Source organism: Carassius auratus, chromosome 17 (genome assembly GCF_003368295.1).
Source record: "Carassius auratus strain Wakin chromosome 17, ASM336829v1, whole genome shotgun sequence".
Classification (NCBI taxonomy): domain Eukaryota; kingdom Metazoa; phylum Chordata; class Actinopteri; order Cypriniformes; family Cyprinidae; genus Carassius; species Carassius auratus.
In genome coordinates, this window is record NC_039259.1 from 10,931,337 (window position 1) to 10,992,284 (window position 60,948).

The 60,948-nt window shown below is 36.7% G+C and overlaps 3 protein-coding genes across 3 annotated transcripts in view; all 3 read right to left on the reverse strand.

Annotated features, from left to right (window-relative positions):
- The window catches only part of LOC113117248 (potassium channel subfamily K member 2-like), a 19,642-nt gene extending 5,739 nt beyond the window's left edge, over positions 1–13,903 (reverse strand). The window contains exons 1-4 of the mRNA XM_026285786.1: positions 13,564–13,903; positions 11,736–12,046; positions 7,436–7,553; positions 785–945 (exon numbers count right to left, since the gene is read on the reverse strand). Of these exons, the coding sequence (XP_026141571.1) occupies positions 785–945; positions 7,436–7,553; positions 11,736–12,046; position 13,564 (591 nt within the window). The 5' untranslated portion in view covers positions 13,565–13,903. The remainder of the gene's footprint in view (positions 1–784; positions 946–7,435; positions 7,554–11,735; positions 12,047–13,563) is intronic.
- A 12,306-nt stretch (positions 13,904–26,209) lies between these two features.
- LOC113117249 (centromere protein F-like) lies at positions 26,210–40,746 on the reverse strand. Its single transcript, XM_026285787.1, is given in 21 exon segments — positions 26,210–26,791; positions 28,458–28,618; positions 28,761–29,198; positions 29,347–29,521; positions 29,632–29,793; positions 29,976–30,110; positions 30,191–30,343; positions 30,429–32,435; positions 32,683–35,822; positions 35,951–36,086; positions 36,210–36,332; positions 36,487–36,615; positions 36,717–36,842; positions 39,110–39,312; positions 39,437–39,502; positions 39,505–39,700; positions 39,841–39,932; positions 40,021–40,133; positions 40,291–40,457; positions 40,459–40,488; positions 40,585–40,746. Coding segments are annotated over 21 exon segments (8,112 nt in total). The 3' UTR covers positions 26,210–26,593.
- A 1,760-nt stretch (positions 40,747–42,506) lies between these two features.
- On the reverse strand, positions 42,507–58,013 carry smyd2a (SET and MYND domain containing 2a). Its single transcript, XM_026285788.1, has 12 exons — positions 57,634–58,013; positions 55,982–56,045; positions 51,066–51,176; positions 49,297–49,357; positions 46,181–46,305; positions 45,272–45,339; positions 45,075–45,177; positions 44,621–44,731; positions 44,167–44,290; positions 43,550–43,724; positions 43,317–43,425; positions 42,507–43,210 (listed from the first exon to the last, which is right to left on the reverse strand). Exons 1-12 carry the CDS (start codon positions 57,804–57,806, stop codon positions 43,127–43,129), a joined length of 1,308 nt encoding a protein of 435 aa, XP_026141573.1. The 5' UTR covers positions 57,807–58,013; the 3' UTR covers positions 42,507–43,126.
- Positions 58,014–60,948: the final 2,935 nt, after the last annotated feature.

The window sequence follows — 60,948 nt, forward strand, 5'->3', positions numbered from 1 at the left end:
TGCTGCAACCAACTATTACAATCACTTATAATGCGGAAATGTGTCAACACAGGACACAAACTGCACTCGGTTTATTAGAGTTTAAGAAATATACACTTGCTCTGAAAAAAGATGGATTTTTCCTTTCAGCCTTCAAGAATCTGTTTACTATGTGTTATACAAAAGAATGAGTGCACCAGCAATAAATAATTCACTATGCTGCATTGACAGATTCTGTATTTTGCACCTCATTGCTCACGTCAACGTTTCAAATTGTTCCTGCACAAAAACACAACAGCTCAGCTGAGAATAAAAGTGTGTATGTGCAACGAGTGTAAACAAGATGGCCGCCAGAGGCACTTAAGTGATTACATTGAATCATCAAATGTGACAGCACCGCAGAACAAGGTTAACAGCAATCAGCAAGGCTTTCCGCAAAACAATCATTATTTTAGAGTGGCATGCGACTTATTGAGTGAAGACAACATAGTCTATTACTGATTATAGGGATTTGGGTTGCACAGACTAACTAAATTAATAAAATATTAATATTTTGTTTTTAGATTAGATTTAGTAATCTGCCACAGGGGTAAATTTACATAAAATTTGTATAAATATTTCAAAGAACTGGTCTCTTTTTTTTTTTTTTATATAAAATGTATGTATTTATGTATGAAAGTGCTGCACAAGGATTGTATTTGTATATTATAAAATTAATTATATAAATTTAATTAATTAATTTAAAAAAATCCTAATTTAGCTAGTCTTTCTAAATGATTTTAGCTGAACTGAATGAAACACTCACCACAAACATCTTTTCCACTTTGGCAATACCTTTACCAAATATGGTCCCCAGCTGATCGCCCACTCCAGCCAACAGGAAGCCAAAGAGTGGGATCCCAAGCAGGGCATAGATAATACAAAAGATCCTGCCTCCTTCTGTGTGTGGAGAGACGTTTCCGAAGCCTGAAACAGAAACAGAGTCATTCTGTCAGGAAGACTGAAGGATTCCAGGCATAATGTGTGGGTATAATCTGCCAAAACAAATTGGTGCTGTGCTTTAAGAAACATTATTTCATTGTTTCTAAAGCTTGTAAGATGTTTTGTTGAGTCAAACAAATAATTCAGCACATTTTATGCCAAGTATCTAAAAATGTTTAAATCATACTCCCCTATGCATTAAAAACTCTCTCTTTAATTTACCATGCATTAGGGCTGTATCATCTTGCCTCTATGAAGAATCTCCCAGTTAAGGCTATTCAACACCTAAATTTAGCTATAGCACAAGAGCAAAGCGGATACAATCATTACAGGAATGTAAATGCGATGAATGGAACGTAATTGGGATAAATTTCGGCATTTTAAAATGAATTCAGGCCTCACAAAGCAGCAGGAATTAGTTCATTATACAGACTGGGTAACAGTAAGGTGAGATAAATTATACCTGCCATCAGGTTCACCATTGTAATTGGCTTTTTTTGTTGATTTAAACTCAATAAAATTTGAAGTTTTATATTGATCAGTTCAATTCAATCTTTGGGTTCAGTGCAAATTAAGCTCAAACAACAGCACTTGTGGCAATTTTACTAATGAATTTACTAATTGCTGCCATGAATTCTAATGCTGCAAACCCTAAAACACAATGAAAAAGATGAGAACATATTTATAACTACAACTCTAAAAATACAAAATTTTAGCTGAAGATTTAAGTGTTTTTCACATTCACATTTATGCTTTTAAATCCTGCAGAAATGGACTCCATTTTCTTCTATTGTAACTGCTTCACTGGAACCTTGATTTTGGCTTCTTTTAAATTATTTTTTTGTTTTAATCAACAATGTTCCACAGCTTCTGTGGATTTACATTAATTTGTACTAAATATTCCTTTAAAACTGTGAGGCTACATGCTGCTGGTGCTAGTAAAAAAAAAAAAAAAATTAGGAAACTATGATTGGGACTCTTTAGAAATACTTTGATGAACTTTACGCTGTTATTGATCTAGACTGAACCCAAACTGAATTGACTTGAGAAAAATAATGACCCTATTGTCTTTTACAGCAGTTTTATAGCAGAATCTAATCTGTCTCCATTGTTGAGTGTCCATAATGCTTGTATAAAGCGCTATAGAAATAAAAGTGAATTGATGGTTTTGCAAGGAAGTTTTACAATGGGAAAGAGACAGAGACAGTGAAAGTACCAGTGGTTGTGCTTGTTCCACAGCAGGATCTTAAGCAATTACAAGAGCAAAAAGCTAAGTCACTGGACACCACCCTGAGTGAAGGCGAGCATTGGTGGGCATTTCCGCAACAGCTTCCGTCCAATTATGTCCCATTTTCCTTGAAACTGATTAACTGGGCTCAATCACTCCTCATGCAATCTGTCCTCTTTCAAATCTAATTAAATCAAAAAACCTTGAAAGAGCCATAAAAATTGGCTCTCTGTGAGACAACCTTAATTACACATGGCACAATGGAGACGAATAACTGTAATGTCTTTTGGAAAAATGATCCACATGTTCAAGGCTGGATGAAAATATCACACTTGTTCCTGCAGATTAACTATAAGGACGTAAGTTTCTCAAGAGTAAAAATGTATAATGTGTCGTCCCCTTGGAATTATAAGGTTCTATCTGCGTTCTCAGTAGTTTTGAGATATTGAGCTTCAAAGTTTTTGTGTTCCATAGACTTCTGTAGAAAGAACCTTTTTGTTTTTTCAATAAAAATTCCCAAAATGTACAAAACTTAAAATAAAACATAATGTAAATAAATTGTCACAGAATAAGAATATGTGAATAGCTCAATTTTGACAAAAATGTCAGATAGAACCTTATAATTCCAAGGGGACGGTGTGTTAATGTCTTCAGTATTTCTATTTTCTCCTGATACAAACAATGCTGTGAGAAAACTCATCATTATTCACATAAAATCTAATTTCCTGACTTTAAATAGAAACAAACAACATGAAATAATCGATAATACGTCAGAGACTCTAGATAAGAACCCAAAGTGGCGGCCTGTGGGACAAATCTGGCCTGCAAATAATTTTTGCATCACTCCAATTGATTTAAATGAAATAACTGCTCTGCTGATTAAAGTTTTCCAAAAATAAACCAGCAGTGATTGTGTCGTATCTTATATTTTTATGCCTATATGTCTTGCATAGCAAGATAAATCGATGATTAAAACCTAACCTTCAAAGAAAAATGGACTGTGCTCTTAATCTCCCTGCTTAAACTGATGTGATTTGCTTATTAAATCTTTTGTGCTTGTAAAAGCTAAACACTGAATCTGCATACAAGCAAATAGTGTGACTATGTGTGGTTCAGCATACCATGAGTCAGCATCCTCAATCCTCGACTCAACTTTATGCTGAATACACACCAGTTGGTCTGCTGTCACCAAGTCCTACATTTGTTGATCACATACAGACTGTTTAAAGGTGCTCAAGAAACATTTTGACAGCTTCATGTTAATTGAAAATGTGCTAAATACTGAAATGTGGAAAGAGTGGAAGTGTATTTCTTTTTCAAGTTTCTTTAGAAAGTTCAGAATAACAGTGTTTCTTTCAAATAAAACTAATCTGTAATATTCTAATGTAATTTTATTGCATTTAATACATCCTTATTGAAAAAAAAGTGTGTGTGTGTAGTGTGTGTGTCTTCATGTCTTGCAAACTCAAATATAATTATATAATTTATTGAACACCACATGATATTTTATTTTATTTTCGCAAAAATATTGCTAAGAGAGAGAGAGAGAGAGATGGAAAATCAAATACAAATCTGAACTACTGGTTTTAATAACCCTAAAAAAAAAAGAAGCTTTTGTTAAGCCCCTATATAGGGCTCAAATATTTTCTCCTTTTCAATAAATGTATTTCTCATGACAAAGAACAGCTATAACGTAGATTTGTACTATGATAGTTTACACTTCAGCAGATCCTCCAGTTCTTTCTAGGTTACCCAAATTTGTAAACAATTGCATTTAAAAATATAGGCTACTGCTTAAAAACATAATAATGATAATATTTATCAAAAATATATTTGTATATTTGAGCGTGTGAAGTCATATTTCTTCTCCAGCCAGTCCTCTTGAAGGAATGTTTGGACCATATATATATATATATATATATATTTTTTTTTTTTATTATTATTTGACTGTACTTTCAGCCTTTTTTGAATAATAATAATAATGATAATTATAATAATAAATAAAATAAAAGTACATTAAGGTACAAAATAAAGTTCTCAAAATGTAAAGTATTCAGAAAAAAAGTAGTTAAGAATCCCTCACCTAAACCAACCAGCAAATCCAGTATAAAAAACACCATGAGCACATTCACGAATCATGACACCTAAATGACTGAAATTATGAGTTAAAAAAGAAGGATAATATCTGCCCTCAGCAATAAATGGCCAGATATCTCAAATTTGGTGAGAAATGAACGTCATATGCTGACTTTGAGCACAAAACAAGTCATTTTGACACAAGGAGCAAAAGGTTGTCATGCCACCCTGATTAGTGAAGCAGCACTATTTACTGGCTGACTGACGCAAACCTGATGTAACAACAGTGTCTGAATGAGCTTAATGAGCACATAAGTGTGTCTTGTGAGGGCTGCGACACTGGAAAATGCTCGGCTCTCATGTGCTGATGCCTGAGTATTACTGAATGTGATTCCCTCACTAACAAATGACCGCATAAGGACACTTCAAATTGTGTGTGTGTGCTTGTGTTAATGTTTACTGTCGCTTGTGATCAACTAATTACATTCTTGTTATATACAAATATTTATTTCTTTAAACAAAAAATTATTTTGACTTTTGAACAGTTATACAAGACTTGGAAATATGACGTGATGGGAGGTAGCTCCAAGACCTTGGCCTCTTTCATCGGTGTATAAAAGGTCAAGCTACCAGACCCGCTCGGTTCAGTAATTGCCCTTCATACTTCACAACCTAAGAGGGACACTGAGGGGATTGACGAAGGGGGGCTTGCTCTTTAATCCACTACTTGGCTCCGTTCCAGCAGGTTTCAAAGGTGTTGTACACATGTCATTTTCAAGAACGGTCTAACAGATTAGTTAAGGTTCATTAATCAAGCTTATTAAATAATGTGAACACAATTACCTACATATCCTTAGTGATGAAGTCAAAATGAAAAATGCTGGTGCTGATTATTCACTGAGAAATTAATCTATAATATGTTTTGTGTGTAGATACATAAACCTACATAATAAGTCAGAAGTACACTATTATGACAAGCATTATTTCCCTGTTTATTATTACCTTTAATTTTAACTGCAATTATTACAATTGATAGATTGTAATTTGTTTTGTATTGATTGTAGATTGTTTTATATTAAAATGTAAACAACCCATTTTAGTTGTTAAAGCAGTTCACCAAAAAATAATTATTATTATTTCGTGTTCAGCTGAAGAAATAGTAATTTCAAATAAAATCTTTTTTCTTCTAGGATTTCTATTATAAGATATTCTAAGATATTCTATTTCTTTGATTTTTATTAATCAAATAAACATTGTGTCAGGAACTCTCAATCACAGCCACCCCAATCAACCGCACCTGACTCTCATCAAACACGATCCCAATCACCGCGGAGTACTGATCACCTGTACCTGCACCCAGCAATCACTCACCAGGATAAAGACACTTTCACCTCAGTACTCCGGTGTCCGGTCTACAGTAACATGAAGTGGTGCCCGACCTCTCTCTACTAACCTGTCTCTCCTATGTCCCCAGATACCCCCACGACGATCTCCAGTGACTTTCCTAAGCTGATTCTCCGTGTATTGATCTCCAGAACTCTGGAAGTGAACCTATCTACAACTCAACAACACCTTGTCATATTACCACTTGTAAATAAATGGAGAATTACATCAAGGAGGCCCTCAAGCAGGGATTCATCTGACCATCCAACTCACCGGCTGCCTCCAGCTTCTTCTTCGTGGGCAAGAAGCACGGGGGCTTGAGGCCTTGCATTGAATATAGAGTCCTGAATTCACAAACAGTCAAGCTGCCGCATCCACTTCCCCTGGTCCCTGCCACCCTCGAGGAACTCCGTGGAACCCACATCTTCTCCAAGCTGGACCTGCGGAGCACTTATAACTTGTTTGAATCTGCAAAGGGGACGAATAGAAGAGAGCCTTCATCACCCCTTCTGGTCACTATGAGTACTACATTATGCCGTATGGACTCGCCAATGCAGCCTCTATCTTCCATGCCTTCATGAATGGGTGTTACAGGAACTCCTCCACAAGTCAGTCATAGTTAACATCAATGACATCCTGATCTATTCCCGGGTCCATTTACCTCCCAGGTACCGCATTCTCACGCCTCGATCCACGTTCCACTCCTTTAACCCTTCTCCCCCTCCACTGCAGATGCCCCGGAACCTCAGGAACCCCCTCCTCCGGAAATCCTAGAACAACCATCCATCTACCAGGTGAAGAAAATCATGGACTCGCGGCGACGGGGTGGCCGGCTGGAATACCTGGTGGACTGGGAGGGGTACGGACCAGAGGAACATTCCTGGGTGGCCCGGGATGACATTCTAGATCCCATGCTTCTTAAAGAGTTCCATCAACAACACCCTGATCGTCCCTCACCCAGAGGCCGTGGTCACCCTCATCGTCGCGTCAGGGCATCAGGAGCCGCCCCTGGAGGAGGGGGTAATGTCAGGAACTCTCCATCACAGCCAACCCAAACATCACCTGCACCTGACTCTCATAAAACATGAACCCAATCACCAGAGTACTGATCACCTGCACCCAGCAATCACTCACCAGGATAAAGACACCTGCACCTCAGTACTCCAGTGTCTGGTCTACAATTCACTACCATGAAGTGGTGGCCGACCTCTCTCTACTCACCTGTCTCTCCTATGTCCTCAGATATCCCCACGACAATCTCCAGTGACTTTCCTAAGCTGACTCTCTGTGTATTGATCTCCAGAGCTCTGGAAGTGAACCTATCTACATCTCAACAACACCTTGTCACATTACCACTTGTAAATAAACTGTTCACTTTCACTAAACACTCTGTCTCCATCGTGGTTTGTGACACATTGTGAATCACCAGAAAAACCCTGTTAATAAAATTTGTTTTTATTGTATTTTTGACCAAATAAATGCATAAGAAACTTCTTTCTAAAACAAACTGATTGACATTCCTACATTGAATGCTGTACTTTACACATTTCACGATTAATTATAGCAGCAACTATCAATTCAATTTTTTTTAAATTATGCAGCCTTATTTGTGGTCTTTTCATTTTACTTTCAAGGCCTCCTAAGTTTCATTTGTTTCACCAAGCAGCTTTCTCCAAGTGGCTTTTGTCACCTTAATGAATAAATAATGAAGTTCAAAATATCTAATCAATTATCTAATTAATTAAAGAATCAAATAGAGAATTTATAATGAGTCCAGCTGTAACTCACCTATAGTGGTGATGACAGTCCCTGCAAAGAAGAAGGAGCTGCTGAGGTCCCACATGCTGCTCTCATTGGAGGGGTGACCCGAGGGATTGACCCCAGCCCGGATAGCAAACACCACTTGCTGTGGATGAGAAAACAGGTCAAGAATAACCTCCAAAAATTAAAACTAAGCAACAGATCACCCAAAAAATAGAATAAGTCATAATTTACTCCCTTACCCTGTTATACTGACTCCGTATTTTCTTTCTTTGTGAAACACAAAAGGAGTCGTTCTGCTTAGTACCTCCTCCAATCATGTTTCACAAAAGAAAGAAAATATTGCATGGTCAGATAGACATAAAGTTTATCAAATAATGACAAATGCTTGACAGGTAAAGTATTACATGAAATCAAGAGTATGTATTAATGTTTATTAAGAAAGTGACAGCTATATTTTCCATTCACCCCAGATGAATCATATTCGACAATGCTATTTCAAGTACAAGCCCAGCTGTTATTCTGTGTAACATGTTTAAATCTACAGCAGACTGTATGTCTCTGAATGAATAGGATGACTGGCTCCAACTGCCTACATTCAGTGCCTCAAACAAAGACACGGATCTGTTCTTTATCAGTCTTCCACAGCATCTCTGGATTTAACGTCACACATTACCAAGTCAGCTGGGAGTTAAGACAGAATTTGATTTGTAATTTCATTCACTGTCAAATCCGTTATAGTAAATGGCTGCTTTATCGAATGTGTGCACCTGTGTTTGTGCAGCAGGGATAATATTATTCCTCTTGTGGTTCTTCTATTTCAGAGTGTGCTTGATATTCCTCCTTATCTGATCTTTGTGTATCCTGAAGACCTAAAGTTACTTAGTAGTAGCTGGGATTGTTTCCAAACTTAGGGAATGCATGTCTAATTAAAAAGTTATGTTTAAAAACAAAACAAAACCAAAATTACCACTAGGTAAGTTAAAACTTTAAAAACACAAGTAAGTAGAAGATCAAAGCTTTGCTGTAGTTGTAATGTACTTATTTAATAAGTATGCATATTTTAGAAAGTAAACTAAGTGAAGGACAAAAAGTGGAGCTGTCCATGGTCCTTAATTCGCAGCTCACACACTATATCCCTCTCAAATATTAACTATGACTTGGGGTTGTACAGTACATGTACATGAGGCAAGAATGTATTATAGTAGTAGTCATCTTGTCACTATTGCGAGATATTGTCCAAATAACAAAAAACGATACAGTAATATTTAAAAAAGTTGCAATTACAGTATGTAAGTTGAAATAATGGAAAATTGTAAAAAATAAAAAATAAAGTTGCCATTACAATGAAATCAATGTACAAATAATGGTAAACTGCATGACATGCAATGGTAAATTTGCAACAATAAGATGTAATGTCTGAATAATATTAATAATAATAATAACAATTATAAATTTGCAATTACAAAATTTTATGTCCAGATAACAACAACAAAAAAAAATGTTAAAGATGTTAAAATAATGGTAAACTGCATTGCAAAATTTAAAAGCAAAGTTGCAATTGTGAAATGTAATTGTCACATTACGCAGCTGCAGAAAGAACATAGGAGACAGGAAGTAGAATTCACAGTCTTTAAATGAAAACATGGGATAATCCACAATAGGAGCTGGGCAAACATACGTAGAAACAAGTAGACTTGACCAACACAAACTAAACAGACTAGGACTTATAAACACAGGGCAATCAGGGGACGACGGGTGACAATGGAACATAATCAAACTAATTAACAAAATGAGGACAGGAACATGACCAAATAACGGAACAGAAACAAAGGCAAAACATGACATAGACAGTCCATGATCTTGATAATACGCCATTTGGGTGGGAACTTTGAAGGAGGTTCTGGAGTAGGACGGACACCTGGGAAGGCACCGTCAGACAGAGTCCAGTGAGGAGACAGGAGGGACCCGGAGGAGGAATGGTCGCCAACTCCAGGGGGCCAACCAATGGCGGCAGAGTAGGTGGCAGAGAAGCCTGAGGATCCGGGGCAACCGAGGAGTGATTGAGGATCAAGGTGGAGCTGGCGGGAGGAAGGAACCCAGTGAAGCTGGTAGGGTGGAGTGATGAGGTGCAGCCGGAGGAGTGGTGTCCTGAGGCGATGGTGAGTCGACACCCGACCATGGCGGAGCTAGAGGGATGAGGGAGGTGGAGGTGAGGGATTCTCCAGCCATGGCAACTCTGGAGGATGGCAGACCCACGGAGCTCACACCGTAATGATGGTGGGATGAGGGGGAGCAGAGGGGCTGCCAGACGACAGTGGTGGAGGAGGCAGGACTGAGTGGGAGGGCGGGCATTTGTGAGCCACCCACTATTCAGGGCTAAACTCTGGATCAGGAGCCCCCTCTAGGCTAAACAGGATGGCACTCTGGAGGAGCAGACACTTTGAGGGTGTTTTCGAGGAACAAGCACTGGAGGGCACTCTGGACTGGATTCTGAGACTTGAACCCTCTCCTCTTTGGTGTGTCAAAGCATTAAGCAGTGTTCCAAATAAAGTTGAATTATAATTTTGGAGTCTCGAGTGATATGTCAGAAAATATATTAATAGATTTAAACTATACAAGTATGAAATAAATGTATGCAAAATATATTTATTTTAACTAGGGGTGATTAAATAAGCTCTAACAATGCTGAATCACTAACAGGCCACAAAAAGGAAATATTTTTCATTTCTTTATTTATGTCACATTAGGTTACTGCAACACATTCAAGCCCTTTAAGTGTCTATATCTATTTTATTCTGTAGGGGGTATATCAGGTGCCGGCCATGCTGACCTAGTCCATGTTTTAGCCATATTCTCACTAGCCTAGAAATCTGTAGCCAAAAAACAAACAAACAAAAAACAAAACAAAAAAAGTAAATAAATAAAAACTGGGCACACTTTCACAAAGCAGTGAATAAGAAATGTAAACACTGTGAAAAACATCTGCACATGAGTTTGCAGGCTCTCCTGGCCTACATGCTGTATAGCAGATATGCTGTAAGAGCCCTGAGAGTATCTGCTCCCAGCTGGCTGTACGAGAGCTCTGCCAAAAGTGAGAGGCAAGGAGAGGCCATTCATTCCGTGGGGAGGTTTTCCTGTTTGTGAACACCTTCCAAATGTTGGCACAATCACCACTGGACTTGGGCTGCTGGCAGCAAAGCAACTTGTCAGGAATGAACATTTGTTCAGAGGAGTGCGAACCTGAGCGTCGTTACACCAATAATCAAGAGATGGGAAGAAGGGGAATGCAGTGTGTTGGGATGTAATTTAATGTAAGGGAAAGGAGAGGGGTTGAAAATGTAGAATTATGGGCTGTCCGAGCAGGAATAGGAGAGGATGTTGCTTTAACACGTCTACAACACACTACAACTGCGCTAGATGTATGCAAATCATATAAAGAAATATAACATCAAACTAGCTGATTCAATCCAAGTTGCAAATTCAATTTGAACTTATAACTTATTAATACAATTATTTATTTACAGTAGATCACCAAAAACATCTTATGAATAAAGCAACACTTCCATCCTAAGTGCTTATGATTTAACGCACATTTAAGACATTTGATTCACATTCTTGTGTTTTTGTCCATGTTGATGGAAACCAAGCTCACACAATCATCCAAGACCTTTAAATTCCTGTTAGACTAATTTAGTACATTTTGCCACAGACAATAAACTCTCCTCTAATAAAATGTCACTTTATATTCAGTCTACTTCTTGCACAAAGGTAAATACCACAGCCTTCAGAAGACGGAGCTAATTAACGATGTAATGTCAAGAACATATTTAATTTTCCCGCAGGTGAACTAGTGTTAAGTGGACTCTAAAACTGATTTAAAAGAAAAATATAACAGACCCGACTGCCAGCAACCCCAGATTTGGAGAGTAGATAAAGTGTATATAGTTATAAGCCTATGAATATTACATTAATACAGATCAAATAAGTTTGAAGTCTTTCTGATTTCGGCATAACAATCTTAACAATCATAACAATCTTTTTACGAGAAAAGACTGCATCATACTTCAGAAACAGAACAACATGCACAGAACAATTTATGCCCAATTAGTGTTTTCTGGCTCCAATTAATCAGATTACAGACCATTTCGGCCAACTTCCGAGCTGTCATTATTGATTTTGGCAACAATTAGTCTATTCACTCAACATCCTGCAGACAAAACCACTATATGCTTTGAATCAATATCCAGAAGGCTATCTTTACCTATACAAACAGATACTTTGAATTCTAATTTCAATCACAGGAGTAAATAATTGGAGTTTGTACCTTGACCAGGTCCTCCAGTTCAGAGACGTTGACACAGGTATGCCTGGAAAGGAAGTTCATTTTCTCTTGCACTATGAGGTACTTCTGCGAGCTCTCCTGGGGCTGTTCCAGAGCTTTGAACACTGTGGCTCCGATGATCAGGTACAGAACAACCAGCAGGAAGATCACCACTACTGTTTTCCACTTCATTACGGTGGTTATGGTATCACAATCCTCCCCCGAGTTATATACAATGGGCTTGGAGGAGAACGACAGCCGTGGTTTGGTGTTGTATGTAGCTGATTTAGGATCTAAAAGATCAGGTGCAGCCACTGGGGCGAACAAAAGAAGAGAGAGGGCAAGACAGAGCGAGAAAGAGAGAGAGAGAGAGACAGAGAGATGGTGGGGGGGGGTGATAAAAAACAGCTGTAATTTTAAAGAAATCACTGCTAATTCTATTACTATCTGTATTTCAATTAGAGTTCTGCTTTGTTTGTAGATATTTATAATATATTTTTTTCATGTGTGTTTGTACATGAACGAAAACATTCATGTTTTTTACATGGAGGCATTAATAAATAATAGCAGCTATGAAAAGCACAGACAGCTGCAGGGTTTTAAAAAAGTGATAAATATGATTTAGATTATGGACTTAGATTTAGCTTGTTATTATTCTGAATCATTGAGTATTTTGAATTTGTACACATTGTATTTACTGATTATTTCTAATCACAACCATTTACCATTGCCTTTAGGCTGGATTTTTATTCAAGAACATACAAGAAGTGAAACTGGCCTTTCATCCGTGAGGATTTTAAGTTTTCATTCCTTCTCTACTGACTTCTGCAGTGTTTCAGGCAAGTGCGAAAAGCCTCTCTAGCAAACCTGTGATAGTGGACGTAATGTTCTCCTCGCTAGTATCCAGTATGCAGTGTGTGGAAGTATGTTATGCAAGACAACACAAGTTTTAGCACTAATTTAGAGCTGCAGATTTTCCCTCTGTGCATAATTCAGACCTCAATGCTTATTAATGATCTGTTAGTTATTGAAGCCCCAGAGGGCTCTAGCACTTTTTACTTCTTTTCCAGAGGATATCAGAAATGTTAACCCATGCCGAATCACTTCTCTTTGCTGTTTGTTTTTAAATGTTTTGGTTCCCATTTTATAACAGTACTGCCCAGAACAATATGCAGAATATTTTGTTTTACATTGACTCTGAAAGGTAATATTTGAAATCATTAGACAATCTTTAACATTGCATTAAATATTTTATTTATTATTTTTGAAGGGTCCCAGTTATAGCAGAAGAGGCTGTACTGTACTGCAAAACCAATAGAAGTGTTCCCAACAACATTCCTCCTACAAATCTGGAAACATGTCAAAGTGGTGTGGGTGGTGTGGCGCTGTGATACATAATCTAAGCTGGTCACTGAAAGGTTACAGGTTCAGACCCTGCAGAATTCAATCTAATAGCCATCACCAAGTGTATTGCAACACTGTTTTACTTTATCTGCTTTTAAACATACTGAATTCCAGCTATTACTTTATTAATATTAATCATTTTATTACTTTATTTTAGAAAACAACTTGTTTTTGTAGCTTGAATTAACTTTGTCTTGAACAAATATCTATAATTATCAAGATTTTACTGTTCAGAATATATGCCAAACTATATGGAGAAAGAAATATTTTAAAAACAACCAATTCTGTTGATAGATTACCAACTATGTTCACATTTGTAATAGAATTAAAGCATAATTCAGGCCTGAATGGGTTAAGTAGCCTATCATGCCAAATTTACTATGCAACACATAATAAACAATTCAATTATGCAACATTGCGCACTTACTACTTTGTCAGTTCTCTTCTTCCTGCAGTCCCTCATCTGTTGTCTTGAGTGCTAGACCACTTGACTTCTTGTCTTTTCGTTCTTCTCCGGAGCACAAACGCCAAAACTGGATGTTAATCATGGCCCCAAACGCCCTCGCATCCCTCCGTCTTCTCTTCTGGACGATTATGTCTCTGTCCAGTTTTAAATCTCCACGCGAGCGGTATCTTGGAATCCAGCGCTGGATTTCGTGGTTGAGTAAGCACTGAAGTGAGAAGGGAGTGTCCACGGGAGGCACACGGATAATTGGACTGGTTGTTCTCATCATGAGGGCGCTCACTGTCCGTCTGCACGCTCACAGGCGCTCGCGCTCTCCGTGTGTTGCGTTCACGGACCGTTGGCAGGTTTCACGTTTTCACGCGCGTCACTCCATCGCCGCAGGTCACATATCATGTTAGTCAAAATAAGGAATCGCGAGGAAATGAACTATTCTGAACTCCGATCCTTCCGAAAGACTCCAGTACTTTTGAGGTTTGAAAAAGACCCTCAGGTTGTTGTGAAGTTAAATTCAGGTCTCAACAAAGAAGATAAAACAAACAGTCTAGTCTTTGGCTAACCTGACCAGAGGCAGATTAAGTTTAAGAGTCTGCTCTTTGTGTCAGGCCCCTCCTTAATCATTATGATTTACTGGAGAAATGTATTTAGTGCCACACATGGTCCACACGCATAGTAAGGTGAACTGGCATTCTGAGAGCAGAACCAAGTAGAAATATGTGCTCTTTCTTAGTAGTATTAATAGTAATATAATTATTTCTTGGTTGCATATATGTGAATGATGGTAAGGAACAATTTAAACTATATAAATTGTTATAAAAGATGCCATTATGTCAAGAGCAGGGAGGGATTTTTCTCCTTGTCTTTTTTTTTTTTTAATTGATTATAATTTATGCTGATAATTAACTCAAGACACGAGACACGACACAAAGATTTTTACATATTTATTTATAAAAATGACTGGAATAATTAATTTAATCATCTTGTAATACATGTAATTTCAGTTCTACTTTCTGAGTATAAATTATTATATAAAAACAACAACACTCAAGCACTGTAAATGTTTTTGCTCAACTGATTGGCTTGTATGATCCCATGTCTCTTCTTCAGACCTTAGAACTGTAGGCTACATGAATTATGAGCTTCTATAATGTTTGTCATTCATCCATCATCCAGTCATTCTACAATGCAAGACATTCATTTTGCAAGACGCTCTGCAACAAATCCTCCTTTGATTTTTCTTTTTGTTCGCGCTGAAGAAAATGTAAAATAATAAAAAAATATTCCGTCCAATCCGAGGTCCCTGCACACGTGGGGCCCTATAAACTGCAGCCTTGGCAAACCTCTGCGTTAATCTGCACCTGAACATGACACAGCAACAGCTGGTTCGTTTTGAGGCAGAAATGACTAAACTAAACTTGTGGTTAAGTAGCTTAAGCTATAACCGTCTGATTAGCCTATTTCAGAAATTGGTCTGAATGAAAAAGTTTTGAGAGTCGGACTACACTATGAAAATTAATCATGTTTTTACTACAAATAACCAAAAAACAATGGTTACTAGTTGAACCATGGTATAACCACACATTAACCATGGTTTGCAACACTAACCATAGTTTAACCATGGCATTTGCAGTAAAACTGTGGTTATAAAATGGTAGTCAATATGCAAAATAAATAAATAAATAAAAATTATAATAAAAAATGGCTTCTACAATTTTATTGTAATAAAATAGATTTAATAGCTTAATTGTCAAAGGGTTTCCATGCTGTATATCTGATGTAACTGAATCAGCACACATAAGAGTCATTTGTATTGCAATCTTTGGTCGTGCATGTGTTTTTTGATTCATTAAAACGAACCGGGGAATCGGACTGCACCAATCACACAAATGTCCAAACCGTTATGGGCATCTAAGTGTACCATAACTAGAGCAGAATGGACTAACAGTCTTCATAAATTCAAATCTTTCTTTCTTTTTTGAAAAATACCCAAGCTTCAAAATTCATCCTTGGGGCTTCTTTTTAATTTATGACAAATGTGAAAAGATATAATAACCACATACGATTCTCTTTTGAGTTATAGGACTACAAACTGAATAGCTCTATTCTATGTTATAACCTAAGATATGAGAGATATTTTCTATTGCTTTTAGAGTACAGCTTGTTACCAGTTACAATTCAGTAATTCTAAAACACTGTTCAAGGCTGCTTTTGTGCGCATTTCAACTATTTGTACAACTTGCATTGATTAATACGTATTCTTCTTATGTGTCATTCTAGTTCAAAACATCCATCACTACAACCAAATTTCCATAATAGCTCTGGTGTGTGCAATGTTCCAGCTGTGAATGTATTAAAGTCCTGCATTCCTAATACATCTCCTATCGAGATGAAAATGAAAAGGCACAATGTTGCTTAGGGGGAAAAATATATTTGTTTCAACATGAACAGAGGGGGTTGTCAATAACAAATGACTATAACTGCATACAGAGTGTTCGCAGTATAAATGCATGTAATATGGACATATTATATATATAAGTTTTAAATACTTTATTTAACTTTGCATAACTACTGCATTTGTGTTATCTGTACAAACTGTAGATTTGATACACAGCTGTGTTGAAAACTTGTTGAAAAAAGCACCATCATTTCCCATATACGCTAGCTTCTGTTTCCCTTTCCTCTTTCCCGTTGTCATTTCCCCTTGGCAATCGTACTTTCTCTCACTGAGGTGGCTAAAATTATGGGTCCTTTGGGCAATGATAGAAGTGCATCAAAGGCACATGTTCACTTACATTCAATGCTCACAGTGTTCATAAGCTTGATTCATGAGCCGTTATTATTCTCCGCAAGTCTGATTTTGGAATCACCACAAAACATAAGCCATAATATTGGCATGGATCTTATTTCAAGCAATTGCATTGCTGTGAACATATCTTTCATATCCAACAAAATGAATCTGTCTGGCTCAACTGCGTCACATTTATGGGATACATTTTGGTAACATATGCAGAATGATCATTACTGAATAGATTTGTAGCTTATTTAATATAGGGTAAAATAATTAGAAACATGCACTTCTTAAAAACAATGTGCATTTACTTTTAAATTGTATATATTTAGATAAAAATTTCAGGAAGTGCAGGATGAAGATGCATCACCCAAAGTGTTATTATAGGAAATAGAAACATTTGCAAACTTAGTTGTTATAGAACAAAAAAGTAAATTTATTCATAGAGGCCAATACTGGCTTGACCCCCTGTCTGGGGCAAGTTTTCTAATACCTTTTAATTTAATTTAATTTAATTTAATTTAATTTAATTTAATTTAATTTAATTTAATTTAATTTAATTTTACTGTACATTATTCTTTACATATCACTGATATCATGTGATCAAATTTATCTACTTGCCAAAAACAGGGCAACTGTAAAAGATTATACTTAGCATTAACATCTGCTGTCTCATGCAATAAGTATTAGGTCTAGTGCTTGTCACCATCTTCAAGAACCCATAATGTAGAAATAATGTGTAAGAAGTGCATAAACAGTGACATTTGACTCCTGTCAGCAGTTTATTGAGCATCACATACACAAGCTCTCATTAAACTAAAGGAAGCGCTATGACTCCTGCAGAGAAGCGACGTGTTTACTATACCGTGCTTCTAATTAGAGATATTTTTTAAACAAGAATTTGACCTATAATCTTCCACGTACATCCATTTTTATACCCAGTGAAAATAAAAAAAGTTACCCATGTTATTGTATTGAGACAAGGCTAGCCACAGGACAGCAGTTAATGACGATTAGCACAAAATGTGTTGCGATCATAATACATTTTCAATATCTTCATAAAAATGATATAACAGTTTATGGCTGGCAGGTCACAGCTGTTGACATTTAGAACAATAGCATGATTGTGAGTGTGATACTGAGAAGTGGGAAAAAGGGACTGTGTTTGTGGTATAGGTCTTAGAAATAATAATGGTAATAATAATAAAACATAATGGAAATGAACCATGCTCTGCTCCAGAACTTTAACATTTCCACTAAGCTATATTTCAGGTCAGAAGGTGCAGGGACACATTTTCTATTTATAGCACACCCTTCCTTTTAATGCACTGGAAATGAGGTTCCTGTAATATTATTTCTCACATATCTTCTTTTCTTCTTTCTTTAAAGTAACATCAGAGAGTTTCCATGTAAGAGACCCTGGGTTGTTCTGTATAATTTTCATTATTTGTTGAATATATAGGAGCAAATTAAAGTTAATGGGCAAAAACAGACAATGTCATATATATATATATATATATATATATATACAGTCTTGTTCAAAATAATAGCAGTACAATGTGACTAACCAGAATAATCAAGGTTTTTCGTATATTTTTTTATTGCTACGTGGCAAACAAGTTACCAGTAGGTTCAGTAGATTCTCAGAAAACAAATGAGACCCAGCATTCATGATATGCACGCTCTTAAGGCTGTGCAATTGGGCAATTAGTTGAATTAGTTGAAAGGGGTGTGTTCAAAAAAATAGCAGTGTGGCATTCAATCACTGAGGTCATCAATTTTGTGAAGAAACAGGTGTGAATCAGGTGGCCCCTATTTAAGGGTGAAGCCAACACTTGTTGAACATGCATTTGAAAGCTGAGGAAAATGGGTCGTTCAAGACATTGTTCAGAAGAACAGCGTACTTTGATTAAAAAGTTGATTAGAGAGGGGAAAACCTATAAAGAGGTGCAAAAAATGATAGGCTGTTCAGCTAAAATGATCTCCAATGCCTTAAAATGGAGAGCAAAACCAGAGAGACGTGGAAGAAAACGGAAGACAACCATCAAAATGGATAGAAGAATAACCAGAATGGCAAAGGCTCAGCCAATGATCACCTCCAGGATGATCAAAGACAGTCTGGAGTTACCTGTAAGTACTGTGACAGTTAGAAGACGTCTGTGTGAAGCTAATCTATTTTCAAGAATCCCCCGCAAAGTCCCTCTGTTAAAAAAAAGGAATGTGCAGAAGAGGTTACAATTTGCCAAAGAACACATCAACTGGCCTAAAGAGAAATGGAGGAACATTTTGTGGACTGATGAGAGTAAAATTGTTCTTTTTGGGTCCAAGGGCCACAGGCAGTTTGTGAGACGACCCCCAAACTCTGAATTCAAGCCACAGTACACAGTGAAGACAGTGAAGCATGGAGGTGCAAGCATCATGATATGGGCATGTTTCTCCTACTATGGTGTTGGGCCTATTTATCGCATACCAGGGATCATGGATCAGTTTGCATATGTTAAAATACTTGAAGAGGTCATGTTGCCCTATGCTGAAGAGGACATGCCCTTGAAATGGTTGTTTCAACAAGACAATGACCCAAAACACACTAGTAAACGGGCAAAGTCTTGGTTCCAAACCAACAAAATTAATGTTATGGAGTGGCCAGCCCAATCTCCAGACCTTAATCCAATTGAGAACTTGTGGGGTGATATCAAAAATGCTGTTTCTGAAGCAAAACCAAGAAATGTGAATGAATTGTGGAATGTTGTTAAAGAATCATGGAGTGGAATAACAGCTGAGAGGTGCCACAAGTTGGTTGACTCCATGCCACACAGATGTCAAGCAGTTTTAAAAAACTGTGGTCATACAACTAAATATTAGTTTAGTGATTCACAGGATTGCTAAATCCCAGAAAAAAAAATGTTTGTACAAAATAGTTTTGAGTTTGTACAGTCAAAGGTAGACACTGCTATTTTTTTGAACACACCCCTTTCAACTAATTGCCCAATTGCACAGCCTTAAGAGCGTGCATATCATGAATGCTGGGTCTTGTTTGTTTTCTGACAATCTACTGAACCTACTGGTAACTTGTTTGCCACGTAGCAATAAAAAATATACTAAAAACCTTGATTATTCTGGTTAGTCACATTGTACTGCTATTATTTTGAACAAGACTGTATATATATATATATATATATATGAACAGGTGCATCTGAATAAATTAGAATGTCGTGGAAAAGTTCATTTATTTCAGTAATTCAACTCAAATTGTGAAGCTTGTGTATTAAATAAATTCAATGCACACAGACTGATGTAGTTTAAGATTTGGTTCTTTTAATTGTGATGATTTTGGCTCACATTTAACAAAAACCCACCAATTCACTATTTCAACAAATTAGAATAGTTCATAAGACCAATGAAAATACAAATAAAAATAATTTTTAGTGAATTGTTGGCTTTCATTTACTGTACATGTACTCAATACTTGGTAGGGGCTCCTTTTGCTTTAATTACTGCCTCAATTCGGCGTGGCATGGAGGTGATCAGTTTGAGGCACTGCTGAGGTGGTCTAGAAGTCCAGGTTTCTTTGACAGTGGCCTTCATCTCATCTGCATTGTTTGTTCAACAAGAATGGTTCAGGTCTGGTGAGTTTGCTGGCCGGTCAAGCACACCAACACCATGGTCATTTTTACCAACTTTTGGTGCTTTTGGAAGTGTGGGCAGGTGCCAAATCCGGGTGGAAAATGAAATCAGCACATTCAAAAAGCTGGTCAGCAGAAGGAAGCATGAAGTGCTCCAAGATTTTTTGGGAAACGGGTGCAGTGACTTTGGATTTTCAAAAAACACAATGGACCAACACCAGCAGATGACATTGCACCCCAAATCCTCACAGACTGTGGAAACTTAACACTGGACTTAAAGCAACTTGGGCTATGAGCTTCTCAGTCCAGTTCTTTTTCTCCTAATCCCAGGTAAGACGCCTTTGGTGTTGTCTATGGTTCAGTAGTGGCTTAACAAGAGGAATACGACAACTGTTATCTTTATAGTTATCTTTATAGTTATCGTTGTTGGTGTGAACGGGCCTAAGGCATTGATTTTACATTTTATCATGTAAAACAGTTCATAAAGTTGAAGAAACATCCATTATGTCTTGTTATGCCTCCAAGTTCTCTCTAAGATCTGATATTACTGTACGTTTTACGTTTAAAAACTGTATTTTTTCCCAAAGAAAATCTCTAATGAGCGCATCCTCTGATTGACAACATAAAGCAAGATGACCCAAGTAGCTTCTGATGTTGAATTTCACATGGCAATTATGATCTTACCAGTTGCCTTGTACTGCTTTAGCAAAGAACTATGGCTGTAGAATATAAATGTGCTTATATAGAACCATTTAGATGGTTTCATAAAGGTTAAGAGCCTCCTTTACTTTGCAAATGGAAATTAAAATGGCTATAAAGCCCATTACAGCCCTTTAGGAAATTCAGGGCTGTTGAGGAATACTAACCCTCCAGAAAAGACCAGATGGCCTTGAATGTGAAGTGGAAAATGTGGTTACAAAAAAAGACTGGGTCCTAATTTCTCAAAAAAAATATTCTTGTTTGTTTGCAGGAACAGATTGGAAAAAATATCTCTGTTTATTTGCTGTCATCTTTACCTATTTGTGCCTGAGCTTAAGGAGATGAGGCTTATCAGTTGCATGTCACTTTCTGCTTATCTACAGCTCCACTGGGGAATCCTGAAGTCGAAGGTAAGGATGAGAATGGACATGATGTCTCCTCTGGGATTGGATGGGATGAGGAGTCAGCACATGCTGTTTGACTGTAATTCCAGTAGAGTCAAGGAGGTGACTGCTCCAGAGAAACCCTTCAGAAACATCTATGCTGCCTTGTTTTGGATCCACTTCAGATCTTACTTGCACGGCTTCTCTCTGTGTTGTTTCTTGAATTTCTCCCTAACATTTTATTTATTTGTAACTTTTTTTTTTTCAGTGTATGTGCATGTTGCTTTAAACTGGCGGCTGGCTGGAATCCCAGGTGGGAGCTAGAGGTTGCAAGTGTTTAGATTAATGGAATATTTCACTGACCCATTACTAGGGCGAGGTGTGTTCTATTTATAGCTTGGATGGATGTATTGGCTCAGCATCAACTGGTTTTCTCCCCCAGATCTTGCTGACTGAGAGTGAGGTGGAGGGGAGCATTATAATGAGAGGCCGAAATAAAATATCAATGAGAACTCAAAACAGAGGCTGCAGCAAGGGAAAAGGGGAGGTTATTTTCTCTCTTTCTGTGAAGTGAATGCAAACAAGTAAATCTAGTGTGGACTTCTCTCTCTCTGTGAGCCTACTCAAAGAAATGTCTTTAGAGTTTTTCTGTTACAGCAGTATGAAAAAGTATCAAAGTTTTAAACCTTTTGCTTTTTCTCATAAAGGATTGTTTCATAGTTTTAAATTGAAAATCTTATTTAAAATGTTCTTGCATAAATAATTTTAAAGCTATCACATGAGCAACAGTGTGTTTGTGTCAACCAATGTCATTGCTTTAATACAAAAGGATATGACAGTTTGGGGCAGTTGTGGCCTAATGGTTGGAGATCAGACAGATCCAGAAGGTTGCAAGTTCGATTCTCAGTACTGGAAGGAAATAGTAGGTTGGGGAATGAATGAACTCTTCCACAGCTCAATACCAACAACTGAAGATAGCAAGGTGCAAAAATGTCTGCCCCTGCTTCACAATTCAGTTAACGAAATGTATGTTAGGTGATTAATACTGGGACATATAGAATTAATAAATAAATAGAATAATTTAAGTTGTCTTGTTGTGATATATTAGACATTAATTTCAGATTGAATACATTTTGTAAATAAGAAATGTATTTAATAATAGAGTTGCATAAATTTGAGATGGAACGCGTGTATATAAAGCATATAAAAACACTGTACAAAATGTATATTTATTTGCGACAACTGAATTAACAGCAATAATAAGACTGAGAAGAACAGATAATGGGGTGATGGATGCCGCGCTGCGTTGTCATGGTAACAATCCAGGTGAAGATAATGAGTCTGTCTTTTATTATTCCCTTCACCAAGTGCCTTCCAAATGACTACATTTTGAGACACAAGTGCCCCGCTCCCTCTAAAGTCCTCACTTTAAGAGCTCTGCCCTTCGGAGGAAGTATGGTGTAGAGACGCTCACTTCTAATTGAAATTTGCCCCTCGCCAGTTACTTTGTGTTTTTTGGCCCTGCCCACAAATACTGTAAAAAAAAAAAAAAAAGGTCAAAGTAGACCTGTGTCTCTGAGCAAAATAGTGAATCAGCTTTTTTGCACGAATCAGTTAACTGATTCAATTACTATACTCATACTGTAATTGTCACCATCTAGTGCGTAATGATGTAACCTGCAGAAAGAGTCACTAAAAAATCTCCACCATTAATGCACAGAATAACAGTCTGTCAGGAACATGTTCCTGTACAATTTTTTCCATATGGCAAGGTGCATTATGCTGTTGAAATAAGCCACTGCCAGATGGAAACACCACTTCCATGAAAGAGTGTATGGAAGGGATAGGCAACTCTGGTCCTGAAGGGCCACTATCCTGCAGAGTTTAGCTTCAGCCCTCATAAAAACTCACCTCTATCTAGTAATCCCGAAAACACTGATTGCCTGGTTCAGGTGTGTTTAATTAGGGTTGGAGCTAAACTCTGCAGGACAGTGGCCCTCCAGGACCGAAGTTGCCTATCCCTGGTGTATGTGGTCTGCAACAATCTTTAGATTAGATGGTATGTGTCAAAGTAACATTCTCATGAAAACCATGACCCCAGGTTTTCCAGCAGAACATTGCCCAGAGCATTATACTGCCACTGCCATCCTGTCATCTTCCCAATCCTACCTACTGGAATCTCTTCCCAAGGGGAACGGCGCACATGCTCCATCCACCTGATCTAAAAGAAACCATGATTCAGCAGACCAGGCAACCTTCTTCCACTGCCCCATAGTCCAGTTCTGACACTCACATGCCCATTATAGTTGCTTTCGGAGATGGACAGGGGTCATCATGGGCACTCTGAATAGTGAGCAGCTATGCCCCATACACAGTCCCCCTCATGCAATCCCCCTTGATGCACTCTGTATTCTGAAACCTTTCTACCATGGCCAGCATTATGTTTTTCAGTGTTCTGTGTTTGTGATCGGACCAGAGAGCCTTAGCTCCTCACATGCATCAGTGAGCTTGTTGTCTTTAGGTAGGAACTAACCTCTGCATACTGGGAACACCCTTAAACTTTTGGAGATGTTCTGACCCAGACATCTAAGCATCACTGTTTGGTCCTCGAGAAAAGTCACTCAGATCTTTTAACTTTCAACACATGAAATTCACGAATGGACTGTTCACTTGCTACTTCACATATGTCAAGTGCCATTGTAATGTTATAATAAATGTTATTGACTTCACCTGTCAATGGTTTAAATATTGTGGTTGATTGTTGTGCTCTATATCAGCACTCTTTGAACGATGCTCAGGCAATCAAATTTGAGGACTGGAGCCAACTAGGAAACAAAAAATCACATAGTATAAAACTCTACTTATGAAGAGCTGTCTCAAATTTGCTTCTGTAGTGTTTACTCTTGGTGAAACAAGAGTGGATAAAGATCTTTACATGCCATTGTAGATCGGCGTTTTACACAAACTGCTGTTTTGCACAGGTAATGTTTAGATTATGCATATTCATTAGACAGGAAAACATTTTTTTTATTGATTTGTCATCTAGCCATTTTATATACTGGCAGCTCAGCAGTGATCTGATCAGTCTTCAGATAATTAACATCTTATTGACATGAAAGTATAGGCGGCATTTTTCTTCCCCCAGTAGACAGTGTATACATAGGTTGTCACGGATTGTAAGCTGATTCATTTAACATGTTGTCCTCACAGTCCTTGACTTTGTTCAGTATCATTCTTAGCAGAGTCAGCACAGTCATTCATGTAATGGAATTTTCCTCAGCAGCACTGAAGCATCATCATCTTCAATTACCAGGATTGCTGCAGAATGCTTTTTTAAAATCTGGAGTAGCCTGCTATTTTAACATGATTATGATTTGGGAAATCTAAAGAACAAAAATCTTTTCATGTGCTTTTATTATGTAAAATAGTTCAACATCAGTAATGTCAAAGGTAGTTATTTACTTGCTGCGTAAAGAAAAGATAAACCATCTGCTACTCCCTTACCACACACCATTATAATTCCATTTATGTTCACATAACAAAATTCAAACTTAGAAACAGAACAGCAGATGTGTATAGAATTTTGCTGCATACAAATCTCTTTATATTGTATTTGTAACAATATAATCAATGTTATTCACTGCATCTGTCAGTGGATATAAAGCTGTGTTTGATCAGTGTACAGCAGATGTGAATTGCTTTTGATAATATCAAGTTATATTTATACATATTTATATTTATTATACTGTACACATAGTCTAGTCGTGACCAGAAAGAAGGGGATTTATTATGGCACCACATTCTGATTCTAAAAATGTCTCTGTGGACAGTCAGATTTATATTTTCTATTAAAGCTGTCTAACCTGAAATACTGAACTATGATCTAATCCAAAGGGCAGCACCTCAAATTCAAAACAATAGTTATAAATGTCAACTTTCAAGAGGTGCAATATAATATAATAATCTGATGTTATGGAGGAGACATGCAATTTTGCTAGCACAAGTAAATTGTATAAATAAAAATGACTTGAGTTCTCATTTTCAATTTATTACATATATTATGTAGAATTCTGTACTGTGCAGTGTTGACAGTATCTGACTGGTAAATCACCACAATGTCTCTCATGCAATCAATTTAAAAACTCACACGTTATGTGATAAGGAAATCTGTGGAGTATTACAGGCCCTATATGTGGTATCATTTTGCTGAAATTATTAAAAGATGACATGACATGATGTATTACTGTACACTGATGCACCAGCAGATACTTCACTGGAGGATGTTCTTGCTTTGCACTGCAAGATAATATGTGCAGTATGCACTTATTTCCAACAACAAAGATAAATCATAAATACAGCAAAAACTGATGTTGCATTAACTAAAACTATTACAAATAGTACTAAAACTATATATCTCAAAATAAATACTATAATTGTGTGTATGTATGTATCAGTGCTGTGAAAAGATTAATTGCTTTCCAAAATAAATGCTTTTGTTTACATTATGTATGTGTGCTGTGTATTTTCATTATATATAAATACACACACACACACTATACATTATACACTAATCATATCATGCTGGAGAAATAACATTATTATTAGGTAAGAAGATGACTATAAATTTGTCTACAGCTACTTTATAGTTAAACTAAACTCAAGTCAGTTAACGCAACATGGATTGGCATTAATAAAAAGGATACATTTCAGCGAAAAAATTTGAAAAATAGTCATGATGAAACACTCGTTGTGCATTCTATCATTCGATAGTTTAACAAGTCTGGATTTTCTCCCCAAATGCTCTGAATTAGACCTTATCCAAACCTCAGGGGAGATTTTCAGACGGAGTATAAAAGCAGAGGTATTGATTTACTGGGCAGACCTATATTGAGTCAAAACCTGAAATGATTGAGAATTAGATGCCTGCTCATTATGTGTCCAATAAAAGTAGACATCTGTATTAGACAGTCTGCATATAAATCTCTCTATATTATACAGCTTAATGCTCTCGGGCTGTAATTTATCATTCCTTAACAATAAAGTCTGTTGCAATTCTTGTGTATGAGTAAACAGCCAAATGGCCACTTACAGAGAACAGAAGCACACAAACAAACATATTTGTAAGGCAGAGTGAACTTTAGTAAAGTAGTAAGAAAAAGCAATGACATGGTAAAATGGAGTGATTAGTTGTAATATTTCTAAAAAGAAAAGGAAACAACTCAAAAGGATAAAAAAAACAGGTCAATAGAATATATACAATGAAATGATACAGCTATTCTGGATTAAGGATAAAACATAAATCATTTTGAAACAGTGAAAAAGAAAGACAAATGAGATACAAGATAAGAAATCAGAAATGTAACAGAAACAAAATACATATGATACAGCTGCTCTTGAAAAATATTTACAAAAGGTAAAAAGCCAGTGCATAAACATTCAGAAAAATATAGCATTTAAAAAAAAAAAATTAAAAATGGGAAATTCACATGGCATCCCACTTATCACTGAACTTGGCAGTTGTCGTTCTGTTTTGGGGAGGCACTGACCCATTCTTTTTTCTCTGGGGTCTTTTTGAAGCTGCGAGAGCGCCTGCTAATTTTCTGCTCTATAGCAGGCACTGGGCTTTCACAGCTGTTTTCCCGTGGACTGTTGGTGAGTGGAGATAATACAGCCGCATTGCTCTGGATCGCCTTAGGCACCTGGACCAGAAAGTACATGAGCATGATGTCAGGAGCGAGCAGTGTTGTGCTGCCAAGAATACCCAGCGGCAATATCAATGTTCAAAACAACTCGTACTTTACACTTCTCCGGCGAAGTGTCAAGATGTGGACAAATGCAAATAGATAAATATAAATTCTTGCAATCAATCAATCTATATTCTCTCCTCTCCAAACCTATACACCCAGCATGTAATTTAAGGAGAAGAATGAGTGCTCAATAGTAATTGAAACCTGGCTGTGCAGCAAGCTGACTAATGGTTTGCTCATCCTCCCCATGCACCTTGCCAAAGGCTCGCATCTGTTTCACTTGAAGCTTAGCAGTTCATTAAGAACTTCAGCTTTTATTATAAATTAAATAGGTCTGCCAATTCTAGAAAAACTAACTTATGTTGAAACACTTGCTTTGGAACTAAGGGCCAGTCGTTTGAGGTTTTCTGCGCAGAAATGTTTATGCAATGTTTAAAAAGCATGGCCAATAGATTCACTTATATTGTAACGCTATTCAATTACAAGTACCTCGCTGTAACTTATATTCTTGCTTCCTATATTCTATTTTTGTATAAACAAAAATATAAATGACAATAACAGTTAATTTGTGTGGTCATGCAGGAATGCAGAACTTCAGCCTTCATAAAAGCTTAACTACATCGAGAGTCGGGTATTAAAGTGGTGAATTGTATTTCTGGGGCATAAAAGTTACTCTACAGCATGTGGTCCTGACTCCTCTTCAAATCTTAAAGAATAACTGGCAAAATCTCTAGGAAATGGTGACCTGGGGTAAGATGACTCGATTATTAGAACTTTGAATGAAGTCAAAAGCTGACAGGAGAGCTTTAATGCTTTGGAGCACTTAACTTCTTTTCATTTAATCTGAAATGTCATGCAGAGTTTCATTTGGAAATGCATTCATAGTCAGTAATTTTAAGAGCGGTAAATTAGTTAACTACAGACTGCATTAACCTTTCTGAGGGTCTGTGAAGCCCTCCCATGGTTGAAGAATGACTAAATGTTTTCATCTACACAATGCATTTTTAATGGTATTCCCTCATTTTTGTTCTTACAATAACTTAAAACACTTCTAGCTCTGTAATTATTCTGGTCTGCTCTTACAGTTTGTTATTACTGTACTGCCAATACTGTTGGCTGCAAATTGCTTGTATTTTTCCAAACCTGTAAATTGCAAATACAGTATTGAACATTTTGCCAATGTTTGACACATTGCATGAAACCACCATGGTATTACAATTCACTTAAAAACGTAACTTAAAATATATAACGTAAAAAATATTGTATATGTAGTTAAATAATATTAAAATCTCAAATTATATGAAAATGTTTAACCTGAAATAAATGTGTGTCTGTGAGATAATAATAATAATAATATTAATTATACAGGGCCCATCTGTGCCCTATAATGAACATCATCATAAAATAGCAAATATTAGATCTTCCTTTTTGCTTATGCACAATGGAATATCGCCATTGGAAGATTTATATATACAGTTTTTAATATCACACAGACATTGGTATTGGAATCAATACTATCATCATCAATTTGAAGGAAGGAGAAGTTTATATTGAAAAAAGTTTCTTCATTATTTACTTTAAAGATGTAGTTACAGGAAATAGAGGCAGTTCTACTCACAGGTTTTAAAGTTCTGCCCTCTGCTGTCTGTTTTGAGATTTGCACAGGCTGCTCTGCTGAAAGTGCAGCCACTCGGGCGGCCAAACGAGGGCTGCAGCGCTGCACTGTGGTTCTGCGAACGATGAATGGACTCATCTCTCCAACTGGAATATCTGCAAAACCTGTACAGAAGGACGTGATGTAGATGTGTAAAAATAGCTATCATTAACACATCCCTTTCATTTTGAAAGCTTTACTGAGAACAACTATGAATGTACCCTTGATGTGGACTACAGCGAATGACAAATCGCGATAACCTCTCACCTTTCTGAACAAGTTCAGGCAAACCCTCTGGTCTGAAATCCTCATCGTCTACATCTAGTGTGGCTTTAGGTGTGGCAGCCGCAGCTTTCAGTCTCTTGGTGATGCTGTGCAAGGCTTCCTGTGCTTTGTTAGGAGTGTCATCTGCTGCTCTCGGTCTCTTTCCTGCTGGCACGTTTGTTTTGTCTTCCACTGGTTTACTGTTCTCCAGGTCAGTTTTTTCAGACCTGAGGGACCTCCTGGTCTTGGGGGTCTTTGTCTGGGTGCTCAACTGCTTGAGCTGGTTCTTGAGGCTTTCATTGGTCTCTTCCAGCTTGTGAACTTTGACCATGAGGCTGCAGTATCGGTCCATGCTCTCATCCGCTTCACAGCTCTTTTCCTCCAGAGCTTCCCTCAGCTCCTGTAGTTCTTTTTGCAGGTCGTCATTACTGCCGGCATCACCTGGTAACAAGATTTCCAGAGAAATGTATTTATTTTAATTATTATTTTCTTTGTCTAAAACTTTCAACTTGTATGGTGACATTCCAATGCAAGTTGCTATATAGTTTACTATATTTGACCAAGTGCTTATCTTGTGTTTTGTTCATACCTTGCTTCTGTGAGGCCTGCAGTGCTGCTATCTGTTGTCCCTGCTGCTGAAGTTCTTCCTGAAGTGCCTGCTTCTCACTCTCCAGCTGTTTGCACGACTTCATCCACAAATTGATCTTACTCATAGCACTGTCCTTCTCTTTGGACAAGCGCACAACCTTTGAGTCTAACTCTGCCTACAGGGACAGACCAATAAATATGACGGTTAATTATTTGACTAAAACTTAAACATTGAATAGAGTTGTAAAATACTTCTTATATATTACAGTAACAGGAAGAACAATACCTTTTCTTTTTCACAAAATTCTAATTTGTTTTGTAACTCCTTGAAGGTAGAGTCCACATCTGCATTTTGAGACTTGAAGCTATTGAGGTCTGATAGATACCGTGCAGCCTTTTCTTCAACCGCCATACTTTCTTCCTTCAGTTTATTAAGCTCCATCTCATTCTGTAGAGAAAAAACATAAGAACTAGATCAGAAATACTGTAAATATTATTACAGTTCAAGATATCACTTTTCTATTTCTATTTTAAAATATAAAAGTTTTAATTCTTATTATTATGCATTTTTACCATAACATACAGTCCTACTTATAAAAAGCACATTGTTGCAGTGCTACATCTGCTCACCTGCTGCTGTACATGTTTCAGGTTCTCCTCATGCCTCCTGTTGTTTTCCTTTATCTGAACATCATGACTTTCCTGAATTTCAGATACATTTTTCTGTAAGCCATCTTTTTCTGCTGTCAGTGCTTCTATGCTGAGCTGGAATGCACAAAAATGGTGTGTAAGTAGAGACTGAACATTCATAAAGACAGTAAAACACGGTAAAGGAGAATTCATACCTTGTATGTCATGATTTGTTTTTGAGACTCCTGCAGTTGACAAGTCAATATATTTTGATTAACCTCCAAAGCATTCTGTTTTTCCCTTTCCTCACACAGTTGTTGCTGATGTTGTGTCTGGAGGTGCAAACTGCTCTCATGTAGTGCATTTAACTGAAAAGGAATATGAATTAATTAATATATGTGAAATAAAAACCAAGAACAAAATAAGAACAATTAAAGATGACAAAAAAAATACCTTTTCTGTTACTTCTGAGTTCATGAGCTTCATAGCATCAAGTTGGCTCTCCAGATGCTGGATATTATTCTCCAGAGAAGTTATACTTGTCTGCAGTACCTCTATTTTGGTAGACTGCATCTGTGCCATCTCCTCCAACTGTGCAATAGTAGACTGCAACTCAACCTTGTCCTTTTTCAATTCATCTCGCTCTTCTTGAATTGAAGATAGTGCCTGCAGCTCATCTATTTGTGACTGAAGTCGTGCGTTTTCTTTGCTAAGCTCCTGCTGCTTGTTTTCAAAGTCTTTCAAGAGCAACTGGTTGGATGAACGAAGATCTGCTTGAAGCCTTTCATATTCAAGGACTCTTTGGGAAAACTCTTTGTTTTCTGATTGCAAAGACAGCAACTGAGTGGTCAAATCCTGTGCTTTTTGTTCTTTCGATTCTACTTCTGTTCGACACTGCTGAAGTTCCTCCTCCATGGCATCAACTTTTAAATGGAAGTCCTCAATTATTTGTTGCTGGTTTACTGTTGCCTCTTCCACAGATTTAAGCTTTTCAGTAGCTGCTTGGTTGGACAACTGCAATTCATCAATTAGGTAGTTCTTTTGTTGAAGTTCTTGCTCAAGTTTATACTTCTCCTCCTTGAGACCTTTAAGCTCACTGACCATCTCTTCAATTTTCTTGGTAAGCTCTTGTGTTTCAGCCTGTACTTCCTCAAGCTCTTCTTTGGCAGTCTCAGCTTGAAGAATGGCATCCTCAAGATTTTGGTCAGAAAGTTCTTTATCTCTCTCGAGCTTTTCAATGGTGTCCTGAAGAACATCTGCCTTCCTCTGGGCAGCTTTGAGCAGCTGACTCATGTGGTTCTTTTTCCGTTCATCAGATTCAATTCGTACCTTCAGTTTTTCAATGCCCTGTCTCATCTGAGCTACCTCCTCCTGAGTAGAAATCAACCTAGAAGCTATTTCACCTTTCTCCAAAAGGGATGATTCAAGTGATTGGGACAGCCTGATATTCTCATGCTCAAGTGAATGGATTTTGGAAGACATGTTTTCAGACTCTCTTGAAGTAGAATTCTCATTGCTCTTTAAACCATTCAATTCACTTAGCAGATTTTTTTTGTCTTCACTCAAAAGAGCCACTGCATTCTCAAGATTTTGAAACCGTTGAATGAGTTGCTCTTTTTCTTTCAGCAGAACATCAATTTGGTTAACTGTCACCTCATTTTTTCTCTTCCCAATCCTAATGTCCTCTTCTAGCTCTTTTATAAGTTCTCGTGTATCGGTTTCTCTCTTCTCCAGAAGCTCAGCTTTTTCTTTCCACTTCATTAAGGAGAGATTTTCACTTTCCCTTTCATCAGCACACAAAATAAGCTCTTCTTTAAGTCGCCCACCTTCTGCCATAGTTATATTAAGCTGTTGTTCAAGGCTGCAATTTGTCCTCCTTGCAGCTTCAAGCTCTGCTGCTTGCTTCTGCTTCTGTTCTTGTATCTCTTCTATGTCAGCCTCCATGGACAGGATGTGCTTCTCTAAATTGGCCTTCTCTGAACGCACTCTTTTTAGTTCACTCTCATTCTGGAAAAATTTCTCATTCCACTCACCTTTTGCCATCTCTAAGCTTTCCATCATCTCCATAATATCTGAGAGCTGGCATTTGGAGGTCTGCAACTGTAGTCTAAGTGTATCAATCTCTTCAGTCAACTCTCCAATGTGGTTGTTCAGTTTCTTGTTTTCTTGTGTAATGGACGTCAACTTATCTGTTCCATTTGTCTTTTCTACTTCAATTTCACGAATTTTTCCCTCCAAGTTCAAGCAAAAATCTTTTCTAGCTGCCATTTCCGATTCCAAGACTTCAAACTGGGACTGCAAATGAACAAGCTCTGCTTCTCGCTTTGTAAGAGTTTTCTTAAGTGTTTCAAGTTCCACAAGTGATGTTTCACTTTCTGGGCTAATACCTAGTGTGGAGTCTGACTGTTCAGGTTGATGCAGTATGTTCTCTTGTGCTTCATGTGTCGTTTTTTCCATTTCCTGTTTAAGATGGTGAATAAATATGAATACAAATGAAGAAAAATCAGAAAAAAGCAGTGCTTTAAACATTTTCAAAATGCAGCAAATTTTCATTTTCTCATTTATTTTGTATTGGTGCTATTGTAAAAATACGGAGATCAGTCAGTCATAACCAATTTCCTTTTTTGTCATTTTACTGATTTTGTTCATAAACTCTGAATTAAAAACAGAGATAATCTGACATTATGTTGTGAAATACATAGGTTACCTGGGAGGGTTCAGTAGCCAGCAAGGAGGATGATGCAAGGTCCAATTCCTGAAGTTGTTGCATGGTTGCCTCCAGTTGTGAGGACAAGATCTCTGTGTTTTGCTTTTCTTCTTTAAGTTTGGCCTCTAACTCATTTCTTAAACTGAGCATTTGCTCCTCCACCCTCTGGAGCTCTTTAGCATGCTGTAATTTGAGTTGCTCTATTTTAATTCCAGTTTGCTCCTCCATGGTTCTGATAGTCTCCTTAAGAACATGAGACATCTCCTCAAGCTCCCTGGATTTATTTAGCATTTGCTCTTTCAGCAGTATTTGTTTGTCATCCTCATCTGATGACAATGTCGTTTGGGCCTCTTTGTGCGAATCAAGATGCTCTCCAGGTGATGAAATACCCAGGACAGCAATATCTTCTTCATAGGGCAAAATAGATGTGTTAGCAAATGGCATTTCACAAATATCTTGATCATTCTCATCTCCAGTTTGTTCTTTTTTCAGTGTGTCTGCAAGAATCTTCTCAGATTGAAGTTGTTCTATGCAAGTTTGCTGTTCTGCAATTTGAGATACCAGTGAATCGTTTGACTGCTTTAATTGATCTATTTCATCACGGGAATTCTGGGCTTCTGCTTTTAATTCCTGAAAACTGGATTCCAACTTAAGTTTTTGTTCCATAAGATTGTTATACATTGCTTCAAGGTTTGCCTGCTTACAATTCTCTTGCTCTAGGGAAATTTTGAGTGTTTCATGGGCTGCACGTAAAGACTTCAACTCACTAAATAATGCAGAGCTGGATTGTTGTTCTTTCTGTGTTTCCCCCAAACATGCAGATAGCTGTGACACTTCAAGTGCACTTTTTGCATAGTCTTCTTTGACAGACTCGATCTCTGCTTGTAGGATGGACTTCTGTGCCTCACTATCAACTAATTTTGTTTCAAGAACACTAATGTTGCCTTGCAGTGCCTCTACTTGTGCTTCAAATGAATTAATGCAGGATTCATTATCTTCAAGATCCATCTGCAACATTTCAAGCTGTACTTTGATTTTGTTCATGTTAATGTTTTTTTCATTCAGTGCCTCGAACGCTTTAGCTTGTTCAGATTGAGCCTCCTGAAGTTTTCCTTTCACAACTTCAATCTCACAGGTTTTGGAAGCTTCTTGGCTTTTTAAATCTGCTAAAGCAGCTTTGAGACTTTCTATCTCCTGCTCATGCGGAGATGCAGTTTGTTTCAAGTCTTCAAGTTCCTTTGCAACTTTCTGAAAGGAATCAGTGACCTCCTTGAGCTGGTCCACAGATAAGTCAAGATTTTGCTTCAACTTTGCCTTTTCAAGAGCATCCTCCTCTAGTTTCTCTGAAGCATTTCTGGCCTCTAAACATTTGCTCTGTAATTCTGCCTCAAGAACACTGATGTGCTCCTCTAAACTCTTTTGTTTTTTAAGATGAGTTTCAATTTCAGAAACATGAGTTTCAGATTCCTTGTTGTGTCTTTCAGTGAGCTTCTTGATACTTGTCTCTAATAATGCTTTTTCTTCAGAAATGTTTTGTAGTTTTATTTCCAGACTTAAATTCAGCTCTGCAGATGAGTTGACTTGCTTTTGAAGACTTTCTAGTGAATTCTTTAGTGTGGTGGACAAATTATTTGAGGCTTCAAGCTCAGTTTGCATTAACACAACATTTTCTTCCAAAGCTTCTTTTTCAGCAAGTGCTCCTGCCATTTCAGAAACCTGTTTAAGAAGATTTTCTTTCTCTTGACAAACAACATCATGGGATTTATGGAGGCTTTCATACTTATCATCTAGATCATTAGCTTTATTTTCGACCTCTTGTTGTTTCACTTTGAGTAGTGCATTATCATGCTCTAAGCTTGATGCCTTCCTTTTTTCTTCTTCTATATGTTCTGCAAGAGTCTCAGCTATTGCCTTCTGATTTTCCAACTCGGTGGCGGTCTGAACTTGTAGTTCCTTGACTTTTTCCAGGGAACTTCGGGTTTCTTCTGCCTCAGAAACAAGACAATTAAACTGTTCTTCAAGAGAACAGAATGCCTTATTCTTTTGTAGCAGAGATTCAACTTCAAGAATAAGATCTCTTTCCCTCTCTTCCACTAAAGACACTTTTTCTGCTAGATCTTCTCTGACTTTACAAATATCATCATACTTTCCTTGGATATCTGCATTTAAATCTTTTTGACACTTTAGGTCTGATTCCAAGAGGGCAATCTTCTCAAGTACCTCCTGCAGGGATGTTTCCACATTCAGTTTTTCTTGTTCCAGCTCTTTGTTTTGTACAAGGAGGCCTTCACATTCTTTAGCTAACAAGTCTTTCTCCTCTTTAAATTTCTCTAGCTCCTGCTCTCGCAAGGCAAAGGTTTCCTGAAGATGGTCAATCTCAGTTCTGTTCATCTCAATAATAGAGTCTTTTGATTTAGCCAGGTCGCAAGCACTTTCATATTCAGCAAGGAGTTGACCATGGGCCTTCTCCAATCCTTCCACCTTAATTGTTTCTTGATTCAGTTTAGCTTCAAGCTCACTCACCTGCTCCTGCATCAGAGTGATTTGTTGCTTCAAATTGTCCATTTCCTTATTATGTTTTTGATGTGTCTCATGTAACTGCTGTTGAAGCTCCTCAAATACTCTACCTTTTTCCTCCAGCTCCACACATTTTACAAGCAGTTCACCTTTGAGTGAATCAATCTGACCAGATAGGCAAATCTTCTCATTTTCTAAATCCTGCATCGTTTTCTGGAGACCATCATTAGCATTACTGAGTTTGGCTTTATCATTCTCCAGATCTGCAATTTTACTCAGCATTTCTTCACGGTTGGATTCAGTGTTATTAATCAACTGTTCCTTTTCAGTTTTCCACTGCAGTAGAGCCTCAAACTCTTTCTTCATCTCAGCAGTTTCTTTCTGACAGGAGTTTGAGGTCATTTTGAGCTCTTCATTTTCTTTCTCCATAGCACAAATCTTATTACCTTTGAGTTCAACTTCATGAACTAGTTTTTGCAACTCGACCTGACTCTTCATATTCTTTGCTTCTGTTTCAGCCAGAGTTTTCTTGGCATTTTCCAATTCTTGAGCAGATGATACACTTTGATGGTCCAATTTTTTGCGAAGCTGAGTCAGTTCTTCACTCTGGGTTTGTGTCTTAACTGAAAGTAGCAAGTAAAAAATTATAAGATGAAGTATTTCTATAGATTCTTCTTGAAATCATTGTTTTTTAAGTTTTATACTGCAATACATTTAATTGGTAAATTTTTAATAAGCTTTTGAAACATACCTTTTAAATCATCCACCATTGATCGGTTTTTGGCAAGGTTTTGCTCTGTATTTTGTTTTTCCTCTTCAAGTTGTTTGACTCGTTTCATTCCTTGATCTAACTGACAACTGAGAGTATTCTTTTCTCTCTGCAACTCCTAGGATGAGAAGAAACAACACATTCAAATGCTGCCATGTTCTATAAATTAAATCTGTTATAATTAATTGAAAACAAGCAAACTAATACCTTATCTTATATAACAGATACCCATGAAACTTACATCAAATTTCTTCTTTAATTCTGTCTCCTTCACTTGACTGGCCTGCAATGCCTGTTCAGACCTGAGAAGTTTCTGTTTCAGCTCCTCCAAATCTTTCTCCAGTCGATTCTTTAGAGCAGTTACCTTTAAAACCAGTGACATTTTGTTGTGATTATGCATGTTTGGGTTAAGTAACTCGAGAGAGAGAAAAAAAAAAAAACAGAGAAAATGTAATGTACAGAAACAAGTTGTTTATAACATGCCTAAAACATTATTCATAGCTGAATTTTCAAATTACCTTATCCATATCTGACTGCAAAACATTGTACTCTTTTTTGGCTTGCTGGATTTCCATACTCATTTTATTTTTCACCTGGTTAAATTGCTGGTCAAGAGTTTGATGGGAGCTTTGAAGTTGTGCAAGTTCCTGAAATGAGCGAAAGGAAACATTTTTTAGTTTGAACTCATCCAACATTCAGAAATATAAAACATATGTTAAATTAATTATAATTGACAGTAAGACAAGACCTTTTGACTCTCTCTCTCCTGGTCCTTGATTTTCTGCTCCAAAGATCTATGCACGCTTTCAGCATTATGTCTCTGACAGTTCATCTCCTCTGTTACCTGCTTCAGCTTCATCTCAAGAGATGAACACTGAGGAGCCAAATCAACTAAAGATTAACCACTAAATTTCACATGCCCAAATCACAACATAAAATAAGTACAGTGGCCTCTATAAGTGGACACCTAACATTTGAATATTTTGATACATTATACATAAAATATAATACATCAAATATTTAAACATCCAAACCAAGTGGCAATTATTTGTAATAACTAATCAAAGCTTTGAAGCAAAATATTTCAAAATAATTAATTTTCCTGAAAGTTTGCTTTTAGGTTTTGCTCTGCCTAGCTTTCAAACTTACAACTAGGCAACAAACTTCAAAAATGTATTATACTGGATGCAACATGATTTGAAATTGTGTTAACCTCGCTGGGTGCAAATAGAGGATATGGATCTTTTTCACATTTCTGGGTGTCTCACCAGCGGAAGTTGTCATAGTTTTGGTAATATCTTAGAGTAGTGAATGGGAGAGTACCACAAATAGTTTTTTTTTTGCATTCCCATTTGCTCAATTGCTTTGATGTCGGCTGTCAGAAGAGAGAACGATGTTAAATTTACCATCCATCTCATAGAAACACTCTACCATAAGAAATTACTAGTTTTTTTTTAACTTGATGAAGGGATGATATAATATAAAGTATAGTGTTATAAAAGTACATACATTTAAAAAAAAATATATATATATCTATCTATACATAACCTTTCAAGGATTTATGATGATGATGACCACTGAAGTGCGGTATCACAGTCTTGTGAAAAGGGTCCCTATGTTGTTGCCAGTCATGTTAATTTCTTTGCTCAGTTCTATCCCTTCCATTCATAGTATCTTGATTAAAAATCTGATTGTTAAACATTCTCTGAGGATTTGGACTCAGTTCCGCAGAGCTCTACAGCTTCAGAGTCTTTCTTAAGCTGCACCCATTGCCAGTAACATTTCTTTTCCACCCTCTCTTTTTGATGGGGTCTTCAATATTAGAAAGTCGCAAGGTTTGGTTTCAATTGACCAGCTATTTATAGATAATAATTTTGCTTTGTTTGACCAATGTATTATTTTTTTATTTTCCAAGTTCATATTTATTTCATTACTTTCAAGCACCAAGCTTTGCCTGTGAACCTTTTTCAGAGTTCCCCTCTGCTCCTCCTAGTGGTGTTTTGGAAGGTGTTTTATATCAGCATACATGTATCAAGCCCCGTTCACACCGCCAGTGACACACAGCGACATAATCCCATTAATTTTCAATGAAGAGCTGACCATTGGCGAAGGAATGTAGGCATGTCAAGCGACAAAAGTTTAGAATTTTTCAACTTTACGCAAATAAGCAGCTAATTTCGCAAGCGACAACCAATGGGAGTGAAGTCAGTGGAAAGCATGTGATTCATCTGCTGTAGTGGAGTGTTACGGGGTAACTAAGCAACCAGCAGTGGGAACACCCAGTAGTGATCTCAACTGCCAGCAACAAGCAGTGAAAAATACACCTCTTCGGTTAGTTCTAGACACAGGGTTTAGGCTTATTAAATTTAAGGTGGTGCATCGTATTCATTGGTCCAGGGTACAAATTAGCAGAATATTTCTGGAGTTGGACCCCACCTGTCTGTGTTGTGTTGGGGAGCCAGCCTGTTTTATTCTTTTTGGGCCTGCCCTAAGTTATTAATTTTTTGGCGGAATTTTTTTAAGTGTTTCTCAGAAATATTTACAACAGCAACAGACCCCAACCCTTTGACAGCACTATTTGGGGTTCTTCCAGGGAATGCGAAACTGACAGTTTTTGGGATGGATAACATTGCATTCTGCACACTGTTAGCTAGACGGCTCATACTAATTAATTGGAAGTTGCCATCTACTTTTTGCCCTCAAAGATTAAATTTGGAATTTGAATGAAACCCATTTCTGGAATACTTTGAAAAAGCAGATTCTGGATAAAATTTGTTTTGTGTTTCTCCTTTTTTTTCTTGCTTGTTTAGATTCTTATTTTTATGTTTATATTATTGTGTCTATATGTTTATAGGTAAATGGGCATTTATCATGCTTGCTTGTTTGTGTTTTCTTTCCCCACTTTCTTAATTCGATAATTGACTGATACTTGTATTATGCCTTGAGATGCTTATGTTCTTTTCTTTAATAATAATAATAAAAAAGTGGTTTTAATATTTTGTAATATTATACAAAATACATTTATATATTTTAAGTGTTTTAGGTCTCCAAGTACTTTTCTGGGGCCACTGTATATAACATAACTTAATATGACATAGTTTAAAAGATAACAAAATACAAATGCATTAAGCTGACCTATACCTTAGAAACTGACTGCTCATACTGTCCTGTAGCCTTTGTGAGTTCATCTCTGGACTTGCTGAGGAGTTTGTCCTTTTCTGCCAGATCTTTCTTGGCCATTTCGAATTGACTTTGAATTTCACTGAATTTATTGATCTGATTCTTCATTTCCTTCTCTTGAGCCTGAAGACGGAGCTCTAACTCTGAAACCCTTGACCTTAGATCTGAGTAGCATAAGGAAAAAAAAGGAAACAAAATGTTACCTTAAGGCATATTAAGGATTATCACTCAAAAGCATATTTACATGTACATCATGAAAAATAAATTCACCTGTAGGGTCAGACCAACCTTGATTTATATTCTTAAGCTGTTCTGTCTGCTGTGATCCAGTGGTGTCACTTTGAGTGCCTGATGGAATTGCTGGTGGGGCTTAATTGGCGTGTCATCGAAAGACCATGACATCCCAGAGGGTCCGTTTCTTCTTCTAGAGGGTGTCTCCATCACAGTCAGAGACTGATGACTGTGTGTTTGGTCTTGCTGCCAAGGGAAAATTGAGGACCCTGTCTGCTGTCTTGCAATGTCTTTATGGCTCACTACAGACTGGTTCAGAAGCTTCAAGTGTTACAAGAAAGAGGTGCATTTTAACTATTTAGTAAATTAAAATAATAACAAGCAACTCTTTTCACACACACAATAATAATAATAATAAATAAATAATAATAATAAATAATAAATAAAAATATTTTACTTACTTTTACATGCATAACTTTAATTTCAGCTTCCAACCTTTTCCGCTCCTCAACCTCTCGATTGTACTTTTCCTGTAGGTCATTTATTTTTGAATCTGAAGATGCAATTATTACAGTGTTACAATGTGTCACATTCATTATGAACAGCATTTTTTTTTTTTCTTTCTGTAACTTATATCGTACCCTGTTGCCAATGATTAGATGTTGCAGGGGTTGCAAAAGTTTTCTGTGGTGTACTAAACTGTTGAATTTCTGAAGCATGTGAAGTTTGGGACCATTCAAATTCATGCTTGTACCTGAATGAAAAAGGTCAAATTAGGCCAAGATGAGTCATATTGTTTACAATATGTTTCAATATCTGAACGTTATTCAATTATTTACTTATACATTCAAATGTTTTTATTTTTATTATATATACAACATGCACAACAGTATTTAAAATTGTCCACTTACTTTTTGACCTCTTGTTCTAGTCTATCAATCTGCTTCTTGGATGAGTTAAGTTGACCCTCCAGATAATTCACCTGTTGCTCCTTTGTTTGGATGTCATGTGTAAGTTTCTGTCTGGACTTTTCCAGACTTTCACAAGATTCTACCAAAGACTGATTTTCCCTCTTAAGGGGCAGATGCTTCACTTTTCTCACTGTCCATCTGTAACGAAATATAATACACATATGATGCAAATTTAACTGCATTTATTAAGATGCAACAGAGGAAGTCTACTCCATTGTTTCTCAGGTAACTGACCTTTTGCCTCTGTTTTTGTAATGTAGCTTCAAGGGAATCTAGCTGAAACTGTTTCTGCTGTCTTTCTTTCTTTAACTTGTCTAGTTGCCCTTCAATCTCTTGGATCTTTTGTAAGGCCTTTGCAGGAAGGCCATCCTTCCACTCTTCTACAGCCCAGCTCATACTTGCTTAAGATTCGGTGTTGCTCATCAAAGACACTCTGGCATGCTCTGAAAAATGCAATAAAGTAGACATTTGTTCTGTAAAAAACCCTCAATCAGCAGCTTAAACATTATAAAATCATGTACAACATTAAATAGTATAAAAGTGAAAAAATAAAATACAATTATATAAAAAAACCATGTATATATATATATATATATATAATATATATATATATATATATATATATAACAATTGATCACATACAATAATATACACAATTCAAATTATTTAAAATTATTATTACAGTTCAGTGTGTTCAGAAGTATTCACACGATTTAATGTTTTTTTTCAGTTTTCTTAGTGCGTTTTTCATTCACATGATCAGATACAACTATCTAAAAAAATATTTATTATAACGTTAAATATTGTTAAATTTAGCATTCACTGCAGTTAATGAATGGAGAATACAGCATGGTTTCAAATTTATTTTTAGCACAATCGATTAAACTGTCACCACGGGTCTGACAAACAGCATTAATGTCACAAGAGTCCACTAGTATATAACTGTATTGTAACAATAACTTATAAAAAATTAATAAACATAACGTTATATATTTATCATCAGGACATGTAATTGTTTTGTACTTGTACGCAAATATGACCATTAGGATGAAAACGTTTGCTTTCGTTTCCATAAATAATAATAATAATAATAATAATAATAAAGTAGAGGCACGGTTGTGAGAGATTTTAAGAAGTTGATTTAATTAATAGATAAACCCAGCTATTATAACACAATACGAAATCATCACGCGGTTGTTTTAACGCATCAAATAAATTTATAACGACAAAGACTTTAGACATATCGCACTCTCAACAATAATATATACTATATTCTACAAAAAAGTACATAAACTTACCAGAACTAAAGCAAGAACCCCTCACGGTTACTCTAGGATCACCCTAACGTTCTCCTTCTTGTGTCTGTTCTTCAGTTAATGGAGTAAAATTTTCAAAAAGAGCTCAACGTCGTTGACGGAATGCAGCGTCGTTATTGGCTCGTTTGACAAATGACGTATAAACATACCGGGCTGTGATTGGACGCTTCTATCCATTCGAATGTAACTCCACCCGTTGTTTTCTAAATCATTATTTCGTCCCTGAAATGAAGGACTTGGGCGGTTGAGGTATTTAGCTCTCGTCCAAACACGCAGACAACTGACGAAAGGCAGAAAATAACACACACACACACCTGAAGTCAAATAATCGCTTCAAAGGAATCAATTTCCTTTCAATCCCTCTGTCTTTTATATTTCAATTTATTAAAAGAAAAATATTTTAAGCATCGTTCTTGTCTGAATTATTGCTGGCTTAATGCAAACTGGCGATTAAAATTAACTGCATCACACAGGATTTGTGATTATGTGCAATGATTTCGAATCTCTTGCTGTTATGCACTTCTGAATGGCTACATCTCTGTTCCTGCTTGTCGTCCTGAATGCAGTGTGATCTGTGGGGAGATGAATGGCACCATACTGCAGTGCTTCCACAGGACTCTGCCAAACACGTGCTCTGGGTCATAGCAGATGGTATGAGAGCCATATATGGATTTCATAACCATGGTTACAGCCTGGGATGCCACACAGTTTATGTAGAAACTTATGACAAAAACAATAGCAGATGATTTTGATTACAAGTCGCTGGATGTATTTAGTGATAAAACATGTTAATTGAATCTATTAAATTTAATCTATCGAAATAAATTGTAATAAAAGAAATTGGATTCGTCTTAAGGAATTTATTACTTTAGTGTCACATTAAAATTTTGCATGTGGCAGTCTGCATATTTTTTTTAAACCCCCCCCCCATGCTACCTGTCAAAGCTGCACAATACTAAACAAATAAATGTTTAACAAACAAATTAGCAATGATGAAAGTATCACTATGAAATGCACTGACGGATTGGAAGTCCAATATCTTAACACTGATCAGCGCAAAACAATATTCATGCAAACAGACAAGTAAAATAGAATCAGTGATCAGAGTCCTTCGCATCATTGAGAATATATAAATGATTTACATTCATTAGCTATTGAAAACAAGAATATTGTTGCTACATGAGAGGGCAAAATATTGGTTAAAAAAACCTGACATATATTGATATGATTCTTAATTCTTAGCCCTTCTTTACAGAAAACAGTGCAGCACATTTGTTCAAAGTGCAGACATTACAAGCAACAAAATATTTCAGACTCAGGCCATCTATTTACAAACCAAAAATTCATTTAAATGACATCTCAGATGAACAGACAATTTTGACATCAGTTTGTTTTAATATTCCAAGGAGAGGTATAAGACACATGCCAGCGTTTGATGCATATTCCTCCATGTGTTCCCATTATTTCTGCTCTTCCATTTCCTTCTTAATCTCTGCGATGTATGGGTGGTCTTTACCGTGGGCAACATCCATGATTGCAAGAGCCTGTGACAAATTCATCCACAACAATTTGTAAAGCCTAAATCTGTCTAAAAATAGCCATATGGATTTTAAAAGGGACACCCACATCGAATACTGCATTATTTTTTACCTTCTTTAAAGCTTTAACTCCTTGTGTCCTCTTCTCAAGTCCTAGGTACAATCTTCCAAGTTTCAGGTACATAGAAGCCACATTCAGTGAGTAAGGAGGATAGTGCACACTAGAACAAAATGTGGATTGAATACTATTAATAAAGTGGACCCACTGTAAGTTCATTATTATTCAACTTTTAAAATGTTAAAACTAAGACATTTGGAGAGGAAACGCACTGGGGTCAGAATTACCTGTAGGGCTGGGTAATTTTCTCGCCATATTTCATTGCTCCATCCCAGTCCTGCATATAGAGACAGACTCCCATTGCCTGATACATCATGTGCAACATGTACACATTGGTTTCAGCAAAGATCGAACCCATTTTCTCCAGGCTTAGTTCACAAATTTCCAGCAGTTCACTGGGGGGTACTTAGCAGTTAAGGAACTTCCACAAAACCTTTATACAGATATAACTAAAGATATAAATTTGAACTTACATTTTTTTTTATTTTAAGTTTTTATTAAGTCGGTTATGCATAAAATACAGTAAAACCGTAATATATATGACCTCAGATTTCTGAATGGTTCTGATACTTTTTTTGATCTTCTGCTGTCTTTTCTCAGACTCAAGCAATTGTGAACTGTAAAAACACTAGTGTATGTTTTGAGACACAATATATCCCCCAAAGGTTAGTATGGCTTCGTCACGACTAAAAATATCCCGCTGCCTCTAGATCGCCACATTTTCTAAAGATTCAGTATTGCAAATATTTCTAAATTGTTTACATTTACAGAACTATAAAGTTTACACACACACACACACACACACACACAAGAATCCAAAAGAGAAAAGGCAGATGAAGGATATTTTTGTAGTGCTTCGCTCTCCTGAACTCCTCGATGACATTTCTAGCATACATCACCATCTGCTGCATTTCCTCTTCCTCTGGAGGTGAGCTAAGCTTCTGTCGGATCTCCATTTTGGCTTTGTCCTACAAAAAAAGAAAGAAAGAGAAATAAATAAGAGGCTGTTATTCCACACATATTGACTTGAGTTCTTTAATATTCATTTTTATTCAAACCACAAATACATATTTGGCCTTGCTCCAAAAGGCACGCATGTGTGCGCATGCACACACACACACACACACACACACACACACACACACACACACACACACACGCACAAGCACACACACGCACGCACACAGAGCGAGAGAGATAATCATATGCAACAAACTTAAAATGATAATTTCCTATGCCTTTCTTCACCAGTTGGGTTTCTGAAAACCTGTTTATTACAGGGATAAAATGACACTCACTTTTGATTTAGAGGTGCATTCTTTACAGTCACATGTGAAGAAGTAAGAATCTCTCAAACGTTCAATTCGATCCTCTGTTGGATACAGGAGGTCAATATAACTGTTGAAGATCTATTCAAGAGAAACAAAGAGGACTGTCACACAGTAGACTGAAATTAAATTAGTAACGAGATGATTATGCAATCCTTAAAAGATGATAGATGTCAGGAAATTCAATACTGACTTACCAGAAGATATTACAAAGAATTGTATATTTCACAATGACAATGTAACAATGTTAATGACAATGACTATAATGCTACAGTAATACATAAGGAAGGCTTATTGATAGCGAATCTTCCAATTGACTGGCCTAAAGAGCTGTTGCTTTTTTATTGCGCATATAATTCAAGTTACTCTTTATTTCTGAACAGTGAAATAAGCAGCAATGTTTTTTTGCCGTGGATCGTCTCACCTCTTCTTCAGGGCTGATGTCCTGCACGGCTCTCACCTCGGCCACTGTACCTTTATATGTCACAATCACATTTGGGCTACAGCTGTGGTTCATCAGAGCAACGCTACCACAAACAACAGCAATAAAAACATTAAATTACTCTAAAGTACTTAACATATTGAGATCATGGCAATGGTTTTGATTTCTATGAACCTTACTCTGGAAATACAGCAGAACCCAAATGAGACAGCTCCTCGTCTTCAATGGTGAAGCCATTACAGTTCACCTATGGTGTAAAAAGGGAGGATTTAGCATGCATTTGCCAGAAACGTCCCCTGCATTAATGTCATGAACACACAGACTTGGAACCTTCCATGAATGGACCATATGGAGTGGAGTGAAAACTATTTCCAAGTTGGATTTTTCAAAATGCTTAATACTTTTCCTTCTTCCATGGAACATCAAATGAAATACTAGACTGAAAGACAGTCAAGTGTTTTTTTTTTGTTTTGTTTTTTTACATACTGTGAAAGTAATAGACTCATTCTCTTTAACATTTACCCAAATTTAGAGTTCTGTGATCAATTACTCAACTTTGACCGCTTTCTTCTGTGGAACATAAAATAAGATATTGTTTAATTTCCACTGGCACTAAAAACAATGAGATATTTTTCAAAATATCGCTCTCTTAATTTCCATAAATAAAGCCAGTCATACAGTCTTTACCGGATGACTAAATGATGACAATATTTATTTTTTTGGGTGACATTTTGGAAAAACATATATTATATGGTATGCATTCCTAACTTAAATAATGAATAGAATATAAAACTTATATATACACACACACACACACACACACACACACACACACACACACACACACACACACACACACACACACACACACAGTCTGCATGATTTCAATAGCAATATAAAATAAAGCAGCAATGTGATAATTTTAATTAGGCTTTTTATTCAGTAGCAAAAAGGTGAGCAAATTTCAAATAGTTTATTCCATGATTTAATGCATTGTCTCATTGGCACATACCCATAAAATTATAATTCCTCTATATTAATTTAGTAAAGTTCCAATGTTTACAGAAATGAAAATCAGACCGCTTTACCTGAGCGAAGAGTTCTGTAAGTGCTGCATTATCAGGAAAATCGAGATGTCGGGAGTAAAAGTGGTGTAGTGCAGCAATATCTGTATCGTTCATCTCATTCTTCTCATTATCTAGCTTGTCCAGATCTGACAAACAGTCACAGAAAAGACAATTAACATTTCATATTCAAAAAGGCTTTACATTATGCAAATTAAGCCATAACTTGGAAAGAATAATATTATGTAACTGCATTTCAGGGCAAAAGCAGAAATAGCTCTCCTTATATCAAAATACTTTTTTTTTGTGGCTTCACTAGTTACAATTTGAGACACAGACGAAGGCTTGAAGTTCTACTTCAGGCATCATATATCTTAGACAGCCAACAGAGCAGCTGCTAAGGGTCATTAAACAGGTGTGGAAAGTCAGTGGCTTTACTCACTTCAACTTCAAACCCTCATTTACCGGGCCCACTCATCGTTTTAATCATACACTAGATTTAATTATATCGCATGGAATAGATCTTACTGATATAGATATCGTACCTCAAAGTGATGATGTAACAGACCATTTCCTTGTATTGTGCATGCTGCGTATCACTGATATTAACTGTATGGCTCAGCGTTACCGTCTGGGCAGAACTATTGTTCCAGCCACCAAAGACAGATTTGCAAATAACCTGTCTGATTTATCTCAACTGCTATTTGTACCCAAAAATACACATGAACTAGACGAAATGACTGGCAACATGGGCACTATTTTCTCTAATAAATTAGAAGCTGTTGCCCCCATCAAATTGAAAAAAGGTTAGAGAAAAAACGTACTGTTCCATGGTATAACAGTAATACTCACTCTCTCAAGAAATAAACTTGTAGTCTTGAGCGGAAATGGAGAAAAACTAGAAGTTTTTAGAATTGCATGGAAAAACAGTATGTCCAGTTATAGACAGCCCCTAAAAACTGCCTGGGCCGAGCATTTCCACAATCTCATTGAAAATAGCCAAAACAATCCAAGGTTTTTATTTAGCACAGTGGCTAAATTAAAAAATAAGCACACGCCTGATTCAAATATTTCATCAGTGTTTAATAGTAATGATTTTAGACAGGAAGAGCTAAATAAATTTATCCCTGTATCTAAACCAACAACATGTTCATTAGATCCTGTAAGCACTAAATTACCGAAAGAGTTGTTACCTGTAGCCGAAGAACTGCTTCTCAATATTATTTACTCGTCCCAAAACCATTTAAGCTGGCAGTTATAAAGCCTCTTATTAAGAAACCAAAACTAGATCCTAGTGAACTGGAAAATTAAAGGCCTATTTCAAATCTTCCATTTATGTCTAAAATTTTAGAAAAAGTTGTGTCAGCTCAATTGAGGTTTCAGGCCCTAACATAGCACTGCACTTGTTAAAATTACAAATGGCCTGCTTCTTGCGTCAGATCAAGGCTTCATCTCATTGCTAGTTTTACTTGATCTTAGTACTGCGTTCGACACCATAGATCACAACATACTTATAGATCAATTACAAAACTATATAGGTATTCAAGGGCAGGCTCTAAGATGGTTTAGATCCTACCTGTCGCTACCATTGTTCATTTAAATGGGGAGTCATCTCATTTATCACCAGTAAAATATGGAATACCACAAGGATATATCCTAGGTCCCCTTCTATTTTCAATATACATGTTGCCCCTTGGTAATATTATTAGAAAATATGGCATTAGTTTCCACTGTTATGCTCAACGAAACCAGATGAAACTTCTAAATTATCTAAGCTTACAGAGTGTGTTAAAAATGTTAAAGATTGGATGACCAATAATTTTCTCCAATTAAATTCGGATATTGATATTAAAAGAGATATTAATTATTTGACCCCAAAACAGTACACAGTATCTAGTAGACTACAGTTTGTAAATAGACAGATGTACTGTTGCTTCCTCTACAGTCAAAAATCTGGGTGTTATATTAGACGGCAACTTGTCTTTTGAAAACCATATTTCCCATGTTACAAAAACTGCATTCTTCCATCTTAGAAACACTGCTAAGCTACGAAACACGTTACCTGTTTCTGATGCAGAAAAGCTAGTTCATGCATTCATGACCTCTAGACTGGACTATTGTAATGCACTTCTAGGTGGTTGTCCTGCATCTTCAATAAACAAGCTACAGGTAGTCAAAAATGCAGCAACTAGAGTTCTTACCAGGTCAAGAAAATATGATCATATTACCCCAATTTTACAGTCTCTGCACTGGCTACCTATTAAGTTCAGTATCAGTTATAAAATTTCATTACTTACCAATAAGGCCCTAAATGGTTTAGCTCCTGCATACCTAACTAGTCTTCTACCACGTTACAATCATTCACGCTCCCTAAGGTCACACAACGCTGGACTTTTGGTAGTTCCTAGGATAGCAAAGTCCACTAAAGGAGGTAGAGCTTTTTCACATTTGGCTTCCAAACTCTCGAATAGCCTTCCTGATAATGTTCGGGGTTCAGACACACTCTCTCTGTTTAAATCTAGATTAAAAACACATCTCTTTCGCCAAGCATTCGAATAATGCATCTCATAAATTGTGACTGCAGTTGCATCTGATCAAATGAGCATTCTTATTCTTTAGCTTGGGTTAAACTAATTACTTTTACTTTGTTGGAACAGCAGCTATGCTAATGATGTCTATTTGTTTCTCTGTTTTGCCACGGATGTAACTAGGATCTACACAAGCTCCAGTCTGGATCCAGAACACCTGAGAAGAGATGATGCTGACCCCCTCAGAGGACCTCAGATGATGCTAACCCTGAATCAACAAACAGAACTAACAAATATTGCTACAAGTGTGATTGCATCATATAATAATTGCTGTCAATAATGTTCCCATTGCCATTGCCTGGCTGACTACGTCTTGTATTAATATTTCTGAAAAATCCTGCCATATGCACACAAACTGACAGTCACCATTTATGTGACTACTAAATATTGTAGAAATGTAATTTTCTGTAAAGTTGCTTTGTAATGATTTGTATCGTAAAAAGCACTATACAAATAAACTTGAACTGAATTGAATTGAAGCAAAAGCCTTTGCATTTATAAAACCTTATAAGGATAATGTTTGGCTCACTCAGAGAACAACTAGACACTCACGTGCTTCTAATTCTCTAAGAGTCAACACTCTTTCTGAAGGAGTCCTTTCTGTTTGGCACTTCTGAAAAACAAGAAAATGTTTAAAAGTTAGATTTGACGTGAGCCTTGCAAACGGTAAAACATGCAAAACTTGTTTCAGTGTTTGATAAGACAACAGTTGTCCGGCCAACTGTCTAATGGCGCTTGCTGTGACACAAAGCGCCATGTGTCGGCTGAGTGAGTCACAGGGAGAGCTGCCGGGGCTGATGCAATCAGGAAAAAGACATGCATGAAAAACACATGGTAGCACCATATGTGCCAGAGCAGCACTGAAAATGAAAATCTCAATCTAAACTTAGACAAAATCATCAGCTGCACACTGGATTGTATCAATTCTTAAAGACTGAAAATTACTACTGGTGACCTTTTCAAAAAAGAAAACCAATGTGTGTTTTCACACCTGTGAAGGTTAATCATCTGCACAATGTAACAGGTGCAGCAGGAAGATCTAAGTTTCTTTATACTCCCTTTCTGCATGTGTCTGAAACCCGATAAATGCTGCCTTCATATGCAACATACAGAAGTAGGAAGCCAACAAGGCACATCTAAATCCAATGTTTGTGTAACATCCTGTTGTCTGAAATTTTGAAGACGAGTGAAGAGATTTGTGATTCCTATTGCAAATAAATGCTGTTCTTTTCAATGTTCTTTTCATCAATGAACCCTGAAAAATGCATCATGGGATCCAAAAAATATTAAGCAGTGCAGATGTCTTCCAGGTGTCAAAATTATAAATACATTGTGTTTCTTGAGCACAATGTCAGCATATAAGAATGACTTCTGAAGGCATGTGACACTGAAAACTGGAGTAATAGCTGATGTCAATACAGCTATTCCATCAGAGAAAAAAAAGGACATTTTAAAATACATTAAAATACAAAACAGTGTGTAATAGTACAAATCATATATGTGGTGATTATATTTCTCAGTGATTTGTTTTTGAGCAAGCTGCCTCTTCTCTGACCTCTTTATAGCAGATACTGCTTTTTTCAACACATTCAGAGAAAATAATCATTATCACCATCTTTCATGTAAAGCGGCAGTATCTGAAGACATTGCTGACTTAAAACTATGTAAACTACAGAAGCAGCACTTCAAAATGACTCACGTAATTGGCAAGTGAGGATTGTGACTGCACTAGACCTCTCTTACCTCTCTTGAACTGTAGTACTCATGAGTAGAGCGGCTGTAGCTATACATTATTACAGCAGACCAACCGGGGAGCTGCCTCCTCAACACAGTTACACAGCCAAAAAACCTTTTAAGTTCTGACAGGAAGTAAAGTTCTAGCAGAGACTCAAATGGAATTACTGCCTTTTAGTAAATTTACTGTAAACGTCCAACAAAAAAATTAATATTCAATGCAAAAAAAAAAAAAGTTACATTAAAATGAGAAATGTTGATTTGAAAACTATCTGAAATAAAATGTTTAATTTGAATCATTAACTAAATCTGAAATAATAAATTAAAGCTAAATATACACACACACACACACACACACACACACAAAATAAATAAATAAATAAAAAGCCCTACAAAATAACTAAAACTTGAACTAAAAATAAAATTATTATTAATAATTATGGACCCCACTGACTATCATTGTATGGGCAAAAACAGTATTTTTCAAAATCTGTTATTTTGAGTTCAGTATTTATTTAATGGGGGGTGATCTATCCAATTATGAAAACAGAGTTATACTGTTATCCCAAAAAGTAGGTCGTCCTCACCTGTTTCAGAATTATTCTGGCGACCAGTCGCACTGTTTCTGATGGACACCAGTTTTCTCCATATGCGCACATGGCCGAGCACTCCAGCTTGTGCATGGGCCAGTCTTCTCTCTGAGGGAAGGACAAGGACATGTTTATTTCCACACAAATACAGCATTATTTGTTCACACTTTATTTTAAGGTCCAAATTTCGCTATTAATAAACCATTAACTCAAACTCCTAATTTATGGCTTATTAATAGATAGTAGGTAGCTGTTAAGTTTAGGTACTGGCTAGGATTAGGGATGCAGAATATGGTCATGCAGAATATGTGCTTTATAAGTACTAATAAACAGCCAATATGTTTATAATAGGCATGCTAATAAGCAACTAGTTAATAGTGAGAATGGTTCCTTACACTGAAGTGTTACTGCATATTTTTATATTGCATCAGCAGATCATATACTCCAACGATCAAAATAACACACTCAGAGCTCAGTAAAAACCAGTATAAAGGGTCAAAGCTCTTGTTTTTGAGATGATATGCTCCTGATATAACCAATTGCATGTCGGCTCGCTTCCGTTTGATGAGTCATGCTTTCAAATTGAATGGAGCTTCAAGGCGAATACGAGAATTCCGGAGAGATAAGACTTTGAATTAGTCTCAGGCTGCCTCACAGGCAACTGGGCAACGAATAAACTAAATCCTGTGTTCTGGCAAGCAAACAGAAACTGATCCCTAATGTGTTTGAGATGGATTGTCATAGCAACAGTGCAGCCAGAACGCCTTCCAGCTCAATTTAGGAGTAGAGCAACAACCAAGTCCCTTAAAATAAACAGGCTATGCAGACTTGCTTAAGATCAACACTTAAAATTGATGTTCTTTTTTTGACTCTTTATATTTAAGTGGACAAAAGGGTGTATTTGTTCTGCAATAAAATACTCTTCACTTGCCAAAGGCAACCATTTGTAGCTTACTTTCCATGGAGTGTTAACACTGTGGTGCTATCAAAACATTTCTCTGTTTATTTGAACACTGTTCAGACATGTCAAAATCAATGGTGCAATTTTGGGGTGAGACTATATGGAAGTAATTTATGCAATGGGACAATGGGGCATAATAGTTGGAATGACAAAACAAATACAGGTGCTTCTGAATAAACGTGTGGTGAAAAAGTTCATTTTTTTCAGTAATTCAACTCAAATTGTGAAACTTGGGTATTAAATAAATTCAATGCACACAGACTGAAGTAATTTAAGTCTTTGGTTCTTTTAATTGTGATGATTTGGCTCATATTTAACAAAAACCCAATTAGTTTACATGCCAATCTGACTGTTAGGCATGGTCTGTTTTGGATGATGTTTTTTTTTCTCACGGTAATGTCACAGTTTCCAGATGCTCTCAACGCAAAAGACTACTCGCGCTTGTGATTCTTTAGCTCCGCCCATACGTCACGCCTCCAGCCACTCGTGTTTTTCTGGGAAAAAACAGTACAGACTATCTTTCTCTTATAAATATAATAAAACTAAAGACTTTTTGGAGTTATGAAGGATGCAGTACTACTCTATAGGTACTCAAGATTAACAGGAGATTGAGTGAAAACGAGCATCCCCCCCCCCCCCCCCTTAAATTGATAAAGCACACAAAAAGTACTCTGATAGCTCCATAATATTACGATTGAACGACTTTATTTGATCAGTGTCTTTTTGGGCCATGATCATGTCAGTTGCACTGACGTTTATGCAGTTTATTAAATGCTCTTGGTTTATCTTAAAGGTCCCCTTCTTCGTGATTCCAGTGTTTTAAACTTTAGTTAGTGTGTAATGTTGTTGTTGGAGTATAAATAATATCTGTAAAATTCTAAAGCTCAAAGTTCAATGCCAAGCGAGATATTTGATTTAACAGAATTCGCCTACAAAAAACGACCCGTTTGGACTACAGCCCTCTAGTTCCTGTAGTAATGACGTCACTAAAACAGTTTTTTTGACTAACCACCGCCCACATGAATTCACAAACAGGGGGGCGTGGCCTTGTTGCGCTCCGATGGAGCAGAAGGAAGAGCTGTTTGTGTTTGTCGCCATGTCGTTGAAACGCTGTTTTTTTTTCATCTCTGAGTCCAATCATCTTTGTTTGGGCTTCCCAGGGACGCTGTACTTGGAGATTAATGGTTACAATTTATGTTTAACTCGGTTCCCAAAAATTATAATGCACATGTAAAACTATGTGCAGCTCATTTTGCTGTGGGCAGCTTTCTCAATCTCAATCAGTTTAATGCCGGATTTCCACAAAGATTATTCTTGAAAGATGGAGCAGTTCCCTCTTTGTCTGGAGAAGGCGTTGTTTATGGACCACAACCGGTAAGTGTATTTTATTATTTAAGTTGGTGCGTTTAACAGTTTCTGTAACTTATTACACAAAGGACAACGCTGTTTAGCTTTGTTTACTAGATGTTAGGGCTGTGCAAAAAAAGAAATGTGGTTTTCATGCGCATTTCGTCAGTAAAAACGCTCCTGTGACTATAAATACATCTCCAGCACGTGCGTTCTAGCCCAATCACGTTACCAGGAGGTCAGCCTGCTCTCAGCTGCTGTCGAATCACAAAACAGGAACCGCTGGCCCAATCAGAACCCATTACGTATTTCTGAAGGAGAGGCTTCATAGAACAATGAAGTCATCAGCCCGTTTTAGTGACAGTGAAAACAGCAGTATACAGATAGGTGAATTGTGTGAAAAATACTGTGTTGATAAATAACATGAACACATGTTATACTGCACATTGTAAACACAATCAAAGGTTTGAAAAAGCGCGTAAAACGGGACCTTTAATTTGTATTCTGAAGATGAATCAATGTCTACAGGATTGGAATGACATGTTAATTAAGCAATTAATGACAGATTTTCATTTCTGGGCAAACTATCCCTTTAAGGTCTTGTGAAGTTAAAAGTTGGGTGTTTGTTAGAAACAAATCCATCCTTAAGGTGTTTTAACTTTAAAATTGCCTCTGGATAAAAAAAAAAAAAAAGTCTAAATCCATAAAAACAGTGCCTCCAGCGTAAAAGTCCATCTGATGTTCTCCGCTCAAATCAAAATCCACTGTTTTTGAATTGTTTTTGCTTGTAAACAGTGCTTGATCTGTGGATATTTCTCTCCTGATTCAGACGAGACATCTTTTTCAATGGAGAAAGCAATATTATGGATAGAGGACAAAATAAGCTCAAAGTAATGGCTTGAAGTTGTTTTAATGTTTTAATAATGTATTTATTTCAAACAAAGTTATTCGCTTCACAAGACATTGTGTGAATTACTTGTGGATTACTTTACATTTTTAATCAGCTGTTTGGACTCATTCTGAAGGGTGCATAACATGCAGAACATAACTGCAGAGGGGATCAATTGATGAGCAAGTGATGTAATGCTACATTTTTCCAAATCTCTTTCAATGAACAAACTCTTGGAGGTCTAACGGTGAGCAAATTTTAATTTTTGAATGACCCATTTCTTTAACAATGCTCATCTATGTAACTCTGTAACTCCAGACATAAAAACAAGTAGCCATACATGCCGGACAAGCCTGAACAAAAGCATAGAACAGCTGTATGATGATGGATGGGCGGATTCTAATGCCACAAACTGTACAACGCACAAAAAAAGCAGGGACGAGACAGAAGAGCCTTGTGGTAGAGTGCAAATGGATTACTGATGATCTTTATTTTCAGTGCTGAATTTTCAACTCTGCTGCGCTCACCAGCAAAGATCAATTACAGAGCTGTCACTCTGGCTGTGGTCTCCATAGACCACTATCCCTGTTGCTCATCCTGGAGGAACTCATGAATGAGGAAATGAGTCAACTGTGCTGTCTTATACAACGTTTATGAGATAAAATAAATATTTCAAAGCCTTTCAGAAAGGAAAGTCAATATGAGAATTATTGCCTTGATTGGAGATGCATTGCCATTCAAAAGTTTGAAAGTATCTTATGCTAAATGCTATAATTTCTTTGATTAAACAAGTAAAAACAGTAATTTTGTGAAATACTACAGCTAAAATTGTTTTCTTTGTAAATATAGCTTAAACGACATATTCCTTCAATAACAGAGCAAAATTTTCTGCAACCATTATCCCAGTCTTCACACAACATGGGACTAATTTTTCAGAAATCATTCTAATATGTTGATTTTGCTCAAAAAGCTTTTTTTTTTAGTCTATTTGTGAATTAATGTAATGCATCCTTGCCGTTCTTTAATTATGCCAACCTTGCAGACCATGTTGTCTAAATCAAACCATATAAACTATTTACTATCGATGCAAATTACTACATGTATATCAAAACGGTTCAGCTACCCCTGCGACCCTACATAGGATAATTGCTTTGGAGAATGGCTGGATCAAAATTGGTCTTAAAAATGAAGCAAATGCTGCAGGTGTGACTCCAGGTGAAGAGTCCATTATCTGTGAAGCTCATTCTGAGACTGCGCTCCTCTGACTCATACCCAGGAAAAGCACTTCAGCTATCTTCGCTCCAGTGGGACCATCCTCGCAATTAGAGCACTGCAGTGTAAGTACTAAGCTCTGGGAAAATAATCTCTGATATATGCTGACATAGCAAAATTAATTTTACAGAAACGGATTATGGCTGTGGCTTCTGATTGGTCAATACAGCATTCCAGTGTTACATTCCATGATATAATAACATCCATAGCAGATCATAATTCATGTTGCAAAGCAATGTGTTTTTAATGTGTTCCTTTTTGTCAGCTTGGCATGGAAAAGAGCGGCTTGAAGATTCTTCAAAGAATGTCTCTTTTTGTGTTCCACGGTATATGAACAAGTAAATAATGACAGAATTATTATATTTGTGTAATAGTCAATGGAGCAAATCCACACAGAGACTATGATTTCATTTTCTTCATTAAAGATCATAAACACAGACTTACCTGACACTCTACGTTGCAATAATAGGCCTGTTTACATTTTCCACACTTCGACAGCCCTTCCCTCCTGTAAATGAAATAACAAATAGTTGAATTGGTTTAGATGATTCTCAATTCACGTTTCAGCATGCCACTATTTCCCTCTATGTTAAAGGGATTGTTCACCCAAAAATGAATTTCTGTCATAATTTATTCACCTTTGTGTCTTTCCAAACCCCTAACACTTTCATTATTCTGTGGAACACAAAAGGAGACGATAGAATGACAGCCAAGGTCACCATTCACTTTCCTTGCATCTTATTTCCACACAATAAAAATTAGCCGAGTCTGTCATTCTCCTTAAGATTCACTTAAAAATTCTGTCATCATCACCATTCACCCTGAAATTGTTCCAAACCTGCATGACTTTCTTCTGCTGAACACAAAAGAAGATATTCTTGAAGATTTTGGTGTCCATTGACAAATAACAGATATTTCTCAAAATATCTTCCTTTTATGTGCAACAGAAGTCATACAGTTTTTAGAGGGCGGGCAAATGGTGGCACAATATTCATTTTAGCTAAACTATCCCTTATACACTTGGATTAAACAACCTGATTCATATTAATATCTTTATAAACATCTCAAACTCAAAGCATCAATTTTTGGTAGTATGGACTTTCAATGGAGAAAAAGAAATTCATTAAAATTATCTTAATTTGTGTTTCGAAGATGATCAAAGTATTAGACCTGAATCTAGAACGACATGAATGTGAATTTAATCATTAAATGGGAATTTGGTTCTTTGTATATTAAATGTTGACTGGATTTTGAGATGTAGGCATTTTAAGCAGACTTAATGACTGGAGAAGTCCTGTTTACTTCACCAGAAAATCAAGTTTCCACCTTTGAAAATATGCATGGTTTAACTGTTAACAATAAGATCTAAATCCTTACTTCAAAAATATATAAGGCCGATTTTTATTTCATGCCAAATTTAACATCTCCTTAGTCCTTACTTGTTCCATTGAACAAAGTCATACTTCCCCTCCAGTGTAACAATATGAAAGCTGCAAAAATGTATAACTGACAAATCCATTGATTCAAACTCGCAGTAACTCTGTTGTACCCCAAATCTTCATGCTATAATTATATGCATCAATAACACCTAAAGCTTTCATTAAAATGAATAAAATAATTTATACAATCTGAACTTACATTTGTTTACAACGTTACTGTCATTGCATCTTCTGGATTTATCGAAGTTAGTATATATCCATCAAACAACTCCCCAGAAAACATTTACTGGCTGGAAATAAAGATTTGACTGAACATTCGTCCAAAGCACTCACTGGCCGTGTTGGATGTGTATACAAAGTGGGTCACCCTTCCCATTGCACGACCCAGCAGCATTTAAACAGCAGTGCAAACAGAAAAGCATGTGCCAGCCATCTTTAACAGGGATCAACCCCGAAGTGAATGCAGATTACGTGCGTGTCAAACATGTCATTATCAAAACAAATGTGATTGCGAACTATTATAAAAGTTAAAAAATATTACTATGCTGTTTTGCGTGCATGCACTGTCAAATTAAACATCCGTAAATAACACGCCATGCGCTTGTAGTCTCGTGCACAAAGACACAAGTGTCAGACGTGGACTTATAAAAAGCTGACCTGGTAAAGCAGCATTCGCAGTGTCCGCCTCTCTCGTTCACTGTCAGCACGTAAGTATACGCCGGACAGGCGAACACTAGATCACCAACTTTGAAATGCTTTGTGGCTTTGAGTCCCCGGCCTTTACCGGGGCTCAGAAACCTTTCGGTGCCCTCAATTCCCTCGGTTTTCATCGCTCTTGACCTGTTACTCGCGTGTCACACTTCCTTGCACTCGCCAGAAAGCGGTGTCTCGGTCTCAGTCGGTTTTGTTTGTGACTGCGGCAAGTGTAGTGACGCCACTGCCACACCACATGTTCGGCGAAAAGACTCTCTGAACAACGAGCTGCACCAGCAGAGACGGGGCTTACGGCGGAGTCACACACGCCCAGCGGTCCTAAAGCCCGTCCGCGAGACAGAGTCCTCCTGCGACCTCGCTATTTGGCGTTATGGCGCCATCGCGTGCTCATCAGGCGAAAGTGAGGCATATGGCGATTGTGAAATAATCCGTTAAAAAAAAAATCATAAAGCTTCGCCAGAAAGCAAAGGCAGTCGAATGGCATGGAGAAAATTTGTGACAATGGACCACAAAACCAGTCATAAGGGTCGATTTGTGAGATTTATAAATAATAAATAAAGTGAATATAAAGCTTTCAATTGATGTATGGGTTGGTAGGATAGGAGAATCTGGATTATGAGGGTGAAAAAAAAAAATTCCCTTAACAATATGGAAAAAATAGTCTGTAAAGTTGTTCAAATTAAGTCATTAGCACTGCATATGGCCTATTAGGCTACTTATCAAATATTTTAATTTACAAAATATCTTCCATGGAACATTTTCTCAATATCCTAATAATTTTTGGAAAATCAAAAAATCTATTATTTTGACCCATACAATGTAGCTTATTTTTGGCTATAAATATACCTACAAAATTGTATACATTTTTAATTGTTGTTATAATTGTGTATGATTATGTATGTATGGTATGTATGTGTATGTGTGTATGTGTATATCTATATATACATAGTTTTGTAGTATTTCTTGTTTTTATATATGTACTTGTTTTATAATGTTCTTAGAAATGCCCAACCAGGGACAGGAGTTGAAAATTAGCACTAGCTATAATCTCTATATGCTGCACATCAGTTACAGGCTTTGTATTGTAACTATGTTTGCTTGTATGGTCCCTGTTAAATAAACTTTAAATAAATAAATACCCAAGCAATTTAAGACTTTTGTGTTTTGTGTTCCAGGGTCACATGAAATTAATGCAGGCCTAGGCTACTTAATAACTACGGCGTATTTATTCAGAAACCAAAAACTTAAGCAACAAACATTTAGAAATGTTTAGAAATGTACATAAATAAAAAGTTGCCGTTCTTCCATTATCAGTTGTTTTTACATAGAAGTCATTATATTTACATACATCTATTTTATTTATAACTACGCACCAATAGGCCTATTATAATTATGTATTACATTTTTTTGTCAGTGTATATTGATGAAGATTTTTATTAATGAAATAATGTGTGGCATTTGCATGCAAATAAATTAAGAACACAAGTCATGGTTATAAACGCACAGGATTGTGGGACATCATAGTCAGTGAGTGCTGCAAACCCGAATAACAGATTAAATAATTAAAAATGTTGAATATTTCACAACAAAGGTGGATATTTTAAGAATTATTCTTAAAGGCCTTTCACTTGCTAAAAGGACTATTAACTATTAATCAGAAGGCATGTAAGATTGTGTACATCAATCGTTTTTGCCACAGTCGTCATGATGTTAATAAATTAGAGGCCTTATAAATTAATTGATCAAATATAATACAATAGCCTTTAATATTACGGAATTTTTGCAGTGTTAGTTTTGTTGCTGGCCAGTTGTTTTGTATATTTGAAATTGCCAATTTTTGCTTTGCAGTTTTACAGAAATGTCTTACTTTCTTCTTTCCTTGCAGTATAGACAAACAGACAGACACAGAGAAAAATAAGTATGCTGTTTTCCCCCAACAGTTGTTCACAATACACTTGGTGGCTCTTTTGATGTCTGCTTCCATCAGCTGATCATGCTGAAACATGCTCTCCAATACCTCCATCTGCTGGTAAGATCGAGTTATATACTCAACCAGATGACAGTTTATTGCTCCAATACTCCGGCCCCACTGGGATTGTTGTTTCCTCATGCCCTGGATATTGTACTTAAGAATTATTAAATCAGAATTATGTTTTCCACATCAGAGGAACATTAAAGCCTGAAAGGATTTGTCTTTTAAGGCAGAGGAGTTGCTATTGTGAACGCAAACGTTGTGTTCCAGTATCAATATGAATATATTTTGACAAAGAATTGCATGTGGAGAAATTATTCCAATAATAATGAGGAAAAGGAGCCAAATGGTCAATACACGAATTACAAACAAAAACTAACAACTGCATCAATTTTATATAAAAAAAAGAAACCCTAAAAACAAAGATGTTTGAGCTTTTCATTTTGAAATGGTTCTAGCTGATCCTACATTAAAGGTTGGTAAATGTAAGACCAGCATTCACATGCAAATCATCAATTAGTCCGATTGGCAAAGTTACAGAACAGCTCTTTGTGTTAAGTTACCATCAGTGAGGTAGAAGAGTTGAATAATTCATCGCAATTGTTCATCTTTCTGTAATAAAAGCAGTAGCTTTTGGCTCCTGGATCAGTATATATTTTTATATGGTTGGGATGTGGCAACATTACAGACTATGAATGTGCCCAGTGCTTGTATCATCAGATCTTTTCAGTTTCTTGGCCAGTTCATTTATTTTTGCTTATTATTTTGTGTTCTTTTAAGGGAAGACTTAGAAATTTAGAAAGAATGCAAAGCCTTTTTTTTTTCTTTTTTCTTTTTATAAAACAGTTTATAATAAGAACATTTCCATGATCAAATATTATTTTTGTGTTGCATTTCACTGTGGAATTTGACAGAGGAAGTCTGTGGGACTTCACCATGCTTTAGTTTTAACTCGTGAAGCAGACATAGGAGATCAAAGATTAAGAAATGACTCACGAAATTCCCTCTCTGCCCCGTTCTTAATCTTAAATCACCTTTCAGATAAATCCAAGGATCTGACACAAACATGCACCTAAAGGATTTATCCAACCCTGCTGCCCAATCAAAATGTTTTTTTTCTTAGTAGTTCTAATCTGAAGACACAACCCTTTATAATGCAATCAAAGAAGAATACACCTTTCCATTTGTGAATAATGCTATCATTTTCATTTCTTTTCTTGATTAAAATGTATTACAATGTTTCTTGGGACATAACCCCAAGTCCCCCCCACCCTCTGTTTGGCATT

What these genes read in the sequence shown, in the direction of transcription:
- smyd2a (XM_026285788.1), bottom strand. Translation starts at nt 57,806, where the DNA reads ATGAAAACCGAGGGAATTGAGGGCACCGAAAGGTTTCTGAGCCCCGGT. An exon ending in GAGAGCGAAGCACTACAAAA is followed by an intron (nt 43,725 to 44,166) that starts ATATCCTTCATC and finishes ACTGCTAAGTAC; the next exon opens with CCCCCAGTGAACTGCTGGAA. An exon ending in GAGTTAAAGCTTTAAAGAAG is followed by an intron (nt 43,211 to 43,316) that starts GTAAAAAATAAT and finishes AATTTGTCACAG; the next exon opens with GCTCTTGCAATCATGGATGT.